The sequence below is a fragment of the Salmo salar genome, chromosome 12 (genome assembly GCF_965601325.2).
Source record: "Salmo salar chromosome 12, fSalSal1, whole genome shotgun sequence".
In the NCBI taxonomy this organism is placed as follows: domain Eukaryota; kingdom Metazoa; phylum Chordata; class Actinopteri; order Salmoniformes; family Salmonidae; genus Salmo; species Salmo salar.
In genome coordinates, this window is record NC_138302.1 from 45213635 (window position 1) to 45285723 (window position 72089).

A 72089-nucleotide genomic window follows, 5' to 3' on the forward strand; every position below is an offset into this window, starting at 1 on the left:
TTACACAGGTTCAGCTTGTGCTGGGGCAATAAAAGGCCACTCTAAAATGTGCAGTTTTGACACACAACACAATGCCATAGATGTCTAAAGTTTTGAGGGAGTGTGAAATTGGCATGCTGACGACAGGACTGTCCACCAGAGCTGTTTCCAGAGAATTTAATGTTATTTTCTCTACCATAAGCCGTCTCTAATGTTGTTTTAGAGAATTTGGCAGTACATCCAACCAGCTTCACAATGACTATACATGTTAGCTAACATTACAATCTTATGTTGGCTAAGTTATTTAGATAGCTAAAGACTTCAGCCTTATGTGAAAAACCTTACTGTTACTTGGCTAAAAGTAGCTAGCTAGCTTTCCTTGCTTGTTGGTTAGTTACCTAGCTAACGTTAGCTGTCACCCTGACCAGTACAACGTTACTTTAGCTAGCTAGCTACCTAGCTAATCAAAACTACATTAATTTGCTAGCTACGGTTGCCTTTATTTTTAGCTTTCTGGTGTAAGCTAGCTACAGAGCTAGCTAATTGGTATCACCAGGTCTTATTCAGGGCTTCATAGCAAAGGGGGTGAATACATATGCACGCACACCTTTCCGTTTGAGTTTTTATTTTTATTTTTGGAAGAACATTTTTTTTTCACTTCACCAATTTAGACTATGCAAATCGCATCTCTGCATGTCTGTCAGACATATCAGTGTGGATGACGGATCACCAGCTCAAGCTGAACCTCGGCAAGACGGAGCTGCTCTTCCTCCCTGGGAAGGACTGCCCGTTCCATGATCTCGCCATCACGGTTGACAACTCCCTTGTGTCCTCCTCCCAGAGTGCTAAGAACCTTGGCGTGATCCTGGACAACACCCTGTCGTTCTCCACTAACATCAAGGCGGTGACCCGATCCTGTAGGTTCATGCTCTACAACATTCGCAGAGTACGACCCTGCCTCACACAGGAAGCGGCGCAGGTCCTAATCCAGGCACTTGTCATCTCCCGTCTGGATTACTGCAACTCGCTGTTGGCTGGGCTCCCTGCCTGTGCCATTAAATCCCTACAACTCATCCAGAACGCCGCAGCCCGTCTGGTGTTCAACCTTCCCAAGTTCTCTCACGTCACCCCGCTCCTCCGCTCTCTCCACTGGCTTCCAGTTGAAGCTCGCATCCGCTACAAGACCATGGTGATTGCCTACGGAGCTGTGAAGGGAACGGCACCTCCATACCTTCAGGCTCTGATCAGGCCCTACACCCAAACAAGGGCACTGCGTTCATCCACCACTGGCCTGCTGGCCCCCCAACCTCTGAGGAAGCACAGTTCCCGCTCAGCCCAGTCAAAACTGTTCGCTGCTCTGGCACCCCAATGGTGGAACAAGCTCCCTCACGACGCCAGGACAGCGGAGTCAATCACCACCTTCCGGAGACACCTGAAACCCCACCTCTTTAAGGAATACCTAGGATAGGATAAAGTAATCCTTTTAACCCCCCCCCCCCCCCCCCCCCTAAAAGATTTAGATGCACTATTGTAAAGTGGTTGTTCCACTGGATATCATAAGGTGAATGCACCATTTTGTAAGTCGCTCTGGATAAGAGCGTCTGCTAAATGACTTAAATGTAATGTAAATGTAGCAGATGTTATTGTGGGTGTAGCAAAATGCTTGTGTTCCGAGCTCCAACAGTGCAGTAATATCTAACAATACACACAAATGTAAAAGTAAGAGAATGGAATTAAGAAATATAGAAATATTAGGATGAGCAATGTCGGACTCCGGAATGTATATGTGAACTCAGCAAAAAAAGAAACGTCCCTTTTTCAGGACCCTGTCTTTCAAAGATAATTAGTAAAAATCAAAATAACTTCACAGATCTTCATTGTAAAGGGTTTAACACTGTTTCCAATGCTTGTTCAATGAACCATAAACAATTAATGAACATGCACCTGTGGAACGGTCGTTAAGACACTAACAGCTTAGGCAGGCAATTAAGGTCACAGTTATGAAAACTTAGGACACAAAAGAGGCCTTTCTACTGACTCTGAAAAACACCAAAAGAAAGATGTCCAGGATCCCTGCTCATCTGCGTGAACGTGCCTTAGCCATGCTGCAAAGAGGCATGAGTACTGCAGATGTGGCCAGGGCAATAAATTGCAATGTCCGTACTGTGAGATGCCTAAGACAGCACTATAGGGAGACAGGACGGACAGCTGATCGTCCTCGCAGTGGCAGACCATGTGTAACAACCCCTGCACAGGATCGGTACATCTGACAATCACACCTGCGGGACAGTTACAGGATGGCAACAACAACTGCCCGACTTACACCAGGAATGCACAATCCATCCACCTCCATCAGTGCTCAGACTGTCCACAATAGACTGAGAGACTCTGGACTGAGGGCTTGTAGTCCTGTTGTAAGCCAGACATCACCATCAACAACGTTGCCTATGGGCACAAACCCACTGCCGCTGGACCAGACAGGACTGGCAAAAAGTGCTCTTCACTGTCCTCCCAGGGGCAATGGTTGGATTCGCGCTTATCGTCGATGGAATGAGCATTACACCGGTGTAATGTCCTGTACTCTGGAGCGGGATCGATTTGGAGGTGGAGGGTCCGTCATGGTCTGGGGCAGGGTGTCGCAGCATCATCGGACTGAGCTTGTCATTGCAGGCAATCTCAATGCTGTGCGTTACAGGGAAGACATGCTCCTCCCTCATGTGGTACCCTTCCTGCAGGCTCATCCTGACATGACCCTTCAACATGACAATGCCACCAGCCATACTGCTCGTTCTGTGCATGATTTCCTGCAAGACAGGAAGGTCAGTGTTCTGCCATGGCCAGCGAAGAGCCCGGATCTCAATTCCATTGAGCACGTCTGGGACCTGTTGGGTCGGAGGGTGAGGGCTAGGACCATTCCCCCCAGAAATGTCCGGGAACTTGCAGGTGCCTTGGTGGAAGACTGGGGTAACATCTCACAGCAAGAACTGGCAAATCTGGTGCAGTCCATGAGGAGGAGATGCACTGCAGTACTTAATGCAGCTGGTGGCCACACCAGATACTGACTGTAACTATTGATTTTGACCCCCCCCCCCCCCCCCCTTTGTTCAGGGAAACATTATTCCATTTCTGTTAGTCACGTCTGTGGAACTTGTTCAGTTTATGTCTCAGTGGTTGAATCTTATGTTCATACAAATATTTAGACGTCACGTTTTGCTGAAAATAAAAGCAGTTGACAGTGAGAGGACGTTTCTTTTTTGCTGAGTTTATACACACACACACTCTGACGAATGTAGAAAATTGTAAAAATAAAGGTACTGTGCTGGTACTGTGTGTGTGTGTGTGTATATATATACAGTTGAAGTCGGAAGTTTACATACACTTAAGTTGGAGTCATTAAAACTCGTTTTCATCCATTCCACAAATTTCTTGTTAACAAACTATAGGTTTGGCAAGTCGGTTAGGACTACTAGTAATTTTTCCAACAATTGTTTACAGACAGATTATTTCACTTATAATTCACTGTATCACAATTCCAGTGGGTCAGAAGTTTACATACACCCAGTTGACTGTGCCTTTAAACAGCTTGGAAAATTCCAGAAAATTATGTCATGGCTTCAGAAGCTTCTGATCGGCTAATTGACATCATTTGAGTCAATTGGAAGTGTACCTGTTGATGTATTTCAAGGCCTACCTTCAAACTCAGTGCCTCTTTGCTTGAAATCATGGGAAAATCAAAAGAAATCAGCCAAGACCTCGGGAAAAAAATTGTAGACCTCCACAAGTCTGGTTCATCCTTGGGAGCAATTTCCAAGTGCCTGAAGGTACCACATTCATCTGTACAAACAATAGTACGCAAGTATAAACACCATGGGACCACGCAGCCGTCATACCGCTCAGGAAGGAGACACATTCTGTCTCCTAGAGATGAATGTACTTTGGTGCAAAAAGTGCAAATCAATCCCAGAACAACGGCAAAGGACCTTGTGAAGATGCTGGAGGAAATGGGTACAAAATTATCTATATCCACAGTAAGACGACTCCTATATCAACATAACCTGAAAGGTCGCTCAGCAAGGAAGAAGCCACTGCTCCAAAACTGCCATAAAAAGACAGACTACGGTTTGCAACTGCACATGGGGACAAAGATCATACTTTTTGGAGAAATATCCTCTGGTCTGATGAAACAAAAATAGAACTGTTTGGCCATAATGACCATTATGTTTGGAGGAAAAAGGGGGATGCTTGCAAGCCGAAGACCGCCATCCCAACCGTGAAGCACGGGGATGGCAGCATCATGTTGTTGTGGTGTTTTGCTGCAGGTGGGACTGGTGCACTTCACAAAATAGATGGCATCATGAGGAAGGAAAATGATGTGGATATATTGAAGCAACATCTCAAGGTATCAGTCAGGAAGTTAAAGCTTGGTCGCAAATGGGTCTTCCAAATGGACAATGACCCCAAGCATACTTCCAAAGTTGTGGCAAAATGGCTTAAGTGGCCATCACAAAGCCCTGACCTCAATCCTATAGAAAATGTGTGGGCAGAGCTGAAAAAGTGTGTGCGAGCAAGAAGGCCAACAAACCTGACTCAGTTACACCAGCTCTGTCAGGAGGAATGGGCCAAAATTCACCCAACTTATTGTGGGAAGCTTGTGGAAGGCTACCCAAAACATTTGACCCAAGTTAAACAATTTAAAGGCAATGCTACCAAATACTAATTGAGTGTATGTAAACATCTGACCCACTGGGAATGTGATGAAAGAAATAAAAGCTGAAACAAATCATTCTCTACTATTATTCTGACATTTCACATTCTTAAAATAAAGTGGTGATCCTAACTGACCTAAGACAGGGAATTTTTACTAGGATTAAATGTCAGGAATTGTGAAAAACTGAGTTTAAATGTATTTGGCTAAGGTGTATGTAAACTTCCGACTTCAACTGTAGTTGATACACACACCAGTCAAAAGTTTGGACACACCTACTCATTTCAGGGTATTTCTTTACTTTTACTATTTTTTGAAATTATTTTTGACATTGTAGAGTAATTGTGAAGACATCAAAACTATAAAATAACACATATGGAATCGCGTTGTAACCAAAACAGTGTTAAAACAGTGTAGTCGCTCTTTGCCTTGACAGCTTTTCACACTCTTGGCATTCTCTCAACCAGCTTCACTTGGAATACTTTTCCAACTGTCTTGAAGGTGTTCCCAGATATGCTGAGCACTTGTTGGCTGCTTTTCCTTCATTCTGCGGTCCAACTCATTGTGGAGGCCAGGTCATCTGATGCAGCACTCCATAACTCTCATTCTTGGTCAAATAGCCTTTACACAGCCTGGAGAGTGTTTTGGTCATTGTCCTGTTGAAAAAAACATATGATAGTCCCACTAAGCGCACACCAGATGGGCTGGCGTATTGCTGCAGAATGCTGTTGTAGCCATGGTTAAGTGTGCCTTGAATTCTAAATAAATCACAGACACCATCACACCTTCTCCTCCGTGCTTCACGGTGGGAACCACACTTGCAGAGATTATCCTTTCACCTACCCTGCGTCTCAAAAAGACATGGCGGTTGGAACCAAAAATCTCAAATTTGGACTTATCAGACCAAAGGACCGATTTCCACTGGTCTAATGTCCATTGCTCGTGTTTCTTGGCCCAAGCAAGTCTCTTCTCATCATTGGTGTTCTTTAGTAGTGGTTTCTTTGCAGTAATTCGACCATGAAGGCCTGATTCGCGCAGTCTCCTCTGAATAGTTGATGTTGAGATGTGTCTGTGATTCTGTGAAGCATTTATTTGGGCTGTAATTTCTGAGGCTGGTAACTAATGAACTTATCCTCTGCAGCAGAGGTAACTCTGGGCCTTCCTTTCCTGTGGCGATCCTCATGATGCCAGTTTCGAAGGAAATTCAACAAATGAACTTTTAAGAAGGCACACCTGCTAATTGAAATGCATTCAGGATAACGTACATTTTGGTCATTAATTTAACAAGAGCAATTTACAGTCAGTGCATTCAACGTTGCATTCAATGTACACTCACTAAGAGACTTGAACACATGAAAACGCTCTTGAAATATAATTTATTGCACATTTAAAGATAACATAAAGTGGCACAATAGCAATATCAATCCAATCCTGATACACATACAAAAAATAGAAAACAAAATAAATATTGTTTACAAAATCCTCAATCTTCTGATATTGTCAGTTTCAAACAATGAGAACGTTTCAGGAATAGTAAACCAGAAACTGCATAGGTTTATGAAACATACACACACTCCAATTTTGGACAGTGAGTCAAATCAAGAATCTAGTCCTTGGCTTGAAATTAAATAATACATTTATTGTCTACTTTTTCATCCAATAGATTTGAAAGAAGAATAAACATTGTGGTCCATATTCCATGTGGGGACTTGCACCATCGCAAGATTAGAATCCATTCCAATGCTGGACATGTGGTAAAATGGCCTAAAGTTCTATTTATCAATGCACCAACAGGTTCAAATGTCCAATTGAAAGTATAAAGAAGCCTATGCATTATTACGCATCATGTTGGGTCTAAGAAAATGGCAAATTTAGAAATGTAGGAGATTTAAAAAAAAATTCACAGTCATTCATTCATGTTATAGATATTAACACCTACATCACTGCCAATTTTTTAATACTTACACTTCCGTTCAAAAGTTTAGTGTCACTTAGAAATGTCCCTGTTTTTCATGAAAACATACATGAAATGAGTTGCAAAATGAATAGGAAATATAGTCAAGACGTTGACAAGGTTATAAATAATGATATTTAATTGAAATAATAATTGTGTCCTTCAAACTTTGCTTTCATCAAAGAATCCTCCATTTGCAACAATTACAGCCTTGCAGACCTTTGGCATTGTAGTTGTCAATTTGTTGAGGAAATCTGAAGAGATTTCACCCCATGCTTCCTGAAGCACCTCCCACAGCTCAACAGGGTTGAGATCCGGTGACTATAATGGAGTGGCCAGCACAGACAGAATACCAGCTGACTGCTTCTTCCCTAAATAGTTATTGAATAGCTTGGAGCTGTGCTTTGGATTGTTGTCCTGTTGTAGGAGGAAATTGCCTCCAATTAAGTGCCGTCCACAGAGTATGGCATGGTGTTGCAAAATGGAGTGATAGCCTTCCTTCTTCAAGATCCCTTTTACCCTGTAAAAATCTCCCACTTTACAACCACCAAAGCACCCCAGACCATCACATTGCCTCCCCCATGCTTGACAGATGGCATCAAGCACTCCTCCAGCATCTTTTCATTTTTTCTGCGTCTCACGAATGTTCTTTGTGATCTGAACACCTCAAATTTAGATTCGTCTGACCATAACACTTTTTTCCAATATTCCTCTGTTCAGTGTCTGTGTTCTATTGCCCATTTTAATCTCTTCTTTTTATTGGCCAGTCTGAGATATGGCTTTTTCTTTGCAACTTGCCTAGAAGGCAAGCATCCAGGAGTCGCCGCTTCACTGTTGACATTGAGACTGGTGTTTTGCGGGTACTATTTAATGAAGCTGCCAGTTGAGGACTTGTGAGGCGTCTGTTTCTCAAACTAGACACTCCAATGTAATTGTTCTGTTGCTCAGTTGTGCACCGAGGCCTCCCACTCCTATTTCTATTCTGTTTAGAGCCAGTTTGCGCTGTTCTGTGAAGGGAGTAGTACACAGCGTTGTACAAGATCTTCAGTTTCTTGGCAATTTCTTGCATGGAATAGCCTTCATTTCTCAGAACAAGAATAGGTTGATGAGTTTCAGAAGAAAGTTAATTGTTTCTGGCCATTTTGAGCCTGTAATCGAACGCACAAATGCTGATGCTCCAGATACTCAACTAGTCTAAAGAAGGCCAGTTGTATTGCTTCTTTAATCAGAACAACAGTTTTCAGCTGTGCTAACATAATTGCAAAAGGGTTTTCTAATCATCAATTAGCCTTTGAATTAGCCTAAATGATAAACTTGGATTAGCTAACATAACGTGGCATTGGAACACAGGAGTGATGGTTGCTGAAAATGAGCCTCTGTACGCCTATGTAGATATTCCATAAAAAATATGCAGTTTCCAGCTACAATAGTCATTTACAACATTATCAATGTCTGCACTGTATTTCTGATCAATTTGATGTTATTTTAATGGACAAAAAAGGTGCTTTTCTTTCAAAAACAAGGACATTTCTATGTGACCCCAAACTATTGAACATTTAATGTTTCCAAATTGACACACAAGCCCTAGGCACTTACGCAGATCTAAAACTATAAGATAGGTATAAGAAATATGGCGAAAATTCCACCCAGCCCATTAGAGGACAAGGTAAAACAATTGCCATATTGCTTAAATCTATCTGATTCTTTCAGATCTACAGGAGTGTTTATGGAGTAAGGGCTAGGGGCCCTGTTCAAATTATTTTCTTGTTTCCTTGAGTGAAGCACAGATCAGACTGGATAGGTATTAGCAAGGTTACTACTTTCAACAATCCCACCAATTCTAATCTGTGATTATGTCAAAGGAGATAGGAAGGACTTATTAATTTCTGAAGTATTTGTACAGGGCCTCAACTTAGTGAATCTAGACCACATAAATCTAATGTATGAAACGGACAGTTCATCATAGCTTCAAATGGTAGGCTACTATAGCTGCTACTCTGGGACCAAACAACTCATACACAACCAAACAGCAGTGAATGCACTATCAAGATTGGCTTTTTGAAAAGGGACGATACAAAATGGATCATACAGGGCCTTTTGACATTGATGAATCAATACAAAAGCTGGATATCCATTGTTGGCACAAAGATTTTGACTTCGGGGAGCATAATCTTCATCTCTCATCCTAAACCTTAATACAAAAGTAAACGCGCATAATTTGGGACCTGTTCTTCAAGGTACAGTACAAATACAGAGTAGCTAATGGTCAAGATAATCCTTATTTTATGAAATACAACAGCATGCTAAATAGCTCTAAAATTAGCTAAAGTAAAACTTATTAAAATCCTCGCCATATAGTTTGTAGACTTGCTTACATGCTGTGTCGGAATGGAAGATAATCAGTTTAAAAAACATAGGCATAAAAATCATAGGCCGAACTGTTCACTTAGTCTGTTTCACAGGGAGCAATAGACTAGATGCAGGGGTATTCAACTTCTACAATACACGAGGTCCGGAGCCTGCTGGTTTTCTGTTCTACCTGACAATTCATTATACCTAAATCAGTGCCTGATTAGAGGTGAACAATGAAAAAAACGCAGTGGAACTATCTTTGAGGTCCAGAATTGAGTTTGAGGGGACTAGAGTATATTGGGCCGATTGGTTGCCCTTCGAACTACAGTGAGTTCAGGAGTAACAAAGGTACACTATATACATGGACAGAAGTACAAATATATATATATATATATATATATATATATATATATATATATATACACACACACACATATATATATATACACATACATACAGAACCAGTCAAAAGTTTGGACACACCTACTCATTCAAGGGTTTTTTACATTGTAGAATAATAGTGAAGACATCAAAAATATGAAATAACATATGGAATCATGTAGTAATCAAAAAAAGTGTTAAACAAATCAAAATATATTTTATATTTTAAATTCTTTAAAGTAGCCACCCTTTGTGTGCCTCGACAGCTTTGCACACTCTTGGCATTCTCTCAACCAGCTTCATGAGGTAGTCAACTGGAATGCATTTCAATTAACAGGTGTGCCTTTTTAAAAGATAATTTGTAGAATTTCTTTCCTTCTTAATGCGTTTGAGCGAATCAGTTGTGTTGTGACAAGGTAGGTGTGGTATGCAGAAGATAGGCCTATTTGGGAAAATACCAAGTCCATATTATGGCAAGAACAACTCAAATAAGCAAAGAGAAATGACAGTCCATCTTTACTTTAAGACATGAAGGTCAGTCAATACGGAACTTTGAAAGTTTCTTCAAGTGCAGTCGCAAAAACCATCAAGCACGATGATGAAACTGGCTCTCATGAGTACCACCACAGGAAAGGAAGACCCAGAGTTACCTCTGCTGCAGAGGATAAGTTCATTAGAGTTACCCAACCTCAGAAATTGCAGCCTAAATAAATGCTTCACAGAGTTCAAGTAACAGACAGATCTCAATATCAACTGTTCAGAGGAGACTGTGTGAATCAGACCTTCATGGTCGAATTGCTACAAAGAAACCACTATTAAAGAACACCAATAAGAACAAGACTTGCTTGGGCCAAGAAACACGAGCAATGGACATTCGACTGGTGGAAATCTGTCCTTTGGTCTTGAGTCCAAATAAGATTTTTGGTTCCAACCGCCGTGTCTTCGTGAGATGTAGAGTAGTTGAACGGATGAACTCTGCATGTGTGGTTCCCACCATGAAGCATGGAGGAGGAGGTGTGATGGTGCTTTGCTGGTGACACTGTCTGTGATTTACTTAGAATTCAAGGCACACTTAACCAGCATGGCTACCACAGCATTGAGCAGCATTACGCCATCCCACCTGGCACTATCATTTGTTTTTCAACAGGACAATGAGCCAACACACCTCCAAGCTGTGTAAGGGCTAGTTGACCAAGGAGAGTGATGGTGCTGCATAAGATGACCTGGCCTCCACAATCACTCCACCTCAACCCAATTGAGATGGTTTGGGATGAGTTGGAACGCAGAGTGAAGGAAAAGCAGCCAACAAGTGCTCAGCATATGTTGGAACTCCTTCAAGACTGTTGGAAAAGCATTATTCGTGAAACTGGTTGAGAGAATGCCAAGAGTGTTCAAAGCTGTCATCAAGGCAAAGGGTGGCTACTTTGAAGAATCTCAAATATATTTAGATTTGTTTAACACTTTTTTGGTTACTACATGATTCCATATGTTTTATTTCATAGTTTTGATGCCTTCACTATTATTCTACAATGTAGAAAATAGTAAAAACAAAGCAAAACCCTTGAATGAGTAGATGTGGCCAAACTTTTGACTGGTACTGTATATATGGCTTTCATTGGCACACAATGCAGTTGGCTTTCAGGCCCACTGCAATCAGTTAAACTGGACAATGCAATCAGTAGCCATTTCACATAAGACCAAGTGTGGACCAATGCAACCTGAGACGTTCCAATTAGTATGATATGTTACGTTTCGTATGGTACGTATTCATTTGTGACTTTCCATCATCAATTTCGTATGATATGTTACAAATTGCAATTTACATGATATGTTACTAATTGCAATTCGTACAATATATACTGTATATGTTACCAATTTTCAAAACGTATAAGTTAAGTTTTCCAATTTGTTGTTGCTAATGTTAGCTTGGCCAGGGTTAAGGTCAGTGGAAGTGTTAGCTAAAATGCTAAGTAGTTGCAAAGTAGCTAAAAAGTAGTAAGTAGTTGCAAAGTTGGTAATTAGCTGAATTGCTCAAATTGTCTGTGATGAGATTTGAACGCAACCTGTGGGTTGCTCAACTTTTGTGTTATACACCCATCCACCTCAACACATACCCTACCTTCTGTGTTATATAACCATCCCATAATAATTTGATTGTTCCAGATTTACGTTTACTATATTACGTCTCGTCTATGAGACCAGGCTGACCAATTCAGTTTCTTCTTTTGAGGTCCTTTGGTTGTCTTTTAGCAGTAGAGGTTTAGGATTGTGAAATTTTGCTAACTTCTCCAAAAGTCAAAGGTTTTCCAGAAGCCCCGGTTTCACTATTCCCAAAATCAGGAGGTAATAATCAGGAAATCCGGAATCCTTTAACCAGGATTTATGGAAAACCTGGGAATTTTGGGAAAGTGACAGGAATTCTGCAAAGTTAAGCTCCCCTTTCTTTCTAGTTATAGACCTTTCTCCATCGAGCTGCCTAAATAACACTTTTCAACAGTGTCTCCCAAGAATGTATTTTTTGTGTCACCCAAGTCTCACAACATTCCAGTTAAATCATGTTGGAAAACACCAAAAGCTACTCACTGCAACCCAGATGTTTCATGAAAACACAAGGGATTAGATTCAAGCAAAGGCAAGAAAGAAATTAAACAAACTGGCACAAAATACAGAGCAAGGTTATTATAGTAAACTAAAACACACAAACCATTTAGTAAACTGAAATAAAATAATTAACAAACTCGTTTGAAAAACAAACTATATACTAAAACTATTATATTTGACTCCAAAACAAACTCAAATAAAATCCATAATGATTGTTGTTGAATTTTTGTTTTTTTGGGGGGGGGGTTTAAGCTTTTTTTCTGATGGGGTTTTCAAGCTTCTGAATATGGCAGGTCACATTGAGATTTAAATTATAATTTAAAAAGGTAGACTCAGCGAGATGACATTGCCATGAGCAGCACCGCAGATATTGGGTGCGTTTTGAGTGGTAAGTCTAAAGCTACCCCATTGTAGACGAAAGTTAAAGAGTGAAGTCGGGGGAGATGCATCTGCGACAGCCTAAAGTCAGACACTAATGTAGTTTTCCAAAAGCAAGGCTCACATCAACATGGCAGTGTTGCCATTGATTATAAAAGGTTTTCTTTGTAATGTCGAAATAAACATGCATCTAACCCCCATATCACACACTCACAAACTATACAATTCTGATTATATTATGTGTGTACACATTCTACAATCAATTGATAAAGATGAGCAAAAATTAGAATGTATGCCCCCTTCAAAAAAATTGAAATTATATTATTTTACATCCTTCCAGATCCTCGATATCCTTCATCTGTGCCAATGGACTGCCCTCTTCAATTGACATGACAATAAAGCTCTTTGGCCACACACCAGTGGTGGGTTTGGCATCAAAATTAGAATGCAGGAGCAGAAAAGAACCCCAAACCTATTGAAAAACATGGTGGAGGATCTTTGATATTACGGGCCTATTTTTCTTCCACTGGTCCTGGGGCCTTTGTTAAAGGGATATTTCAGGATTTTGGTAATGAGGCCCTTTATCTACTTCCATTTTTATGTCTCTGAATGAAGAGACATAAAAATGGTATCCACGAGACAATAACCCCATGCGGCAGATAGCGGTTAAGAGCATTGGGCCAGTAACCGAAAGGTCGTTGGTTCGAATCCCTGAGCCAACTAGGTGAAAAATATGTTGATGTGCCCTTGAGCAAGGCACTTAACCCTAATTGTTCCTGTAAGTCACTTTGGACAAGAGCATCTGCTAAATGACTAAAATGTAAAGTCTCCGGACATGAAACCCATTGAAAACCTGTGGTTTGAATTGAAGAGGGCAGTAAATAGAATTCTGTATGGAGGAATGGTGTAAGATCGAATGGTCTAAGATCCCTCCCTATCTGTTCTCCAACTCATAAAACATTTTAGAAAAAGGCTCAGAGGCATTATCGTTACAAGGTGGGGCATTGAAATGTTTTGAAAACAGGTGTCAATCATTTTGACCCCTACCTTTTTCTTTAAGATTTTTGGTTATTACTTGTTAAACTAAATCTCTTTCCCTGAGCAATTGTATAAGTATAAATACAGTATCCCTTTTTTGTTGTTGTTGCATACAATAAAGTTCAGTATTTGAATTATTTATTTAATGCAGTAATTTTTTCTCATCATCTTCAAGGGTGTTAATAATTTCAGGCCCCACTGTAAATCACTACAAATTGGTTCCTGTTTCAGTCATGTCTTCGGTGACGATCGCGTGAATCAAACAAAAACACCATAATGATGGGTTAACAATAGAGCCTCCCAAAATGCAGGCGATGGCTGCAGGATGATACTTGCAGTAGACTGCAGTCAGAACTTCATGACCATTGATCACATGATTTTTGTAAAGTTCATGAAGTCGACATGTAGTAACATTCGTATGCCCAGAATTTAAAACACTTTGACTTGACAAAAATTATCTGCTCGAACGTACCCATTGAGATGAGCAAGATGCAAGACTTTGCTTTCACACAGTCACACAGAGTATCTGCGCATGTGCACAGGTGTGCTTCACACTGCTACATGGTAGCTACTGGACCAAAACAGCTGAGAAGTTTAGCCTCAAGCTTCAATGCTCCATGTTTTTGCAGGAAAGTCAAAATCAAAAGTAACAGTCAGTATCTGGTGTGGTCACCAGCTGCATTAAGTACTGCAGTGCATCTCCTTCTCATGGACTGCACCAGATATGCCAGTTCTTGCTGTGAGATGTTACCCCACTCTTCCACCAAGGCACCTGCAAGTTCCCGGACATTTCTGGGGGGAATGGTCCTAGCCCTCACCCTCCGATCCAACAGGTCCCAGACGTGCTCAATGGGATTGAGATCCGGGCTCTTCGCTGGCCATGGAAGAACACCGACATTCCTGTCTTGCAGGAAATCAGCCATACTGCTTGTTCTGTGCGTGGTGGCATTGTCATGCTGGAGGGTCATGTCAGGATGAGCCTGCAGGAAGGGTACCACATGAGGGAGGAGGTCTTCCCTGTAACGCACAGCGTTGAGATTGCCTGCAATGACAAGCTCAGTCCGATGATGCTGTGACACACTGCCCCAGACCATGACGGACCCGCCACCTCCAAATCGATCCCACTCCAGAGTACAGGCCTTGGTGTAACGCTCATTCCTTCGACGATAAACACGAATCCGACCAACACCCCTGGTGAGACAAAACCGCGACTCGTCAGTGAAGAGCACTTTTTGCCAGTCCTGTCTCTGTCCAGCAACGGTGGGTTTGTGCCCATAGGCGACGTTGTTGCCTAAGGCATGTTCACACAGATGAGCAGGGACCCTGGGCATCTTTCTTTTGGTGTTTTTCCAGAGTCAGTAGAAAGGCCTCTTTAGTGTCCTAAGGTTTCATAACTGTGACCTTAATTGCCTACCGTCTGTAAGCTGTTAGTGTCTTAACGACCGTTCCACAGGTGCATGTTCATTAATTGTTTATGGTTCATTGAACAAGCATGGGAAACGGTGTTTAAACCCTTTACAATGAAGATCTGTGAAGTTATTTGGATTTTTACTAATTATCCTTGAAAGACAGGGTCTTGAAAAAGAGACACTTATTTTTTTGCAGAGTTTAGTTACCTGTCCAACATTATAAATCAGTAACATAACTTTTGGATTACCCCAAACTCAGTAATGTAATCTAATTACTTTAAGAGCCATTAGAAAACTAAAGGGATCCACCAAATGCGTTTGGTGTGTCATCATAGTGGTCTCTGGCTTGTGGTCAGACTCAGTCAGATGGAAGAAAATTAAACCTGCGCCTTTTTTCAATGCTGAATTGAATGTCATTGAAGAAATGTGTGTTTTTTCACAAACATCCTTTCTGAATTTAAAAGTATTCCAAGAAGAATTCATCTAGTTTTTCAAAAGTATCTAATCTGATTACAAAAATGTTGCTGGTAATGTAACTGATTAGTTCATTTTTGTAATCAGATTACATAAACCCGTAACTGATAACATGTAATCAGTTACTCTCCAACCCTTTATATTGACCCACTACTGAGTCTACCTTTAAACCTAACCTAACCTATGACCATCACCTGAGCAGTACTGCGCTGGACTGGTTCCACATCCACCATAGTGGCTGGAAGCGTGCTGGAAATGACAATGTGAAAAGAAAATATCCAAAGCCAGCACAGTAGTTAGAAGCAGTACAGTTTGGGATAGCACAATAGTGTGAAAAGTGTTTAAATTCACCACCCGTCTATCTGCCTATGAAAAAGATTGAAGTAATTGAAGAATTGCCTAAAGGATTGTGGTAATGTTAAGATCTGTAAGGGATTAAGACATGCATAGATTGTAGTGCCAGATTTGATTCACAAAGATTGAACTAACTGTGCATGAATGCTATCCTTCATATCCGAATGGCTCAAAGCTTTACTTAATTTAATCCTTGACATCACTTCGATGGGTATAATATAAAGCGGTCTTCCAAATGGTTTCACGTGAAACTGTCTGGGAGCTTTAATACTTAGTTTTATTGACATGGACACAGGAATAAAGTAGCATCCATAAAAAAATAATTAAAAAAAGAAGACAAACAAAGAAAAACCTTTAAAAAAAAATTTGACATTTGTTTTGGAGATACCTGATGACCTGGCGTAAGCAGCACTTGAGAATACTGGAGAGATATAGAGAGGAGGAAATAGGAAGAGAGAGAGAGATAGATAAACAAAGAGAGAGGGACAGACTGAGCGAAACACACACACACACAGAGGCTAAGTCCTAAATGGCACCGTATTCCCTACTAGTGTACTAGTGGTCAAGAGTAGTGCACTGTGTAAGGAACAGGTTGCCATTTGGCTCACACAAGAGAGAGGGACAATAGACAGACGGCACCTATGCCACGTTGGCAGCGCTCTGCAAAAAGAGGAGGTGGAGAGGTCAGATGCTGTGGCGCTATGGCTGCATCTAGATTCTCCAAACTCACAGATTTCAACAATGGGGGAGACTTCCTCTAGTCTAGCCAATGCTTGACAGGTAGTGCACACTTTGGGAGAAGTGTGAAGGAATCCGGACAGAGCCTTTGAGAAGAAGGGTACTAGGTCAGAGAGCGAGGGTCAAAACAATGGCCATGCCCCATCTCATTATCCTCCGTCCTCCCTTAGGATTCTCCGGGGTGAAGTTTCCCCTAGCTACAGATTTAGGATGAGCTTCCTCTCCCCCAATCCTAACCTTAACTATTAGTGGAGAAAATGCTAAAATAAGGGGCAAATGCACCCTTCTCCTTAGGACACTAGAGCTGCTCAACACCCCACATTTCTGGGATCAGCACCTTTCACATCAGTCCAACCCTCAAACACTACGACTGTCCCCACAAAAACTGTCTATGGATCAGTTATTAACAACGCTTCCCACTTCCCCCAAAAGCTCCAGGTTAGAAGCCACTCATAACCAAAGATCTAGGATCAGCTCATCCTCTCTCCCCAATCCTAAACAATCCTTAACCATTGTCCATTACAGGGAGGAAATAATACAAAACCATCCCTTGATCAGTGTTTAAAGTGAGCAGGGGTGGGAAAATCCGCCCATGTGGTCCCATGGTGGGACCGATGTCCCTAAAACCTATAGGTTCTCCCCAGGCTGGTACTGGGGCTCGGTGGAGGTAAAGTCATCTTCCAGGAAGCCCTGGAGGTACTCGAAAGTGGGCCGCTCCTCGGCATCCTTCCTCCAGCAGGTGAGCATGAGCTCGTGCATTGAGCTCGGGCACTCTCCGGGACAGGGCATTCGGTATCCGCGCTCCACCTGCTCCAGTACCTCCCGGTTCATCATGCCTGAAGGGAGGGGGTGGGGGGGAGGGTAGACCGCATTTGTCTATAAAGATTTTCTGAATTGTTTTAAAGAGTCATTTGTACAACTGTTCTAGGGCATATTCTGAATCTGCCACACGCCAAACAAAATCGAATTAGAGCTAAAAAACGATATATTTCAATGCAAACCCCTCCTTTATGAATACTATAATAAGCACATGGAACATACAAACCCTGCCCTTTCCGTTCACTTCTCAGTGCAATTGTATGTAAAGGCTAATCTTGGGCTATTGTTTAGTGAAAGTATATGGAACCCTGAAGAAGGCATTGTGTGTCGACATATTGGTGTTTTATAGCTATAGAGTGTGGGACTACCTTTAGAATTGTTTCATAAAGGAAAGTAAATGGTACCTGGATATGGCACTCTGCCTTTGGTGGCGAGTTCAGTGAGCAGGACCCCAAATGACCAAACATCTGACTTGATGGTGAAGCGGCCGTAGAGGGCAGCCTCTGGCGCCGTCCACTTAATAGGAAACTTGGCTCCTGGGGAAACAAAAATTTGGATTGATGACTCATGGTCTTTTATCAATGTACCTTTGACTATGGTAGCCAAAATGTCAGTGCTTTTAACTCAAAGAAATCAATAAAAGTACTTTTTCCTAAAACAAGGCTAGAGTTAAGCCTCTACAGTCTGCTGAAATGGAAAACGTGACTTACTTTTGTTGTTGTATTTTCCTCATTTCCAGTTGTCTGGTTGCGATATACATTTTTCCTTTCACTGCATGTTATTTAGCCCATTCATTACAATCACTGAAGTCACAGAGTGAGTCATCAAGAGACCAGTTGGAATGAAAACCAGGTTAAACAGGGCCCTCCAAAACCAGGTTTAGTATTTTAATGTTTTAGGCAAGTCAATTAAGAACAAATTCTTATTTACAATGACGGCCTACCAAGAGGAAAAAGGCCTCCTGTGGGGACAGGGGCTGGTATTAAAAATAACAAAACACATTTTAGGACAAGAGAGACACCACAACACTACATAAAGTGAGACCTAAGACAACATGGCCGCAACACAACATGACAGCAACACAACAGCAGCACAACATCCCCTCAGAGACACCAATACTCCTTAGCCGACCCACAAGAATGGAATGGTCTACCATATCAAAAGATTTGTCCAAGTCAATAAAAACAGCAGCACAACATTGCTTAGAGTTAAGTGCAGTGGTGAAATAATGTAGGACCTTTAAGGTTGCAGTGACAAATCCATAACCTGAGTGGAAAGCAGATTGCATACCAGAGAGAATACTATAGACATCAAGAAAGCCAGTTAGTTGATTATTGACAAGTCTTTCAAAACTTTTGATAAACAGGGAAAGATAGAAATTGGCCTATAACAGTTAGGATCAGCTTGATCTCCCCCTTTAAATAAAGGATGCACCGTGGCTGCCTTCCAAGCACTGGGATACTCCCCTGAGTGGCGAGACAGGTTAAAAAGGAACATTGTCGTGAACCATGGGATGGATGTAACTCTCACGCCCGCAGAGCTACAACAGGTTCTGGGATGGAGAGAGCAGGAGGCCAAGAAGATGGAGAGTCAACAGGACGGGAAGAGGAACAGGAGGGTAAGAGCTGAGAGACTTCGCAGCCAGCAGAGGAAGGAGGAAGCAGCCCCCAGTCTGTCAACACCATCATCACCGAAGATAGAGGCAGAATTTTTGCTTTTTCTGCAGAGCCTTTTTCGAGAACACCTCTCTCTTTTTGGAGCATTTTCTACTTGAGCTTTAATTGCTGTTTTAGCTGTTGGGATAGGAGCCTCTGCTTTTAACCCACAAGGAAAGGACCATATCATTTGTATTTTCCTTTAGGAGGAACAGGATTGGGTTTCCTCAATTTGGGAGCTAGGATATCCATAGGATAAGTAGACTCTCTGTAATGGGCTTTGCTTGAATAAACACATGCGGTGCATTTCCTCTTGAGAGGCCACTGACCGAAATAGACCGGAGAGTTTCCTCCCTTTGTTACCGGTGTGGGTCCATGCTTGGGGTGTGTATGAGAAATGTTTTAAGATGTTAGTCTAAGGCATGACACAATGTCTATACCTTGTTCGTCTCGTGGGAAACTAGGTCCCATTACAGTGCATAACTCCAGGTCCACGGGTGAAGGGTTTGTGACGCGCACCCGTGGGTGTAAAACTAAGGTATTTATTAAAGGATAAGTTGTTGAGAGGAGAAAGCATACTCACCACTCCATTTCCCTTGGTCTTATAGCCTTAGGAGAGCCTGACAAACTATGGGTCGCCCTACCCCAGAGCTGGACGCCCCACTGAGTGTTTTTTTATAAAAAAAGGTTTCTCCCACTCCAGCTGTGGCTGGTAACAGCGGGTTGCTGGGATCGGAAATGGGCTGCAAGGGCAACACCCGTAAGTATTAGGCCTGAAGCAGGGGTAACCTAGGCTAGATCATTAATCTCAAGGGAGAGGCGTGAGTCAGGCAAGACAACATGCAGAGTTTCATTGTTTCAAGTTCTTTCTAGACAATGCAACAATAATAAAAGATCAGAATATGAACGAATTAAATGGCTCAGTAGAATCGAATAAACATGTTAGTATAATACAGGAAGGCACACTTTATAGTACAATATTTACACATTTATCAGAGAAAGCGGGGATTGGCGGGTGTTTTAAATTTAGCAGTATTAGCAATAGTAAATAAGAGTCTGGTAGCAGCAATTGTGATGTGTGTGCAACTTGAATGTATTTGTGTGTGTGCATGAGTGTGGCAAGTAAGTCCAGGTGGTCATTCCAGTTCAAGTGTTCAGTAGTGTTCAGTAGTGTTGGAGCCAGTTCATTTTGTCTTTTTTTTTTTTTTTTTCATTTTTCATTTCATTTTATTTCATTTATCAAAATATTTGTTTATTTGATGATATCGCTCATTTAGAATATCATATTTCATTTCTATATACAGGTATGGTGTATGCATTATTATTTGGTGGTCTCTTATTATGGGCCTATGACATGAATTAGAAATAGGTCAACTACGCCCTCTAGCCTCAATTAGTTGGTGGTGCAGGTGGGCCCGCCCAGATGGCCACATACTGGTATAAGAGACAGGATGTAAGTCCTACGAGGGATGGCAAACGTTTGGGTCACCGGGTTGGCATACAGTTTTAATCTTGATCTTTTTCCATTTACCTGGAAAATTGGAACCTTTGTTTGCAATTGGTCCACATGACAGTATCTGCTGTATCAAAAAAGTCAGATGCATCCAGCTCAACGTCAAGGGCATCCAGTGCTAAAATGAAAGCACAGGCTGAGCACGCTGCTTTGAAAGCTAAAGCTGTAGTTTTGGAAAACAAACATGCTCTTTATATGGAAGAAACACAACAAGGCAAAAAAGGAATTGGTGGAAATGGAAGCTGAGCTGGCGTGGAGATTGTTGATTGTGGCTCAGGAGATGATTGTGGACTACAGGAAAAGGAGGACCAAGTACGCCCCCATTCTCATCGACGGGGCTGTAGTGGAGCAGGTTGAGAGCTTCAAGTTCCTTGGTGTCCACATCAACAACAAACTAGAATGGTCCAAACACACCAAGCCAGTCGTGAAGAGGGCACGACAAAGCCTATTCCCCCTCAGGAAACTAAAAAGATTTAGCATGGGTCCTGAGATCCTCAAAAGGTTCTACAGCTGCAACATCGAGAGCATCCTGACTGGTTGCATCACTGCCTGGTCTGGAAATTGCTCTGCCTCTGACCGCAAGGCACTAGAGGGTAGTGCGTACGGCCCAGTACATCACTGGGGCTAAGCTGCCTGCCATCCAGGACCTCTACACCAGGCGGTGTCAGAGGAAGGCCCTAAAAATTGTCAAAGACCCCAGCCACCCCAGTCATAGACTGTTCTCTCTACTACCGCATGGCAAGCGGTACCGGAGTGCCAAGTCTAGGACAAAAAGGCTTCTCAACAGTTTTTACCCCCAAGCCACAAGACTCCTGAACAGCTGAATGGCTACCCGGACTATTTGCATTGTGTGCCCCCCAACCCCTCTTTTTACGCTGCTGCTACTCTCTGTTTATCATATATGCATAGTCACTTTAACTATACATTCATGTACATACTACTGCAATTGGGCTGACCAACCAGTGCTCCCGCACATTGGCTAACCAGGCTATCTGCATTGTGTCCCACCACCCACCAACCCCTCTTTTACATGACTGCTACTCTCTATTCATCATATATGCATAGTCACTTTAACCATATCTACATGTACATACTACCTCAAATCAGCCTGACTAACCAGTGTCTGTATGTAGCCTCGCTACTGTATATAGCCTGTCTTTTTACTGTTGTTTTATTTCTTTACTTACCTATTGTTCACCTAATACCTTTTTTGCACTCTTGGTTAGAGCCTGTAAGTAAGCATTTCACTGTAAGGTCTACACCTGCTGTATTCAGCGCAAGTGACAAATAAACTTTGATCTGATGCATCAGCTGCCAAAATGCAAGTTTTAAAAGAATGAAAAATCCTCTGTTGCACAAACAAGAAATAGTTAAGTGGGTGAGAGTAAATAGACTGGACTGAAGCTTACCACAAAGCCTATGAGGCATTCCAGTGACTGTATGGAGAAAACTCAATGGGTGACAAAAGAAACTGGACCGAACTTGACCAAAATGCCTCTGAGGTGTTCATACAAATGATGGCACAAAATCCTGCACCAACACAGGGTTTACCTACTCCTACTGAATCTGGTAGCAGCAATTGTGATGTGTATGTAACTTGAATGTATTTGTGTTTGTGTGCGGCAAGTAAGTCCAGGTGGGTACAGGATCCAAACAGGGAGACCGACAAGCAGAGGTGTGGACTCGAGTCACATGACTTTGACTCGAGTCAGACTCGAGTCACAAATATGATGACTTGCAACTCGACTGACACCAATGACTCGTGACTTGACTTGGACTTGAGCCTTATGACTCGACCTGACTTGATACCCTCCCCAAGCCCAAATATTAAAAATGATGCTATTAAAAAAAGTGTGCAGCGCATCAACTCTTCATTTAACGGATTAAAGTTTGAATCGGACAGCAGCCAATGAAATTGTGCCAGCAGAGAAAAATTTGCGTGTGGCAGTGCAGAGGAACGTCGGCGGGTGAATTCAGATTAAGCAATTGGAAAGATGACACCCAAAATTATAATTTTCGGATATACAGACTACGCTGAAGTCAACAAAAAACGCATTGCAACTTGCAAAACGTGTGGGAAGAAAATTACAGATGGAGGCACAACAACTTCCAACTTTGTTCGACATTTGAAGCTGCACAAAGAACGGTAAGTCGTGGCTAATATAGCCAACAGCTATATATAACTTTGCTAGTATAGCATGTAGGCTAACATAACATTAAATCAATGAGCCTCCACACAGTCAGCCAGTGCGGGAATGTGATCATTGCACCCAAGATTGAGACCAGGCAAGATTGTGCTACTGCCCCGCTCAACACTTGTTTTTTAATTTGCTTACAGATTTGAACAATACCAGATGAACAAAAGTGTCACAAGTGAACCACAACAGTCTCAAATCTCACAGTTCATGGAGACCCGTGGTGTAGGGCAGTACAGAATCATCTACAGCAGAAAGCTATCAACAATGCAATGCTGTCCGACCTGGTTATCGATTGCAACTTGCCTCTGTCTATTGTGGAAAACAAGAGTTTGTCACTTTCTGTCAGTAAGTACAGCCCAGTGTGTCATAGAACATTGACATCAAAAGTAGAGAACCTTGCTACAGAGAGACGTTCAAAACTGAAAACTCAGTTGAGCAACACAGACCATGTTTCAGTCACAGTGGACATTTGGTCGAACCGAATGATGAGGGGGTTCCTTGGTGTCACTGTGCACTGTATGGAGAAAGATGGAGAGAGGATACAGTTCAAGTCCAATCTCTTGGCCTGTGACCGCTTCAAAGGCCCCTACATGGCCGAAAGAATCGTGAGCAATTTGAGGCCATATGTGGTGAGTACAGCATTAAAGATACATTTGACTATATCATTAGTGATAATGCTACCAACATGAGAAAAGCATTCACCGTGTGCTTCCCCATAGAACAAGAAGATGAAGTACATGACAAATATCACCTTGATGACCCAGAGCTCTGGAATGACCTAACCCTGGAACACCAGCAAACAGTGGATGCTGCTATTGCAAAAAAACAGCGCTTGCAGTGTTTTACCCACACTCTCCAGCTGGTGGTGGGAGATGGCTTGAAAGAAACAAAAGTGATGACACCTTCTCTTTCAAAGTTATCAAAAATCAGCTCACTGCTATATACAAGCACAACATTCAAAGAGGTGTTTGAGGCTGAATTTGGGGAAAGAGGCATCCCTGCTGCTGTCAACACAAGATGGAACTCAACACTGAGACAAGTGAAGGCAGTTATCCAATGTGACCATCTAAAGCTCAGTCATGTTCTAGAAAAGGCTGGACACAAGGAGTTGTTGTTCACAGTACAGAAGTGGAATAAGTTGAAGGAGTTGGTGGACATCCTGAAGCCATTTGGAGAAGCAACAGATATGACACAGGGGGAGAAGGTAGTCACAATCAGTTCTGCTGTTCCCTCGGTCCTGTCCCTGAATCACCACCTGGAGCAGCGGATGCCTCAAGTCCATTTCCTGAGCGGCCTGGTCAGAAGTCTCCAGGCATCCCTGAACAAAATATTTCTTGGAATCTTCATCAATGTGAAAATGGCCAGGACACAAGATGGAATCACTGCCCCCTTTTCAGATCCAGTCTACCTCAAAGCAGCTGCCTTGGATCCGGCTTTTTCTCTGATGTAGGTGGAGCACCATGTGCTGGTCAAGGAGGAGGTCAAGGAGGAAGTGGCACAAAGAGTTAAAGGTAAATATTATTGAGTTTAATGTAACTTTTTCTCATAATTTAATCCAATTGACTGCAACAATAATACTTTTTCAGTTTAACCCACTGCATCACCAATACCAGCCTTTTTGTTTCTGCTATGCTTTTACATGTTTTGCCAGAACTGATTCTGCAAGATGCTACAGGGACAAGAGCAAGCTGTGCCTCTTGTTGATGAGGAAGAGCGAGAGGACCATAGTCTTGGACAAGAAGGGCTGTTTGCAGCATACTGTCAGAGGCAGAAGAAAGCTGTTGGGACCACTCCAGCACTACAGCGAAGTCACTACCTTGACATATGCAAAGTACAGAATGCCCTCTTGTTCTGGGCAATGAACAGGAAGGCTCTTCCCTTACTGTCCCCGAGTGGCCATCAGGGTCTTGGCAGTGCCTGCCTCCAGTGCTCCGGTGGAGCGTGTCTTCAGCCATGGTGACATCATAGTGTGGCCTCATCATGCACAAATGACTGACAGACTTTCATCGAATATGGTCTTTTGCAAATGCAATGCATTATGGGGCCCTGAGATAAGATAAAAATGAAACTGTTTATGCATTACACACACACACACGTAGTCTTCCATGTTCAGGTTTTATCTCCCATCTTTGGGATCTGTATTTTTTTCTCAGACATTCAGGCCAGTGTTCAAATTGTAGGCCTACTTGAAGTTCAGTACCAGTTGTTTTGATGTACCTTTTAATAAATGATTGTAACTTTATGGCAGGATTGTTTTAGGTGTCTAGAGTATATCTGGAGAGAGATAGAGAGAGAGAGCACTACAATATTTTGTTTTTGCTGTCATATTGATGGGTCTTTCTCATGACTACCCATGTACTTCCATGGAAATATAAAGTTTATTTGGAAAGTAATAAATATATATATTTTTAAAAGCATTCATGATTTGCATAAATCTTATATACTATTACTCTTGTTAAATATGAAATGGTATTACATTTGGTGAAGAGCACATTATGGCTTGTTTAGGACTCGAAACTCAAAGTTTAGGACTTGATTTGAAACTTGACTCAGACTTGCCTGTCTTGACTTGGGACTTGAGTGCTAAGACTTGAGACTTACTTGTGACTTGTAAAACAATGACTTGGTCCCACCTCTGCCGACAAGCACAGCAGCCACAGCAGCAGCCACTAACACTCATAGATGGTGCTAATGTGCAAGCAACTCAAAGTGCAGGTTCAAACCAGGCTAATGCTACTAGCAACCAAGCTAATGTTACAAGCCACTAAGATAATGCTACCAGCTACATTGCTAATGATACAAGCAACCGAGATGCTCTCACCAATGCTATCCAAAGACAGAATGACATCACTGAATTTCTGATAAACAGCAGCAGCTCTCTCTACTGCAAGAGAGAAATAACAGTGTTCGATGGTGACCAACTTCATTACAGGTCATTCATTAAAGCTTTCCAACATGGTATTGAATGCAAAACTAACAACATGCAAGGCAGGCTTTATTATTTAGAGAAGTATACAAGTGACCAACCAAGAGAACTTGTTCATATTCATTTGCACATTAATCCAGCAACAGGATACAATGAAACAAGGAAAGAGCAGGAGTTCAACTGGCAATTCAAATAAAATTCTGCCTATATGGAAAAAGATCTGAGCTGGTCAGTCATTACACCAGAAGATGAGAAGGCATTGCGTTCTTATGCACTATTCTTTAGAGGCTGTTCTAACACAATGCAGGACATTAAAACACATGGAGGACCTGGAGAATCCAGCCAATCTCAGAGCTATTGTCTCAAAACTGCCATTCAAGCTCCAGGAGAAGTGGAGTTCAGGTGTGTGATTTTCAGGATCAACACAGTAGAAAAGCCCAGTTTAAAGACTTGGTGGAGTTTGTGGAGAAGCAGGCCCAAATGGAATTGGATCCAGTCTATAGTGACATTCAAGACACCACAGTTCAAAAGGTCAGGTTCCAAGTTTAAGTCCACAGACTCAATGCAAAGGGTTAAACCCTCCAGCAGGAAGAGCAGTTTTGCCACCACAGTTGGAGCAGTAACTGAAAAATCTGTGAAATCAAACTCCAGCACAGACAGAAAGCAAGACAACAACACATCAGGTGCCTTTAAAGAAACTGCATTTTCTGTGCCTTTAAAGAAACTGCATTTTCTGTGACCGTGATCATGCATTGGAATTCTGTCAGAAGTTGAAACATTAGGCCAAAACTAGAAGAAAGTTGAATTTCTCAAAAGCAAAAGCTTCTACATTGGATGTCTCACAAGGGGACATTCAGTATGAGTAAGAACTGTCAGAAGCACATGACCTGTCATCAGTGTAATCAAAAGCACCAAAGTTTGTTGCACTTTGAAAGGGAAAAGAAAAACCACCAGCAGGCTGAGGCGGCGGCTCCTTCAGAAGCCACTGAAAAGGCACTAGTGACAAGTGTAATGGTCCCCTTAAATGTCAGCAGTCATACTAGGGCCGGTAGGAAAGAGTGTGCTCTCACCATTGTACCACTTCAGGTCAAACTCTCAAAAGGGAGCAAAATTGTGCAAACATATGCTTTCCTTGACCCTGGGAGGAAAGCAATGTTTTGCACTGAGGAACTGATGACTCAGCTTAAATGCTAAAGGTAAGAAAATGGAGATCCTTCTTAAGACAATGGACCAGGAAAAGCCTGTCTGCAGTCTCAAGGTCACCGGGTTAAGGTGGCTGGTCTCAAGAGCAACACTTTCCTTCAGTTGCCAGACATCTACGCACAACCAAGTATCTATGTCACCAAAGACAACATTCCCTCGCCGCAAGACAACCTCAGACGGTGGCCGTATCTTAGGGATGTTGAGTTGACCCAAATCAATGCCAATGTTGAGCTACTGATTGGTCTGAGTATGTGAGTGAAGTGGAGCTGGAGCGGAGAGTGCCCAAATTGACTAGAGCGTGGAGCGAGTTTCCGAAAAAGCTGGAGCGTCGGCTTTCTCACCCAATCCAATTTAGCTCCAATACCGCTCACTTCACCAGCTCAGGGCATGCCCGGTCCAGCATGCATCTATAGGCTACTTGTGCGCTGCTATAGCCCCTTGCTTTAGCTACTGGTCTGGTAGTTCGTAAAAAAAAATATTTTCATAAAGAAACTGTTAAAACACACAGGTGCAGAATCAAGGTGACTTACAAAGATAAGGAGGACCAAGAGCAAGAGGGAATGCGGTAATGTAGGTTCCACAATAGCAGAATCATTGTTGAATCTGAAAAGAAGCGTATGCAGAAAGCATGATGGTGTACTACGTGCACATGCTAACAGAAAGGAATGAGGTGGTTTGCTAGCTAAGTGTGTCATTGTAGAAAAGTATTTCTAAACAAAAAAATCAGATATCTTAACCTTTTCATTTCAGATTCAAATATCTCTAACCATCACCCCAGCTAATTCTTTTATGCTCGTGATGTCAGAATGCACTCACTGTTCCAAAATGCAATTGTTACACAACAGGACAGTTAACCCGCGCTGCCCTCAAACCAAGACACACACGGGCTGCTAATCATCTATAGGCTATATTTCAACTTGAAATTATTTTCAAACAAGTTTTATTTTCTAACAGTTTGAATTGAGGTGTGTTCCATCTCCTAATTAATTCACATAGAAGTAGCCAAATTTATGTTTGAGGCTTTACTGAACCGGACAAACTTCTGTTTTCGACGAGAGCCTAAGCACCTCCCCATTGTTTCCCCAGACTAAGTATGCAGACACAGTCTAGCACACACTTTTTACCCCTGGCACATTATCTGGCTGGCGATTGCATTGCCTTCATTGTTGTTTTCCTTTCCTGGACGTGTGCGTTCCAATCAAAGTAAGTACCTTATTTTCTGTATATCGTAGTGTCGTTTCTACTGTTGCATACCGTATGTATGTATGTATGTATGTATGTATGAAGAATAATGTATTTACTTTTTTATTCACGTTTTCAAGTACTGGTCACAAATCATGCACTCCGATTCTTGCATAGATTGTAATGGAGACATATGATGTGTTGTAAAATACTTTTTTGAAGGTTGTACTGATTATGATGAGCTAATGCTAAGCTATTTGCCAGCTGTGTGGCGCCATGTTTGTTGACATTATACAATGCATTCTAGGTGTCACATAAATCTGTCAGAACAAAGATGTTCTAAAAAATGAGGTGATGGCTGGTTCACTCATCTTTCGCGTAAAACTTCCAGAAGTGAATGATGGTAGACAACAAGCCCCCTTCAACATGCATACTGCAAAGGTATCAAACTCATCTTGTCTCTTCTTATCTTTGGTTGATCCGAAAAAGAAAAGAAAAACATGGTGGCGGACTAATGTAATGTAGCCTACATTTTCCGGTTTGGATGATTGTGTTACGCTGTCGCCAATTTTGTGTATGTCTTAACATTACTTCCAGAAAGAAACAAGTCACATTCAGAACATATGTTGTAAGGACTGTGTTTGTGCAAAATGTTTCTGTGAAAAAAACAGTGTTGCCAGCTCAAACGCTGACTGCTTCAATCGAAACTAGACGTTGTAAATAAGCTGTCACGTCTCCTGCGTTCAACGTCGCCGGTTTACTAAATCACTGGCTCTGAAAACCATCATTACGCACACCTGGCACCATCATAACACGCACCTGTGCCTCATCAGGAGACACACCTGGACTCCATCATTTCACTGATTACTTACCCTATATCTGTCACTCCCTAAGTTCCATTCCCCAGGCAGTATTGGTTATGCGTTTCATGTCCAGACGATACTCTTGTTTTGTATCGTTCCATGTTTCTGGTATTATTAAAACGCACCCCCTGCACCTGCTTCTCGACTCCCAGCGTCTCCGTTACATAAGGGTTCTAAATCACACCGGTTTGAGCGTACACTGCAGGGAACACTGTAGAATGATCACACCCATGTGTTTGTACGCGTCAAAGGGTTAAAAAATGTTTAGTTAATTTTCATTATATTATTGATAGGACTAACATATGTGACCCGTTTCAAGAAACTAGTCATATGTCGCGGGTCACTACTTCACAGGAGAGCCGTTTGAACGTAAACTTTATTATTTAAATCAAAATGCATTTTTTGGCAGAAATGCCTTCTCGAACATGTGAACTTTCATGTGCCTTACTAACAAACTTGTATGCCATCTGTAAAAACAAATAAAATTGTTAACATTTCGAGCCTAGTTGGTTTAGCCATGATTGGCTGAGAATGAGTGGGCTGGACATGCCGAGAGATGAGTTTGGATTGGTCTGCCATATAGCACGCTTCTGACTATTGGAGCTGGTCAGTATGTCTAGGTAATCCTCTCTATCGCATTTTTTTTTATGTATAGCGTAGTAAAGTTAGTGTTCTGTTAGCTGGCTGGCTCGCTAGCTAACATTATGTGTATGCTCTCCATTTTCTGGAGGATCGAGTTTTGAAATCAGTGGAATTCGAGTATAATAGCTAAGGAGATGGAGAAAAGACCTGTCTCCGGATTAAATCGTCAAACTAAGGGCAACCATGGCCCTTCAACACCACTTCCAGCAGCATCTGGTCTCCCATCCAGGGACTGACCAGGAATAACCCTGCTTAGCTTCAGAAGCAAGTGGGATACATTTTTCCAAAGAACATTTTTGAAAGAATGTATAAAGCCATTTTTATAATATGGTACTTAGGCTCCATTTATGGTTATGGTAATTGTTTTGCTTAGAGCAGTAAGCAATTATGGGTTGTTGGGTTGGAGCCCGTTTTCATATTTCCTTGGTTATGCAAATATTTGTTTATTCATATCAAATGTTATTTGTCACATGTGCCGAATACAACAGGACCTTACCGTGAAATGCTTACTTACAAGCCCTTAACTCTTTCTTGAACGGCACTGTTGGTTAAGAAAATATTTACAAAATAAACTAAAGTAAAAAAAAAAGAGAAAAAAAGTGACAATAAAATAACAATAATGAGGCTATATATTGGGGGTACCAGTACCGAGTCAATGTGCGGGCGTACAGGTTAGTCAAAGTAATTTGTACATGTAGGTAGGGGTAAAGTGGCTATGCATAGATAATAAACAGCGGGTAGCAGCAGTGTAAAAACAAAGGAGGGGGGGTGTCAATGCAAATAGTCCACGTTGCCATTTTATTAATTGTTCAGCAGTCTTATGGCTTGGGGGTAGAAGCTGTTAAGGAGCCTTTTGGACCTAGACTTGGTGTTCCGGTACCGCTTGCCGTGCAGTAGCAGTGAGAACAGTCTATGACTTGGGTCACTGGAGACAATTTTAGATGACATTGAGAATATCATATTTGATTTCTATATATACACACCGTAATTTCCGGACTATTAAGCACACCTGAATATAAGCCGCACCCAGGGGCGGAAATCCCGGGGGGGACGGGGGGGACACGACCCCCCCATCCTGGGAAAAATATGATTTGTCCCCCCCAATATATCACTGAAACATAACTATGTAAGTTAAATAATATTAATAATACGCAATGAAAGCAATTGTGCTGATTATAGACACTTAATAGCGCGTTTTTAAGTTTCAAAAGATTGCGACCCCCCCACCCTTTGCCTCACAATGGTTTGATCCACTGCCAGTTCCTTAGCTTGCTAGGTAACGTAGAGGTCGTATCTACTGTCTGAAAGGCACTCAATGCACGTAACTGACGTGAGGTTCATCCAGTCAATCACACACACACACTAGCTGAATATGCAGAGCTAGCGGGCAAATATTAACTATTAAGCTAGCTAGTACCTATTCCATTTATGTGGCCTCGTCAAAGATGGAATCTTTGCTATCGTCAATTTATTCCAAGATCAGCATGATAAGGTTAGCGATAAACTGAAGTCCAAACTGAACAGAACTACACTCTCTTCTTACCATTGTCTTAAATATATTTAATGGTCTCGTTGCAAAAGCTAAATTGTCGCAAGGGAACTTTATTTATTTATTTTATTTCAACTTTATTTAACCCGGGTAGCAAAGATTATAGCAAACACCACTGAAACGGAATTGGTGCTCGCTAGCTTTGCAAATTCAGCTATTGTTGGAAGCCAGCCAATATGAAACAAACGATTAAAATTACAAAAGGTTGCAGCATATGTTGTGTAAATGATGAACTCATACAGCTGTCAACTCTTGTCATTTTAATCCGTTTCACATTTGCTAGCTACCTTTTAGATCGAAGTCCACATAGAATGATAGAAGATAAGATGATAGAAGCCCATCTCCTACTGTAAATAACCTACACACTGTGTGTGTGTGTAGCCAGCTAGGTAGAAAAATGGCAGAAAAAAGACTGACATCAGAGTATTTTTCAGTACACCAAAACGCAAAGTAAGAACCCTAGTAGCCTAATATCTCAAAGACTAGTTGATAAAATGTTCATAAGAAAGAAGTGAAATGCTAATAGAAATGTTTCACATTGATGTCATTAGGCAGAGCAGGCAACAGATGGTACACAGACAGCAGAGTTGGGGACAGATATGCAGGGACAGACTGGCAGAGACAGGGAGTCTCAGGTAAGTTTGAGTCTTTGTTTGGCAACATTATGAAAGGTTCTAATTTTTTTAAACTTGTAAAATAGGGACATAATTGGAAAATGCCATAGATACCCCCACTCTCAACTTACTGAACTAAGATTTGTTTAAGGCAATGGTATTGCTGTTTTGATTAATTGTGTAGTTTTGGGTACCGGTAGTTAGGAGTACGGCAAACACCTTATTTCTTTTCTAGGAGACAGACTGAGTCAGTGAGGGTGGTGAAAGGGAAAGAGCCAGGGAGAGAGACTTCAGAGGACAGTGTCACAGCCACGGCAGGAACAGGTGTCACCCTTGTTGCCAGCAGCACCAGTATAGGGGACAGTGGCACAGCATTGTCCAGTTACCTCAGTGATGGCACAAAACCATATCAGCCACACCCACAATTTATAGAACCGCAAACTCTTGCCAACAGAGTGTTGACGTTTCATTATAACCCATCAATAAAAGGAGTGTTGTGTTTTCACTGTAGCCAAGGGTTTTCAAGCCAGCCATCTTTTGGCCAAAGAGCAGATGCTGCCTTCATTAGTGCAGGATTTAGGAACTGGAGAAAAGCCATTGAAAAATTCACAGCACATCAAAACTGCCAAACCCACCGCCACTTTGTAACTGTAACAGCACACCAGCTAAATCCAATCAGTGCCCAGTTATCCAGCGCGTGGGGTAAACAGCAGGAGGACGCAAGGCATTGCTTGATGAAAATTGTTAGTTCGGTGCGGCATGTAGTAAGACAGAGACAAGCCTTTAGAGGCCACACGGATGACAGTGGGAATTTATACCAGCTTTTGAAACGTAGGGCAGAAGAGCATGACCCCATTTTACTGAAGTGGTTAACAGAGCGTACCACAATGTACACAGGCCCCAAAGCACAGAATGAAATTCTGAACATCATGGCCAATACAGTCATTCAAGGCATTGCAGCTGAGATTAGGTCTCTTCCGATTGTACAATTTTCAGTAATTGTTGATGGTACTCAAGATGTCTCTGGTGCTGAACAGGAGAGTGTCTGCCTGCATTATGTTGACCATGACCTTGTCCCTCACAAGGAGTTTATTGGGCTATACAGGGTGTCGGAGACAACAGGCGAGGGCATTGCGAAAGTGGCAACTGATGTGTTGTTGAGGCTCAATTTGCCCATGTCTGGCTTACGTGGGCAGAGCTACGATGGTGACTCTAAACATGGCAGGAAAATACACAGGTGCACAGGCAATTGTGAGGAGGCAGCAGCCATTAGCCCTCTATGTGCATTGTGGAGCACACTGTGTAAATCTGATTACACAGGCTGGCTGCACAGCCTCCCCACTGATCCGGGATTCCCTTTCTTGGGTCCATCAGTTAGGTGTCCTCTATGGCCAGTCAGGAAAGTTTAAGAGCATGTTTGAATCAATTGCCACGTCCAAAGATACAAATCTGACCACCCTGAAACCCCTATGTCCAACGAGGTGGACTGTGCGGAATACTGCTATTAGAGCTGTGCTAGGGCAGTATGAGCGGGTACTAAGCAGCCTAGAGGAGATGGCAAAAACTGCATCCAAGACAGCTTCAACTGCCAGTGGCTTATTCGAGCACTTCAGCAAAGGCAAGACTGTGTTGGGCCTCACAATTGCCTCTGCTGTTCTTGGAGAGCTTGAATGTCTAAACATTTCACTGCAGAAGAAAACTCAGACTGTCTCTGGTATGCAGGCTGCAGTCGAGTGTGTGCGGTCATCTCTTAGGGGCAAGAGAAATGACGAAAGCTACCTTGCACTGTATGAGAAAGCAACAACATTGATTGACTCTAGTGAATCCATTGAGACGCACTCAAGACGATTTGCTGGCAAAACAGTGGATCACTATAGGGCAGAATTTTTTTAAGTGTTGGATGGTGTGGAGGTTCAGTTTGGCGACCGTTTTGACCAGGACAGTCTAAACGTCCTGCAAAAGTTGGAAAGAGCGCTTCTCACGGGGGAGTTGGATGAGTCTCTAGATCAGTACCCAGAGCTGAACATAGATTCTCTTTCAGTGCAGATCCCTCTCTTTCACAACAAATACCCCTGTAGCAGCAGTGGAGAGGCAGCAGAGGTCCTCAGGAGGCTTCCAGTGGAGGTGCGGGGGTTGTTTGACCAAGTTGAGGTGCTGATCAGAATTTTGTTTGTGGTGCCAGTGTCTTCATGTGAGGCTGAGAGGAGTTTCAGTGCACTCCGCAGGTTGAAGACTTGGTTACGGGCTAGCATGGGCCAAGAGAGACTGAACGGCGTAGTTGTCTGTAATGTACATAAAGACAGGCTGGACAGTCTCAAGAGGGAAAATATCTGCCAGCAATTTGTTGGATCCATTGAAACCCGCAAACATATGTTCGGTTCTTTTGTTCAGTAGTGTGTATAGCAGTGAGGGGTACTACAACCCCTGCATATTTTGAGGCAAGGCAGGCAAGGTTTTGAGCGGTCCTCAGGGACCTCCACCCCCTCTATATTATATGTAAAGTTACTGGAAACCTTGTAGTACTGAATACGTTCATTACACTTTTTTATTTCACAGACCCCTTGCAATTACACCAGGGACCCCTAGGGCTCCATGGACCCCTGTTTGAGAACCCCTGGTGTATAGTATGATATTTGTTCTTTTGTTTAGTAGTTTTCAGTTTTTAGTACATGGCAGTACACTTACTAATTATTTATTTAATGTTATTTTATTTAAAATTGCATACTTTGTGTGACATACTTGTCCATAGCTGCTGTTTGAAGAGTTGAGACACAGACTGAAGGATATTTTTGTTGATTTATTTGGGTTATTCATTTTGCTTTTAGAACTGTACTTATTTTTAGCTTTTTGTTCTTGTAAAGCTATTGTAGTAGACTCAGGCCAGTGGCACATATTTAATGACTTTATAAATGTATCAGAAAAAGTAAAATTAAAAGGTCAATTCAATGCGGAGAACAACTTTGTGATGTTACTGAATGGAGATTATTTTAGACGAGATCACACCATGTTCATTGTATTTACGAAAACTGCACCCATACAGTGTACAGTACCATTGCCACCTGCTGGCCTTTCTTGGTATTGCTGGTTGTAAATACAAATACCTGCAGACATACTGGACTGATAAGGAACACTGCTATAACTATTATTAGTAGTAGTATTATGATGATTTAAACATTTGAACAAGTTGGGACAACCCTTCTGTTAACTACTGTACCTATCAATTATCCAGTAGTAGTAATTATGGTTCCTCAATATACATTTAACATATTACAACGTAGGCTATGTGTTACAGCACTACTTTTGGTGTCCCCCTCAGGAATTGCTCTTGAGAAAATGTAATGTAATTGTCCCCTCCAAAGTTGATGTCAGATTTTCGCCCCTGGCCGCACCCACTGAATTTAAAAATATATATTATTTTGAACATAAATAAGCCGCACATGTCCATAAGCCGCAGGTGCCTACCGGTACATTGAAACAAATCAACTTTACACAGGCTTTAACGAAACACGGCTTGGTAACAAAAATAAATAGGCTTTAACGAAACACGGCTTGTAACAAAAAATTAAAAATATCAGTAAGCTTTAGTTGTCTTTTTGCACTGAGTCAATTCCTCACGCTGCTGTTTCCAACGTCTTATAATCGACTCATTAAGACCAAGCTCCCGTGCAGCAGCTCTATTTCCTTTTCCAACAGCCAGATAAATCGCCTTCAACTTGAAAGCTGCATCATATGCATTTCTCCGTGTCTTTGCCATGATGAGGGTGACAAAATGACTACCGTAATCAGAATGATGGGAAGTTTGAGAGCGCTCGATTTAATCTAAACAGTAAACAAAAAAGTTGTTTGACCTTAACCCGTTCGGCAATTTCATTGGTCTAATGAAATAGTCATGCTGCCAAAAAAGTGAGCACGTCACAGAATGTGTTTTTTTGGAGAAAAAAAAATTGAAAGCGGGAAAAATCCATATATTAGCCGCGTCATTGTTTAAGCCGCGAGGTTCAAAGCCTGGGAAAAAAGTTGCGGCTTATAGTCCGGAATTTACGGTAGGTATGGTGTACGCATTATTTGGTTATGAGATCTCTTATTATGGTCCTATGATTTGAAATAGAAATAGGTCAATTATGCCCTCTAGCCTCCATTAGTTGGTGGTACGGGTGGGCCTGCCCAGATAGCCACCTATTGGGTATAAGAGACAGGAAGTATATGTATTTGTATTTATTATGGATCCCCATTAGCTGCTGCCAAGGCAACAGCTACTCTTCCTGGGGTCCAGCAAAATTAAGGCAGTTACAATACATTCACAGACTGTATGCCCTCAGGCCCCTACCCCACCACTACCACATATATACAGTACAAAATCCATGTGTGTGTATAGTGCGTATGCTATCGTGTGTGTATGCATGTGTCTGTGCCTATGTTTGTGTTGCTTCACAGTCCCCGCTGTTCCATATTGGGTTTATTTTATCTGTTTTTTAAATACAATTTTACTGCTTGCATGAGTTACTTGATGTGAAATAGAGTTCCATGTAGTCATGGCTCTATGTAGTACTGTGCGCCTTCCATAGTCTGTTCTGGACTTGGGGACTGTGAAGAGACTTCTTGGCATGTCTTGTGGGGTATGCATGGGTGTCCGAGCTGTGTGCAAGTAGTTCAAACAGACGGCTTGGTGTATTCAACATGTCAATACCTCTCATAAATACATGCAGTTATGAAGTCAATCTCTCCTCCACTTTGAGGCAGGAGAGATTGACATGCATATTATTAATATTAGCTCTCTGTGTACATCCAAGGGCCAGCCGTACTGCCCTGTTCTGAACCAAGTCCTTTTTTGTTGCACCTGACCACACGACTGAACAGTAGTCCAGGTGCGACAAAACTAGGGCTGTAGGACCTGCCTTGTTGACAGTGCCTTATCATGGACATACTTCTCCCCATTTTAGCTACTGTTGTATCAATATGTTTTGACCATGACAGTTTACAATCCAGGGTAACTCCAAGCAGTTTAGTCACCTCAACTTGCTCAATTTCCACATTATTTATTACAAGATTTAGTTGAGGTTTACAGTTTAGTGAATGATTTGTCCCAAATACAATGCGTTTAGGTTTAGAAATATTTAGGACTAACTTATTCCTTGCCACCCACTTTGAAACTAACTGCAGCTCTTTGTTATGTGTTGCAGTCATTTCAGAAGTAAGGCCTACCAGGAGTGAAAAATGTTTGGGATACCGAGTTGGCATACATTTGAACCACATATGTTTTACCTTGATCGTTTTAGTTTACCTGGAATATTAGAACCTTTGTTTACCTTGCACTTATCATTACGGATTCTACAAATAAAATGTTTTAAGTTTTATTCATGACGTCATCGGTTTCATTTGAATTCTAGGGTTTCTAATTGGCTTTTGGATGCGTCCCAATCTTGCAACTGCTTTTCCCATGGCTATTCAAAAACCGCTACAAGCAGTCTCACGGCTTGTAGATAGAAACTCTCTGAGCCTGTTGGTATAAGATCTCATTCTCCGATACCGTCTGCCTAAAAGTAAGGGAGTGAACAGCTCGTGGCTGGGGTGTGTGGGGTCCTCGATGATGCTGCAGGACTTCCTCAGGCACTGTTTCAAGTAGATGTCCTGGATGGGTGGGAACACGGCCCCAGTGATGTACTGGGCCATCTTCACCACCAGCTGGAGGACCTTGTATTCGTGGACGGAGCAATTTCCGTACCAGGCCGTGATGCAACCGGTCAGAACACTCTCGATGGTGCAGCGGTAGTATTAGGAGAGTACCCGGGGGTGGCATGACACATTTTTTCAGCTGCCTTAGGAAGTAGAAGCACTGTTGTGCCCTCTTGACAAGAGTGGTGGTGTTGTTGGTCCATGTCAAGTCCTTGGTGATGTGGATGCAGAGGAACTTAAAACTGTAGTCTCTACTGCAGTTCCATTGATGTGCGATGTCTTTGCTTCCTGAAGTCAACAATCAACTCCTTTGTTTTGCTGACGTTGAGGGAGAGGTTGTCCTGGCAGCACAATGTCAGTTCACGTACCTAGAGATATTGGACCCAGACCAGAGCCTTATCCTCTAAGACGGGAAGTTGGCCACTTTATACACAGAGACCAGTTGGAAGGAAAACCAGGTTAAACACGGGTCCTCCAAAACCAGGTTTAAGACACACAACTACAGATGTGACCTGGACTGAAGCCTTACCCTGTCTGGCAGTGTACTCGTTGTCCTCTATGAGGCGGGCCAGGCCAAAGTCGGCCACTTTACACACCAGGTTGTCTCCTACGAGGATGTTGGCAGCCCTGAGGTCTCTGTGGACGTAGTTCATCCTCTCTACGTATGCCATCCCTGCTGCAATCTGGGAGAGTAGAGGGGAAATGAGATGAAATGAGAGGGAGAGAGAGTTAGAGGATGAGAATGGATAGAGGGAAAAGGATAAAAAGTGAGAGGAAGAATAGATACAGCAGAAAGAGGGACAATCAGGGAATAAGGTGAAGAAAGGAGGGGAACAAAAGAAGATGGCAAAATAACTTAAATTGACTTAAATAATTTAATTACATGAAAAAGGTATAATCAACATTGCACTGAATGTCCCACCTGAGATGCCATATCCACTAGCTGGGGTAGACGTAGCAGCTTGCCCGTGTCACCTTTGAGGAAGTCCAACAGGCTACCTGTGGGAGCGACAGCGTTATCAGCATACTGAGAGAGAGAAGGCAGGAGGGAGGGAACACAAGAACAAGATGTGTGTGAGCATGCACATGCCAGCTTGAACCATAGTCCATTGTAGTCAGTGATGATGAAGTGTGTGTGTTTGTGTGTCTCATGTACTAAGTAAGTGATGATTATGATTACGTGGCACCCTATTCCCTACATAGTGCAATACTTACGTGATAATGTGTGTGTTTGTAACAATAGTGGTAGCCACATCTGTTCTATAACCCCATCCCTGGAAGCAACGTTATTTTTGGAAACGATGGACAGCCATACTGATAATAATGATGATGTGTGGTCTACAGTTACCTTGGGTCATGTACTCAGTGACGATGTAGATGGGTTCCTCAGACACCACAGCGTAGAGCTGCACCAGTTTCTCGTGTCTCAGCTTCTTCATGACCTGCGCCTCCTGGAGGAAGGCCTCTGGGGACATGGTGCCTGTCTTCAGGGTCTTGATGGCCACCCGCGTTGTACCGTTCCACTTCCCTGTGGAAACACAAAAGCTATAGGTCAGAGACCCTAGCCAACATAGCTAAAGGAGTAAATTATTTCTCTCGGCGACCCAGACAATCCATGGTACAGGCGCACGTTTCTGCCACAAGCAACCACACAGTTCTTATATGAAGTTATAGGTGAAATACATGAAATTGGAATGAAAAGTAGAGCCTGACAGATATGGTATTTTTGGATCCGATACCGATTGTTTTTAGAATGAAAATATTCACGATAACCGATATATCTGCTGATATTTGTATTATTATAGCTGGAATATTTGTATTGTTTTTACAAATCTGTATGATTGTGCTTAAAACAGCCCTTCAAAAGATACTCAGAAAGCAGTTTTTTTTCATTTGAGGAAAGAGCATTAATGTAAGCGCCACATTGAATTTAAGAGCACAAGAAAGACAAGATTGTTTTTGATGGAAAAACTGTGTGTTACTCTAGTGAAAGGAGGATAAACTGCACTGATTCCAGCAAAATGTGTATCTGAAGACTGAGCTGCCTCATGCTAGCCAGCTGGAAAACAACGACATAGGACATATTTTCAATATATTGGTATTTAGCCATGTTTTCACTGATTTCTGGTAGTTGTCACTTAAAAAGGAAAAACATCAATCACAACATTTGCGGCTGGCACAGCGCTGCCTCTCGCCCCAAGTGTTGCCTCAGTGAATGGTCCTTGCTATCCGGGTTCCTTGGGACGTCCCTACCCCATTGAAGTAGAAATACAAAATGGTTACAGTAAGGGTTAAGGTTTGGGTTAGGTAAGGTAAGGGTTATTGTTAGGGTATGGGTTAGGGTTTAGCGAAGAGACATCCAAGGATTCAGGATAGCACTAACCCTCAGTGAACGGAGTCAAGTACTCTCACACAGCTAGTTAGCTGGCTCGATGGGGATGGCAAAACGTGAATTTGGACCAGTCCCTGACAAGAAACAAACCAAACATCAAAACGTAGCTACAGAGCGCTACTTTGTAACCTGCTATGTTTTTTTTAATGTCTCTGAAAACTGAATGACAGAGCTTGAGTAATACCCTTTGCAGAGAGGAAACATTACACACCAGATTTCACAGGCTTCACTAAAGGGCTGTAGCTCTGTACCACAGAGTTGAACATTCTTAGCACGGCACTTACTGTACATTTGGGCATAGCATCCATAGTTTGTCACGACACCCAACACGATACCATGACACTCCATGTAACAGTATATGGCCAGTGTGCAGTTTTGGGCACTTTATTGAGCTGGCAAGCTTCTACCCACTCAGCACTTACTGTAAAAGCAATAACAGTAAAAGCCAATTTATGCGGTCTGGAGGCTCCGTATGGAGGGTGTGCCACAATTGTGGAGCCTCCGGAGGCCAAATCAAGCTCTGTACCTCATTGCCATGAGCCTGCTAAATTTTGTAACAATGCGAAGGGCTCTGTATAGCTCCACATTGACATGATTGGTTGATGGTAGGTGGGGGCAGTATGTACTGTACAAACACAAACTCACTTCCTTGACACCTTCCTTAATGTCAATGCGGAGCTACACGGAGGTTCCGCAATTGTCTCACCACATCCGTCCTGAGCTTTCGGACCGCATTGCCGGATCAAGCATAAATCGACTTTTATACAGTGTCCAGCATTGCTGTAGCGCGCCAAGGCTAGATAGGCTTAGAATGCCTTTTTTTCTCCAAGCGTGTTCTCTGCATTTTATAAAATCAAGCCTTTTTGGTGGATTACATACAGATACAAATACATCCGTAAAAGGCTAATGTGTGCACGCGCATCTTACCCATCCAGACCTCTCCAAAACAGCCCTGGCCCAGTTTGAGGTCGAGGTGGAGCGATTCCCGTGGGATTTCCCAGGCATCGCGGGCCAGGCCCTGGGTCTGAGGCTTCAGCACGGGACACACCTCCGTCAGACAGTGGCACAGCCCGTCTGCATGCTCTGGGGTTAGGTAGGGAGAGATAGAAAGAGGCATACTGTTACCACCTAGACATTTAGCACTGTCCACCCTTGTTACCACTTTTCCACATTAGGCAGTAGAAGCAGAGTTTTCTGCGAGACATTTCTGATAATTGTCAGCTGTGCCAATCTGTTTGATATTCTTATTGAGTTATTGAGCAATGTCTGTGTAGCCTGTGTATAAATAAAAGAGAGATAGCTGTACTATTCACTTTACACTAGTTGGAAAACAGAATGACAATTGCCCCCATCATGACCTTGACATGCATATTATAGTACATGGACAAATAAATACAAAAACATTCACTTCAAGTTTGGTGTTACTCTCTGTATAATAGGAATTTTTGTAAGTAAGTAGCAAAGGCGTTACAAATGTGATTATAATGTGTTACTTACTGCGATAGTGGAAGACCAGCTGCTGCAGACTGCTGAACTGGGTGCGTGAGGTGATATAGAAACCGCCGCTGTCTAGCTTGCGTATCTTGTAGTGTTTGACGTTGAGACCTTTAGTGTTGTCATAGTCCAACACGGACAGGCAATAGGCTCCTGTTCATAAAAATAGAATTAGAAAATAATTACAAAGTGTGTGTGTGTGTATATAAAACGAGAGATGGGTCAAAACAAATTAAATTGAATTCAAACGATATTGTCCCAGCAGAGAAATTCATTGCACAGCCATGAGCACATTAGAAACAATAATAGAACAAAATTGATCTCCAGAATTTGGAACGGCTGATGCTAAAAACAACCTGTACACTACAACCAGTACAGAGGGTAAGCCTCAATAGCACTGTGCTCTATCGTTATTTCTAACAACATGCAACTGTGAAACTCCACTCCCTACGCCTTTATAAATCACTAAAACACAATCAACAGTCAGCACTCACAGCTGTACCACTACCTATAGAATCCATGGTGAATATCAATCACTGGTGGATGCATACGAAGAGCAAATTCTGATTACGCACTTCCCATACACTTCAATTGTGAGACACTTGCATGTTATAATATAAAATAGTCATTATCAGACACTTTTATCCAAAGCCACTTAAATAACGGTCAACTTTAACAGTGACATATACACTCAGTGGCCAGTTTTGTATTTGTATTTATGGATCCCATTAGCTCTTCCTGGGATCAAGTTTATTAGTTACAGCTATCTATTAGGGGGCACGGAAATAATGCTCAATTGGTATCGAGGGACCTAACGTGTGCCAGGAAGACATTCCCCACACCATCTCCACCAGCCTGTATCGTTGACACCAGGCAGGATGGGTCCATGGACTCGCGCTGCTTACGCCAAATCCTTACTCTGCCATCAGAATGATGCCACAGGAAACGGGATTCAGCAGACCAGGCAATGTTTTTCTACTGCTCAATTGTCCAGTGTTGGTGATTGCGTGCCCACTGGAGCTGCTTCTTTTTGATAGAGTGGAACCCGGTGTGGTCGTCTGCTGCAATAGCCCATTCATAACAAGGACCAACAAGTTGTGCATTCCGAGATGCCGTTCTGCACACCACTGTTGTACTGCACCGTTATTTGCCTGTTTGTGGTCCGCCTGTTAGCTTGCACAATTCCTGCCATTCTCCTTCAACCTCAGGACTACAGCTGACTGGATGTTTTTTGTAACCATTCTCGGTAAATCATAGACACTGTCGTGCGTGAAAAGTCCAAGAGGCCAGCCGTTTCAGAGATACTGAAACCGCCACTGTCGATCCAGTGGCGGTCGTTGCCATTTAATATACAGTACCAGTCAAAAGTTTGGACACACCTACTCATTCAAGGGTTTTTCTTTATTTTTACTATTTAATACATTGTAGAATAATAGTGAAGAGATCAAAACTATGAAATAACACATATGGAATCATGTAGAAACCAAAAAAAGTGTTAAAACAAATCAAAATAGATTTTCTATTTGAGATTCTTCAAAGTAGCCACCCTTTGCGTTGATGACAGCTTTGCACAATCTTGGCATTCTCTCAACCAGCTTCATGAGGTCGTCACCTGGAATGCATTTCAATTAACAGGTGTGCCTTGTTAAAAGTTAATTTGTGGAATTTATTTCCAACTTAATTCGTTTGGTAAAAGACCAAGTCCATATTATGACAAGACCAGATCAAATAAGCAAAGATAAATAATAGTACATCATTACTTTAAGACATGAAGGTCAGTCAATCCAGAAATGAGTACACATTTTAGATTTTTAGTTCCAACTGCAGTGTTTTTGTAAGACGCGGAGTAGGTGAACAGATAATCTCTGCACGTGTGGTTCCCATCGGGTGCTTTGCTGGTGACACCATCTGTGATTTATTTAGAATTCAAGGCACACTAACCAGCATGGCTACCACAGCATTCTGTAGCGATACACCATCCCATCTGTTTGCACGTAGTGGGACTATCATTTGTTTTACAACAGGACAATGACCCAAAACACACCTCCAGGCTGTGTAAGGGCTAGTTGACCAAGAAGGAGAGTGATGATGCTGCGTCAGAGGACCTGGCCTTCACAATCACCTGACCTCAACCCAATCGATATGGTTTGGGATGAGTTGGACCGCAGAGTGAAGGAAAAGCAGCCAACAAGTGCTCAGCATATGTGGGAACTCCTTCAAGACTGTTGGAAAAGCATTATTCATGAAACTGATTGAGAGACTGCCAAGAGTGTGCAAAGCTGTCATCAAGGCAAAGGGTGCCTACTTTGAAGAATCTGAAGAATTGAAGAATTCCATGTGTTATTTCATAGTTTTGATGTCTTCACTACTATTCTACAATGTAGAAAATAGTACAAATAAAGAAAAACCCTTGAACGAGTAGGTGTGTCCAAACTTTGACTGGTACTGTATATAGAATATTTTTTTAATGAACATTATTATTTCTATTAATGTATATTGGATGACTGTCATTCATATTCCATTCACCCAGCTGAATGGAACATCAACAGGTTTAGGCTACTGCATGATACTCAAATTTTCCCTATACGCATCATGAGGTTGCTACAACCTCTATAAGCGATGGGAATGGTGAGAGGAGGAGAGCACGTAGATGCTATAAATTAAAGTTTACAAGGGAAGTGCACAGGTTTAGAGAAATTTGAGTAATCAAGGTGACAGACATTAACACATTCCAAACCGCCTTGCACACTCTTCCCTGCATCTAGCTGATCTAGGGTGTAATCATTAGTATAACAGTTGAAAACAAGAGTTTCTATTGGGCAAATTCATGTATGTTTTTCACCTGTTTTGTTCTGTTTGCAGCCACATACAAACAGCATGATCCCTTTGATCGTTGTATAATTCCTTCTCGCATCTACGTGCTCTCCTCCTCTCACCATTCCCATCGCTTATAGACTTCAGTGCACAACACATCAGCTTTCTGTGACCAGGCGAAAAAAAACTTTCCAAGCCAAACCTTCATATCATAACCGCCACACACAGCCTACATCGTTGTCACCATATTAACGGCATAGTCAACATAAGTACTAGAACTAACGCATTTGTAGACATGCTACAATCATTCAGTACTCAGCAGCAAGCAGTTAGACTGGCGGGCCCCGTTCGCAATAAATTAACAAAACCAAAAGCTTACCTTGACTTGGAAGAGTTCCAGTGTTGGATAGCCATAGCCATAGCCAGCTAGCTAACATAGCATCCCTCTCTGTTTGAGTAGGCTAAACTAGCTAGCTGCATTCACTAAGTAAGTGAAGGTAATTTTTGAATAAATGAATTTGTTCAGACTGTTCAACTATTGTCTTTCTCTGTCTTTGAGTCAACTACTCACAACATGTTATGCACCACAACGCTAGCTAGCTGTAGCTTGTGCTTTCAGTACTAGATTAATTACCTGATCCTTTGATTGGGTGGACAACATGTCAGTTCATGCTGCAAGAGCTGTGATAGGTTGGATGACGTCCTCCGGATGTTGTCATAATTACTGTGTAAGTCTATGGAAGAGGGTGAGAACAATGAGCCTCCTAGGTTTTGTATTGAAGTCAATGTACCCAGAGGAGGAAAGAAACTAAGTGTCCTCCAGCTACACGATGGTGCCAACCTACAGAATGCTGCTAAGGCTACTGTTTGAATTTTTATGCAATTCACTGAGGAGGATGGTCCTCCCCTTCCTCCTCTGAGGAGCCTCCACTGCTCAAAGTCGTTTAGGTCACGAATTTTGCCCATTCTAACGTTCAATCGAACAGTAACTGAATGCCTCAATGCCTGTCCGCCTGCTTTATATAGCAAGCCACGGCCACGTGCATCACTGTCTGTAGGAGCGAAAGATTTGTGAACGGGGTGGGGTACCTAATAAACTTGACCACTGAATGTACATGTACAGAATACACTGGGTGCACAAAAAATGTGGAACACCTTCCTATTATTAAGTTGCACCTCCTTTTGCCCTCAGAACAGCCTCAATTCATCAGGGCATGTACTCTACAAGGTGTCAAAAGCGTTCCACAGGGATGCTGGCCCATGTTGACTCCAATGCTTCCCCACAGTTGTGTCAAGTTGGCTGGATGTCCTTTGGGCTTTGGACCATTTCTTATACACACGGGAAACTGTTGAGCGGGAAAAACCCAGCAGCGTTGCAGTTCTTAACACACTCAAACCAGTGCGCCTGGCACCTAATACCATACCCCATTCAAAGGCACTTTAATATTTTGTCTTGCCAATTCACCCTCTGAATGGCACACATACACATCCATGTCTCAATGCTTAAAAATCCTTCTTTAACCTGTATCTCCCCTTTCATCTGCACTGATTGAAGAGTATTTAACAGGTGACATCAAAAAGGATCATAGACTGACCAGGTGAAAGCTATGTCATGGAAAGAGCAGGTATTCCTACTGTTTTGTACACTCCATGTATGTGGCCCATGTGGGAATCAAACCGGTAATGAAAGTAAGTATCATCATGCTCTCTGGACTTCAGATCAAACCGGCGGCAAGACTAATGTTGCCAGCACCATGCTCTAACGGTACCCACTGAGCCAGGACTGAAGGAATGAAGCACACTACCTAGAGCATGCAACCCTACTCTACCCTCTAAAGCAGGGGAGTCAAACTAAATTCCAATCCGGTCTGCAATTTCTTTCCAATTAAGACCTAGACAACCAGATGAGGAGAGGTCACTAATCAATGACCGTAATTTTTAAAAGCAAGTACAATGAAGGAGTGAAAACCTGCAGACAATCGGCCCTCGAGGACTGGAGTTTAACACGTGCTCTAAAAGCATGAACCCTGCACACTTCTGCATGCACCATACACCCTATGGCATAAATACTACAAAACTACAACACAAGCCTTTCTCTCTAAAATATTAGTGCACATTAGTATACTTGCACCCTGAACACTATGGCATAGATCATCCCCACTATAACACAAGCCCTACACACTACTATGCACCCTACACACACACACACACACACACACACACACACACACACACACACACACACACACACACACACACACACACACACACACACACACACACCAGCATACACCATGCCTACAGACCAAACTACATGCTACACCATATGAACTCTATACCTTAGAACATGAGCTCTATGCCCTGCAGAATGGAATCTAAAGCACCCTACGCTGTAAATCCTTTCCCTAGACCCTCCCCCTGTGTGTGTTTGTGTGTGTGTATGCGAGAGACAGTGTGTGTGTACACGCAGAGATTTTATAGCCAGAGGAAATCCAGCACCCTCGCACGGTGACTTAGCTCTGCCTGTGTGATTCACCCCCCCACCCCACCCGTCCATTCACAGGTGCTCCACTCCCCAATTCCTCCAAAATAACCCCCTCCCTACGCCACCGATCCACAGCTAGAGGCCCCCGGGACAAAAAGACCCAAAAAGTATCTATTCACGCATATGGTCAGTACATTCTGTGTTAGAAAGGACTACTTCACAAAAGAAAGGAGAACATCAACAAGAAATTTGACAATAATCAAAGCGCTTCTAATCCATGTCTAAAATGGCCGTCGCTCTCTCAGAGGTTCTTCTCACCTTTAGTGGTTTCGCTCTCTCGGACCAGGAAGGTTCCTCGTCGGTTCTGTAAACTCAGAAGGAGCCTCTCCGAGTTGCGCCGAGTTAACTTCCCAAAATACCACCTGCGAAAGTGGGCCAGAGTGAGTAAGAAAGAACAGTGAGAACCTGCCACTAAGCAGCTTTAAAGGAACGTCATCATAGTTGGTGTCATGTTTTCAGACTTCAAAAATAGCGTAATGTTATTAAGAAGAGTTTCCATCTCATGCTATTGATTGTGTAGATCCAGTTATATGCCTCAACCAAATAAATGGAAATAATAAGCACGGAATAAGCACAGAAACAAGATGTTATATGGTGCTTATCTTTTTCATTAATTTTGGATTGTGACATATAGCTGGATCTACAAAATAGTTGGCCTGGGACGTGGTGTTCTCTCAACAGAAAACCACTTTTCAGCTCTGAAAACACCTGACAAACTTTGATTTTGGAGGGTAAATGTCCCTTTAATGTCCCTATGAAGCACTACTTCTGCCCATTCGGACCCACTGAAGTACATCTGCGAATAGGGTATTTTACTGTTCACATGGGTCTCTATCTATGCATGCATGCATACATACATACATGCATACATACACACCTACCTTAGAGAAATCCAGAATTTCTGGAAAACCTGGGATTTTACCAGAATTTTGCAAACCACTAGCTGGCACAGCCACAAAGTCATAAAATCTGATTTTAAACCTAACGTTAACCCCACTGCTACACCTAATGCTTAACCTTACATTAAGACCAAAAAGCAACAACAACAAAAAATCACACATTTTTACAGTTTAGCCAATTTTGACTACAGCTGGCCGATCTATCACTCAGTTCTGCCCCCAGGACAAGATTCATGACAATAAACGGCAATCGGCGAGAAAACAGGAAGAAAGAAAAGTTGAGGTACTCTTCTGCCTGGATGGAGTCTGAGGGGGCCACATAGTTGCTGGGGATATAACCGCTTTCTCCGGTGGTCAGAGACCGAGCGAGCCACCAGTCCCCTTCCCTGCAGCATATCAGAGGAGAGGAGGAGACGACAGGGTTATTGACTGGGACAATCATAACCCTTCCTTGGGTTCATTCAGGGTACTAACTGGTCATTCACATTAGATACAGACTATTTGACAGTGGTTGAAGCCTAAAAACATCACAGTGAGTAAACAAGTGTAGTACACTGATTTCTGTGCTCATATCATGAAACTCACAGGATAATAAAATTATCTTAAACTCTCTTGACTAAATAAGAATTAATAAAACAGGGATACCAAGTGAACACAATATGACTGATTATACCATATTCTGTGCCAATTCGCCTTTGCCTTCATAAGCACAATTGTTTGGTTTGCTTTTAGTGAGCAGTAATTCTTATAACAACAAAGTAAGACTGGTTACTCCACATGCTGTAGCTTGGTTTGATAAATATTACCTCAATGCACATTGAGGAAAAACAGGTTCAATGGAAAGAGGAATGGTGGAGAGATAAGTTAAGACAGGGGGCTCAGAAAGGACTAGATCACTGACCTGAAGCTGTACTTTCTCCTAAGAGAAACCATGAAGCGTGAGAGAGGGAAATAACAGAAACAGCAGAGAACATCAAAAACATACAGAGAGAAATGCAGCAAACAGCACACAAGACAAGACCATACTTCAAGCATTTCAGACCATTGAACAGTAACAGGAAAACTGGAAAAAATACAATCTGCACCTAACTCCAAATGGCTTCACCTGAAATGGTTGTATTTGAACCATGCATTTTAAATGTCTTCCTATAGTGTCTTATGAGTTAAGTCTAAACACAACTCCGTGTATTTTTTCCTGCTGCAACCACAATACCCAGTGAAGGAACAAATAAACATTTTGGAAACAAACTGGCTTGCGTCCTTTAAAGAGATGCTTTGGAAAGATCATAAACTTGTAAATAAAAACACTTTTTAAAACCTCTTGAGGACCCCTTCGAGATAAAATCCCGTTAACGGGATTGGTTGGACAACAACCAGTGAGATTGCACGGCGCGAAATTCAAAACACAAAAATCTCAAAATTAAAATTCAAGTATTATATGGCATTTTAAAGATACTCTTCTCGTTAATCCAACCACATAGTCCGATTTCAAAAAGTCTTTACGGTGAAAGCAAAACATTAGATTATTTTAGGATAGCACTTTAGCAACAAAAAAAAAAAGCTATTTTCCAAGCACGGATAGCCGTCACAAAACCAGATATACAGCTAAAATTAAGCACTAACCTTTGACAATCTTCATCAGATGACACTCCTAGGACATCATGTTAGACAATACATGCATTTTTTGTTCGATCAAGTTCATATTTATATCCAAAAAACCCATTTTACATTGGCGCGTGACGTTCAGAAAATGTTTTCTCCCCATAACTTCCGGTGAATGTGCACATCAATTTACAGAAATACTCATCATCAACGTTGACCAAATTTATAACAATTATTTAAAGAATTATAGATAATCTACTCCTTTATGCAACCGCTTTGTCAGATTTCAAAATAACTTTACGGAGAAGGCACATTGTTAAATATTCTGAGTACAGAACTTAGCCTTCAATGCTAAGCTATACAGTTAGCCTACAACCACAGCGTCGACAACTCTCTAAAATATGTTCGAAATATTTTCTTACCTTTGCTGAACTTCGGCGGAATGCACTCGGAAGGACTCCAACAAGAAATTTTCATTTGTTCTGCAAAGTCCATCATTTATGTCCAAATACCTCCGTTTTGTTGGCCCATCCAGAACACTTTACAATGCCATGAGGCGTGGGCGCAAATCCATAGACGAAAAGTTCAAAAGTTCCATTACCGTTTGTAGAAACATGTCAAACAATGTTTACAATCAATCTTTAGGGTATTTTTTAACGTAAAATTGCGATAATTTTCCAACCAGACAATAGGTATTCATCCCAGAAGAAAAATTACGAACAGCGAACTTGTGTGCGAGACACCTGTCCTCAGACTGGCCACTGATTGACTGAGCCACAATTTTCTGCCCGGTAACAGGAGACGGATGAAAGTTTCTAAAGATTGTTGACAGCCAATGGAAGCCTTCGGAGGTGCAACGTAAACCCTTTGTCACTGTAGTTTCTCAAGGGATTCAAAAGAAGAACTACAGTTCTCATTTCTCCCACTTCCTGGTTCAATTTTTCTCAGGTTTTTGCCTGCCATATGAGTTCTGTTATACTCACAGACACCATTCAAACAGTTTTAGAAACTTCAGAGTGTTTTCTATCTAAATCTACTAATAATATGCATATTATATTTTTTGGGGCAGAGTAGTAACCTGTTTAAATTGGGTACGTTTTTCATCCGGCCGTGAAAATACTGCCCCCTAGCCCTAAGAGGTTCTATTAGACCCAATCAACACTAGAAGGGCTAGAATCAGGGTTGTGTTTATTAGAGCACACAACATAAAATGTTATTTTACGTTTTGAAAATGTGTGATTTTTATAGGACAGGCAGTGCTTTTAGTTTGTTTTCTTTCATATGGCACCTAATGAACATGACCTGACAAAATTTTTAAAAAAAGTCAGTTTAGTAGTGAGCTTGTGCTAGATGTTGCTAGTTAACGTTAGCTAACTAGCTAGCCTAGCTTGCTTACCTAGCCAATGAGGTGTGTGTGTGTGAAATAAATAGTTATATAAATTATGCTAGTTACTACCCCTGATAACTTTCCCAAATAATCATGTTTGAAAGCGTGTTAGTGTGTATGTCAATTAAACAATAATAGAAATGGTAAATACTACTACCCCATATAATTTGGTCAGATAACCGTGTGTGTGTGTGTGTGTACAGTAGGTGACATGTTTTGATAGCTATCTAATAACTATAGTTATGCTAGGTAATGGTTTGGCTTGGTGATTGGTGATTGCCTACGGAGCTGTGAAGGGAACGGCACCTCCATACCTTCAGGCTCTGATCAGGCCCTACACCCAAACAAGGGCACTGCGTTCATCCACCTCTGGCCTGCTGGCCCCCCTACCTCTGAGGAAGCACAGTTCCCACTCAGCCCAGTCAAAACTGTTCGCTGCTCAGGCACCCCAATGGTGGAACAAGCTCCCTCACGACGCCAGGACAGCGGAGTCAATCACCACCTTCCGGAGACACCTGAAACCCCACCTCTTTAAGGAATACCTAGGATAGGATAAAGTAATCCTTCTAACCCCCCCCTTAAAAGATTTAGATGCACTATTGTAAAGTGGTTGTTCCACTGGATATCATAAGGTGAATGCACCAATTTGTAAGTCGCTCTGGATAAGAGCGTCTGCTAAATGACTTAAATGTAAATGTAATGTAAAAAATTGTCAATGTAAGATCTGAAAGCATTAGTGGTAGTGTTGTACCCAGGTGATGGGGTCGAGAGAAAGGGGACAGACATTGTTGTCTGGCTAACGAGGAATTATGAATAAGTGGGCACTCTGTGACTGTGTGTGTGTGCGCACACGAGTGAGCGAGTGAGTGAGTGAGCAAGCGAGCTCATGGGTGTGTGTTTATACAGAGTGCTTGCATGCGTGTCTGTGTTTACAGAAAAACGTGTGTGTTTGGGTTTTTCCATGTCTGGATGAGTGTGTGTGTCTAGGTGGAAGTACAGCATGGATATGTTGGATCTAAACAGGAAGATGATGGCGCGGGCATCTCCTTACGTGTTGTTGACGATCTGCAGCCGCTCGCCTTTCTTGAACGTCAGGTCCGAGGCAGTCCGTGACTCATAGTCGTAGAGCGCCACAAATGTAGTGACACCTCCTGCGAGACAGACACACACACAAACACTGTCTTTTAGACATGGGAGATTTGGGCTAACAGACATCTGAGAAACAGCAAAAGGCAAAAAGTACAGTATCCTCTTCCTGCAATATACAGCTCATATTGATATAAACCTGAATATTAACATAGATTCATAGAACTGGGTATTATTTTTTCCCTAACCAGGCAGGAGGATTACTAGCTCTGTTGCCCCCGCTTACATATGTTGTCTCAATTTAAGATTTTGGCATTCGCATCTTAAAACATTACATTGGAGGTCTTTGCACTTCGCCAACAGAAAAAAAAGAGGAAACACTGAGCTGTATAATACAATTTAGCATCTCCCGCAAAGAGAAATCAGGCATTTACATTAGGGCTGCCCAATAGTCCTTGAAGGTCACAACATATATAGCTTACAACGACCACCTGATTAAGAACGTGGAATCTCAGGCCTACATTGATTGGTTAATTAGTTGCTGGGGGGATAACCCGAGCCTACAGAAAATTCCCAATATGAGAGGGCAACCAATCTCTTTACAGGAGATGCAAAATAATTACTGACCTGTCTAGACACATAGTTAGATGCCTGGTGCTGAACGTGGATATTATAATGTTGTCTGGTCTGTGAGTCTTCAAAGTCAAACTGAAGATGATTTTGCACTCTAAACAGTTGCAGCCTTAAGAGAACACTTCAAATATGTTTTACTTCTTATATATGTGAAAATTGTGTGTTTCTATGTTTTGTAGTCAAACGGATAAGACACTGGTAGGTGCTGGATATCATGAACATCAGGTAAAAAATAAGCAAAGTGTTCCTTTACCTTCATTGTGAATCAGGGTGTTTTTCTAAGCACTGCTTTAGAGCGACGGTGCCCAAACTCTAAACTACGCTTTTGGGCCTTAGGACATCAAATCCAGTTTAGTCTAGTTGATAAAAAAGGGGCATTTGTGTGAATGATGACATTTTGGATCTTCCTCAAACAAAATCCATAGAAAGATCATTCAGGGGAAGGATGTTTGCTTTACACTTGATCTGTACCCAAACTTATTATTGAGAAATAATTATTTAAAAGAAATGGGTGACATTTACATTCCAAAGGGACATGTAACATATTTCCATTTGAATGTTCCACAACGTTTTTCCCTGCTTCATGCAGCCTAGGCAGCATTGGAATGTCCTGCTCCACCTACCTGCCAGTGGTCCTCTGTGAGGAGAGATGATGCTTTGAAAAGGTCATAAACTTGTAAATAAAATAAAAAAGCCTCAACTATCAGAGCCAATCAACAATAGAAGGGCTAGAATCATGGTTGTGTTTATTAGAGCAAGCAACAGAAAACATTTTAACCTTTTTTCAACAGAAAAACAAAAATGTGTGTTTCTTATGGGACAGGCAGTGCCTCACTGTTTTAGTTTGTTTTCTTTCATTTGGTGCCTAATGAACATGACCTGACAAGGCTGTCATTGTAAGATCTGAAATCATTCCATCTGAACATTCAACAATGTTTTGCCCTGCTTCACGCAGCCCTGCTCCACTTACCTGCCAGTGGTCCTCTGTGAGGAGAGATGATGCTGCCCGTGTGGTCCACCCCGCCGAACAGTGCCAGCTCAGGGGTGTTGGTGGGGGCATGCCCGGGGTGGTGGCCGCTCCTCGTGCCCCCTACGGCGGGACTTCTGTTCGGGGTCTGGGTCTGCTGGGCTGGGCTGAGGTGGTGGTGCATGCTGTCCAAGCCTGTTCCAATGGTTCCATCCAGACTCAGTGAGCGCTGACCCGGCTCCTTAGGCTTGCTCTTGCCCGCTCCCATCAGCAGGCCTGAGTAAAAGAAACAATGATTAAAATCTCAAGTTGATCCATTTCAATCTTTCTCAATGCAGATCAGACCTGTTTGATTCAATGCAATCTCTCAATTCAATTCTATACACTGAATTCAATTCACTCAAGCCAGAACTGATGATTGGATGGAGAGACACCTCTCTTCCTGATTGGTTCTATATAACCCCTTTCCGTGCAACGGTATAGTCATTCAGCAGGGTGGGGTTCATTAGGAACCAAACAAAATAAAACAGGCTGAAACAAGGAGGGGACTACCTGGACTTCTCCAACACGGCACATATTGCAAAATATTTTTAAATAACTAAAACCAACCTGGTGAACACCAACCATAAATAAATACAGATATACACAATAAGACAGTGTATAACTGCAATGAACGGAAATGTCGGTCTTGGTCGAAGTTGGCAACCACACTTGTCGTCATCATCTGTAATTCTAGTATTAGTTAAAAACCGCTGCATTTCAAGTTGAATCCTGTTCTTACGGACTCCCAGTTACAAACATGGACACAAACACCAGTTCAATTCTTCTCTCTTCACAACAGAATGAGTCACAGTGAGGAAGCCTATTACAGGCTAGATGATACACACGCACACAGCTTGCTCCGTTGTGAGCGGCAGGCCTCTCAGTTCCAGACAGTTAGTGTGTGTGAGCAGCTGTTATGATCCGTCCCTGAGAACAGAAGCTCTGACACACGTCTCTCAAATCCAGTTTCCAACACACTCACTGACTGTGTGTGTGTGTGTGTGTGTGTACAGACAAGTTTGAAGTTGTATTTGTCGTACGGGATACACATGGTATACATCGTCCAATGAAATGCTTACTTACAGGTTCCTTCTTGAAAACGCAACAATAAGAAATAGTAAAAAACAAGAATATGAACAAAGTAAATGGCAGTAGAGTAGAATAAACATTTTAGCATAAATAAAATTCAGGAAGGCAATTTATAGTACAATATTTACTTGTGTATTGGGGAAAGGGGGATGGGGGGCAAGTGTATAAATTGAGCAATATAATAAGAGTCTGGTAGCAGTCAGTTGTGCAAAGGTTGGGAGAATCAGAGCAGCTGACCAGTCCAGTTCAAGTGTTCAGCAGTCTGATGGCTCGTTCAGCAGTCTCATGCTCCGATAACTGTCTGCCCGGCGGTAAGGGAGAGAACAGCTTGTGGCTGGGGTATGTGGGATCCTTGATAATGCTGCGTGCCTTCCTCAGCCATCGTTTCGAGTAGATGTCCTGGATGGGTGGAAGCACGGTCCCTGTGATGTACTGGGTCGTCTTCACCACCCACTGGAGGGCCTTGCGGTCGTGGACGGAGAAATTTCCTTACCAGGCCATGGTGCAACCGGTTAGTACGCTCTCGATAGTGCAGTGGTATTATTTGGAGAAAACCCGGGGCGGCATGCCGAATTTATTCAGCCGTCTTAGGAAGTAGAGATGCTGTTGCGCCCTCTTGACAAGAGTGGTGGTGTTGTTGGTCCAGGACAATTCCTTGGTGATGTGGACGCCGAGGAATTTAAAACTCGTGAATCTCTCTACTAGTCCCATTGATGTAGATTGGGACATTTTCCCTCATCTGCTTTCTGAAGTCAACAATCAACTCCTTTGTTTTCCTCATGTTGTCGTCATGACACCATAACGCCATTTCACTTACCTCCTCCCTAAAGGCTGACTCGGCGCTGTTGGTTATCAGGCCTACAACCGTGGTGTCGTCAGCAAACTTTATGATGGAGTTGGTGACGTGCAAAGCCACGCAGTCGTGGGTGAAAAGGGAGGACAGCAGAGGACTGAGGCACCCCTGGGGCACCCCAGTGTTAAGAAGTGTTGTTGCCAATCCTTACAGCATGTGGTCTGTCCGTCAGGAAGTCCAGGATTCAGTTGCAGAGGGTGGTGTCCAGACCCAGGTCTCTGAGCTTGAAGGTAACAATAGTGTTGAATGCTGAACTGTAGTCAATGAACAGCATTTACACGTGTTCCTCTTGTCGAGATGTGTTACGGCCGTGTGAAGACAGACAGGGCTGAGTGTGACTAACAGAGGGTGGGGGAGGAGCAGATTAACCGGGAAGAGCTAAAAAAAGGAATGGGGGGGGGGGGGTGTATGCTGCAGCATCTGAGGTTGTGGTTGTGTCTGTGTTGCTGCATTTGTCCATGAGTGTGAATGGATTTTGACACATTTGAGTGCAGGTGTGAAGATTTCTTCTCTGTTTTGGGGTTTTCAATACATTGTTGTGTGTGTGTATATATACTCAGATGAAAAGGTAAGGAACATGCTGTGTGTGTGCGTTCATGTGTGTGCATTCGTGCTAGGGCTGGGCGATATGGCCAAAATATTATATCACGGTATTAAATTTTTTTTTAAAAGACGGTATTTTTAGTTTTTGAATGATAAAAGTACTACATTTGCTTTATGAGTAGTGAGTGATCCTAGGGTGGCAACACAGACTCTAAGTGATATCAATAAGTCTTTCTCCATTCTGATTGTTTTATACTGTTCAATTCGACTAAAACAAATTTCTGCACTTTTATCATTTCTGCATTTCCTGCACTCAATTGCAGTGGTGGAAAAAGTACCCAACTGTCATACTTGAGTAAAAGTAAAGATATGTTAATAGAAAATGACTCAAGTAAAAGTGAAAGCCACCCAGTAAAATACTACTTGAGTAATAGTCTAAAAGTATTTGGATTTAAATATACTTAATTATCAAAAGTCAATGTAATTGATAAAATGAACTTAAGTATCAAAAGTAAAAATAATTTCAAATTCCTTATATTAAGCAAACCAGATGGCACCATTTTTTTTTTTTAATTTACAGATAGCCAGGGGCACACTCCAACACTCAGACATAATTTACAAACAAAGCATTTGTGTTTAGTGAGTCCTCCAGATCAGAGGCAGTAGATGACCAGGGATGTTCTCTTGACAAGTGCATGAATTGGACCAAGTAAAAGTAAAAGTTGTCAAAAATAAAATAGTAAAGTACAGATACCAAAAAAATGTTTTTTTTTTCTTAAAGTACTTTACACCACTGCTCAATTGAGATAATTTCCACACTGCCACCACGTAGGGCTGCACAAAATGGGCAAATAATCAAGGATTTATTTTTTGCCAAATGTTGCAATTGCGATTTTACTTGCGAATTTGAGCAAAACTGTTGGAATCATGGAAATAGAATGACCATTTTAATTCTATAATTAGAATATAAGTGGGCACTTTGAATACAGTGTTGTTTGACATGACAACAAACTAATATGCCAAGGAGGAGTTATTGTGACAGGGTAGGAACAAAAGTGTGTTTAAGTGTTTCCTATAAGCTTTGGCTGCATTGCATACTTTCTCTTAGCTACTTCATGTAGCTAACATATTCTTGCTTGCATATTCCTCTTTGATTTAGAAGATACAGTTGCACAAACAACATACTGATTTAGGTCTACACCATCACTGTTATTATCAGGCTGTATTAGCTAGCTACGTTTGCTCTTACTAAGTACATGTATTAGCTAGCTAGCTATTTGCATTAGCGGCTAACAATTAGAGTCTCACAAGATTCAGGGAAACTTGCTAAGAAAAGAAGCTAGTGGTTTGCTGACGTAAGAAACACAAACTAATAGTATCATTATAGAACGCTAGTGGATTTATATTAAGAAGCAAAGTGAAAACAGCATTGTTGTCAACAACATTGTTGCCTGTGCTGCATTGACCTGGCAGACTGAATGCGTCTCATGGTCAGTGTTGCCAACTCCTCAGTAAGGAAAGTAGTTATTGGCTGTCCTAAAAGTTGCTAGAAGTCGCTAAATGACATCACCTAATTTGCATAATTGGCCATGTGCATGTAATTGTGATGGACGCTGTAGGAGAGAGGAATAGCGTTGTGGGAGAGACAAAAAGTGAGTAAAAAACACCCTAAATATGTTTACAACTACAAATTAACTTTATTCTGTCGATTCTTGTTTTTTTTTATGTCACAATTCCAACCCTCCTTTATCCGGGCTTGGGACCAGCAAAAGTGACCCAAAAGAGACACTCAGGCAGAGTTACTCAGGCAGAGTTACAGAGTTACTTAGTTTTTTATTTAATTTTTTTGTTTTTTTAGTATAGTTTTATTAATTTGGTTTGGTTTTTAACCTTATGGTCCACTTAGGAGCCTACAACAAGTCACAGTAAAACATGAACATTTTTAACCATAACATTGTTTACATTTTTTTGTATACAATCTACATTAACAATCTAAATGGACCAAAAAGAGAAAATAGAAAAAACAGTCAATGGCAATGTGAGAAAATTATGGTAACTAGTCTGGCCCTAATTCAGGTTAAAAAAAAATGTTTTTATGTAAACCAGGGGCAGCTTCCCGCATGCGCGATTCATTTGCAGTCTGGACGCGAAGGGGTGAACATCTCCTGCTCTGACTGCAGCTAGGAGGGACTGCTGCGCGAGGACTGGGCCGCCTGCGAGTGCTTTGGGACGGGGGTGGGGCACACGGCAGCACCCACTGCTCATTGAGAAGAGTAAGAACGATACGTGCTTTCACGTCAGTCTCCAAAAGTCTCCAATAACACCAGAAAAAGTCGCTAGATTTGTCGCTAGTCGCTTTTTTGAAAATGTGTCACTAGAGGGGTCTGAATACCCGCTAATATAGCGACAAAGTCGCTAAGTTGGCAACACTGCTCGTGGTTGAGGAACATCAAATGCGCTCTTTGAGTGACAGGGGGCGTGGAAAGTGGCACGGAGGAAAGAGCGGAGAGTTGACTCAAGTAGCAAAGTAAACTATAAAAATTGACATTACACATGGCATATCACATTTAACAAACCAAACACCGGTATAGAAGGTAAAGTAAAAACCCAAACTGGTCCCTGCATCAATACCGGTATATCATAAAATTCAGTATATTGCCCAGCCCTAGTTCATGCATGTACACCTTCAGAGGAAAAGGAAAAACATCCTGCTGTGTGCATCTATAAATACGGATGGGAATGTGTGTGAGAATGCATGGCTCTGATTTATCTGTAGTCAGAATGAAGGCCAGCCCAGTGGGGGGGAATAATGTTTTCCTCAGTGTCATGCTGCTTAGTCACACAGAGAGACAGCTGGGGGGTAGATGACGGCTCAATGTTAGTGGGCGTTTGATGAGACTACTGCAGGTCACTGGAATTGTGGAACCAAAGGACAAAATAATGTACACAAGCCTGGCCCTGGACAAAATACCATCAGCTGGGGTCTAAAGTCTGTACCAACGTATTAGCTTAGCATAGTGGTGGCTAGCTGGTGTTGTAGCATTAACTACACTGCTCAAAAAAATAAAGGGAAGACTAAAATAACACATCCTAGATCTGAATGAATGAAAAAATACTTTTTTTCTTTATATAGTTGAATGTGCTGACAACAAAAATCACGCAAAAATAATCAATGGAAATCCAATTTATCAACCCACGGAGGTCTGGATTTGGAGTCACACTCAAAATTAAAGTGGAAAACCACACTACAGGCTGATCCAACTTTGATGTAATGTCCTTAAAACAAGTCAAAATGAGGCTCAGTAGTGTGTGTGGCCTCCACGTGCCTGTATGACCTCCCTATAACGCCTGGGCATACTCCTGATGAGGTGGCGGATGGTCTCCTGAGGGATCTCCTCCCAGACCTGGACTAAAGCATCCGCCAACTCCTGGACAGTCTGTGGTGCAATGTGGCGTTGGTGGATGGAGCGAGATATGATGTCCCAGATGTGCTCAATTGGATTCAGGTCTGGGGAACGGGCGGGCCAGTCCATAGCATCAATGCCTTCCTCTTGCAGGAACTGCTGACACACTCCAGCCACATGAGGTCTAGCATTGTCTTGCATTAGGAGGAACCCAGGGCCAACCGCACCAGCATATGGTCTCACAAGGGGTCTGAGGATCTCATCTCGGTACCTAATGGCAGTCAGGCTACCTCTGGTGAGCACATGGAGGGCTGTGCGACACCCCAAAGAAATGCCACCCCACACCATGACTGACCCACCGCCAAACCGGTCATGCTGGAGGATGTTGCAGGCAGCAGAACATTCTCCACAGCGTCTCCAGACTCTGTCACGTCTGTCACGTGCTCAGAGTGAACCTGCTTTCATCTGTGAAGAGCACAGGGCGCCAGTGGCGAATTTGCCAATCTTGGTGTTCTCTGGCAAATGCCAAACGTCCTGCACGGTGTTGGGCTGTATGCACAACCCCCACCTGTGGACGTCGGGCCCTCATACCACCCTCATGGAGTCTGCTCAAACGGTCAGAAACAGACACATGCACATTTGTGGCCTGCTGGAGGTCATTTTGCAGGGCCCTGGCAGTGCATCTCCTGCTCCTCCTTGCACAAAGGCGGAGGTAGCGGTCCTGCTGCTGGGTTGTTGCCCTCCTACGGCCTCCTCCACGTCTCCTGATGTACTGGCCTGTCTCCTGGTAGCGCCTCCATGCTCTGGACACTACGCTGACAGACACAGCAAACCTTCTTGCCACAGCTTGCATTGATGTGCCATCCTGGATGAGCTGCACTACCTGAGCCACTTGTGTGAGTTGTAGACTCCGTCTCATGCTACCACTAGAGTGAAAGCACCACCAGCATTCAAAAGTGACCAAAACATCAGCCAGGAAGCATAGTAACTGAGAAGTGGTCTGTGGTCCCCACCTGCAGAACCACTCCTTTATTGGGGGTGTCTTGCTAATTGCCTTTAATTTCCACCTGTTGTCTATTCCATTTGCACAACAGCATGTGAAATGTATTGTCAATCAGTGTTGCTTCCTAAGTGGACAGTTTGATTTCACAGAAGTGTGATTGACTTGGAGTTACATTGTGTTGTTTAAGTGTTCCCTTTATTTTTTTGAGCAGTGTATATATAAGGTCCCACATTTGACAGTGGATGGCAGAGCAAAAAGCAAGTCATGAGGTCGAAGGAATTGTCCGTAGAGATCCGAGACAGGATTGTGTCGAGGCACAGGTCTGGGGAAGGGTACCAAAACATTTCTCCAGTATTGAAGGTCTCCAAGAACACAGTAGGTTCCATCATTCTTAAATGGAAGAAGTTTGGAACCACCAAGACCCTTCCTAGAGCTGGCCGCCCGGCCAAACTAAGCAATCGGGGGAGAAGGGCCTTGGTCAGGGAGGTGACCAAAAACCTGATGGTCACTCTGACAGAGCTCCAGAGTCCCTCTGTGGAGATGGGAGAACCTTCCAGAAGGACAACCATCTCTGCAGCACTTCACCAATCAGGCCTTTATGGTAGTGGCCAGACGGAAGCCACTCCTCAATAAAAGTCACATGACAGCCTGCTTGGGAGTTTGCCAAAAGACACCTAAAGACTCTCAGACCATGAGAAGCAAGATTGTCTGGTCTGATGAAACCAAGATTGAACTCTTTGAACTGAATCCAAAGTGTCACATCTGGAGGAAACCTTGCACCATCCCTACGGTGAAGTATGGTGGTGGCAGCATCATGCTTTGGGGATGTTTTCAGTGGCAGAGTCTGGATCGAGGGAAAGATGAACGGAGAAAAGTACAGAGAGATCCTTGACATAGACCTGCTCCAGAGAGCTCAGGACCTCCGACTGGGGCGTAGGTTCACCTTCCAACAGGACAACGACCCTAAGCACACAGCCAACGCAACGCAGGAGTGGCTTCGGGACAAGTCTCTGAATGTCCTTGAGTGGCCCAGCTAGAACCTGGACTTTGACCCGATCGAACATCTCTGGAGAGACCTGAAAATAGCTGTGCAGCAACGCCTCCCATCCAACCAGAGAGCTTGAGAGGATCTGCAGACAAGAATCGGAGAAAATCCCCAAATACAGATGTGCCAAACTTGTAGCGTCATACCAAAGAAGACTGGTGTTTGTAACCGCTGCCAAAGGTGCTTCTACAAAGTACTGAGTAAAAGGTCAATACTTATGTAAATGTGATATTTCAGTTTATTTTTGATAAATTAGCTAAATTGTCTAAACTGTTTTTGCTTTGTCATTATGTGGTATTGTGTGTAGATTGAGGGGAAATAAACAATTTAAGCAATTTTAGAATAAGGCTGTAATGTAACAAAATGAGGAAAAAGTCAAGGGGTCTGAATACTTTCCAAATGCACTGTATGTATGTATGTGTGTGCGTACAATATGAGGGAAAACACAGTTGAGGGAAAACACAGTTGAGAGAAAACACAGTTGAGAGAAAACACAGTTGAGAGAAAACACAGTTGAGGGAAAACACAGTTGAGGGAAAACACAGTTGAGGGAAAACACAGTTGAGGAAAAACACAGTTGAGGAAAGTGCAGTTTGATGGCATGCTCCACATGCCAAGGCCAATAAAAACAATTGTAATCCCCAAATTCAACGAATTATGGTTATAGTTCCTACATGTGCTACTGCTCCATTGATGAAATTAGTTGGAACTTTGCTTGAGGCTGATGGGACAATCGAAAGACTCATCTTGTTTTTTCCCTGGAGGGGGAAACTAGCATGTTTATCAAGATCAAAAGAGAACAAAAAAAGGAATGTGTGCTCCTCATTCTGGCTTAGGTTTACCCTGTTCCACAGAGCAAATACAAACATGGTTAAATGGGAAAATATTCAGATCTTTTCTACTTAGAAAATATCCATAATCCTCAGAACAATCCACAATTCTGCTAAATATTGCCTGGCCATTGAATTGAGACTTGGTTCACAGAAGAACATACAAAATGGCAGTGATATACATTTTCAATAATGCTTGGACTTGCCAGATAGGTGGAACAAGGGTGTGTCAAACGGCACCCTATTCCCTATACAGTGCACTACTTTTGAGAATAAGGTTATAGGTCTCTGGTCAAAAGTAGTGCACTATATATTGGGAATAGGGTGCCATTTGAGACATTGCCCAAGATTAGACCAAGAATCACCTTGATGTTGTCTCGTGGTCCCTGTAAAAGGATGTCAAAAGCTTTGATAAAAGAACTCCACAGGAGACGGCAGTCTCTCCGCAGTCCTGGAGTCCTTGTCTCACCCCAACTCTCCAGAAAACTAGGTTTTATTGGCCTGTCCCATCTAATCTTCTCTCCTCCATGGCAGTGCACAGAGAATGAATGGAGAGGGGGAAGAGGGGGAGCGGAGCAGAGGAGTGCAGCCAGGGGAGAACCCAGCAGAAACTCGACGCTGGATCCACTTCCTCTGTCCGTCACTTAATGTGGTACTCTCCCTGAAGCAACGAGAGTAGGCATCGTTAAGCCATGTTCCACACTGTAAGAAGGGGAAGTAGATACACAGTATCAACCATTGGCAGACAATGAGCCATGAAAACAGACTTAAATAGGAACTGGGCTTCTGTTCCCTTTTAATGAGGCACATTATATAGGCTCTTTTGAACCCATATCAGTCCTTGGAGAAATCCTTAGGGGAAGCACATCAACAAGATCCGATCGACATAGAATGATTCAACAGCACATACAGTACATCTGATATTAAAAATATCCGATTGACTTAAGCTATCCTTATATTGGTAAGGGTGTTATGAACCGGTGTATGGGAGCATATCAATGCATTTGAGGCTGTGATATTCTATTATAATGCAATGGTGTATTTAAGCCACACTTGAACAATAGCCTCCATTTAGATATGCTGACACTTCGCAACATCCCATGCCAAAATTCCCAGGGATGCACACCTGTTTCATTCAAACCAGTAAATGTGGGCTGTAGCAAATATATATATAATATCAAGCGATTGGGGTCAAGCCTAAACTGTATGTGATGTACACAACTGTGCCCCTGTCCAAATCATAATATTTTTATAACCAAAATGCCGGGAAAAAATGTTGCGCACCAGACTGTCACAGACGCAAGTTAACGTATTGTAACCCCGTTGGTGAATAATGGGTTATTATAAAGGTTATTAGCTAGGGTATATTTAAATACAGATCATGCACATACATACTGATCTTAACCCGCTTTAATTGGTAGGTTATAATTGGGCTGTATGAATCAGAACAGGTGCTGTTACTACTCCATGTTGAATTACTATGGTCAGTGTGTGTGTATTGATTATTTGTATACCTTCATTTCAATCGAGGAGGCGTCGAGCATGCATTATTGTATAGTAGCCTATGTTGGCTATGCGATGGGGGTGAAATCTGTCAACAACATAGTCAATGAATGACGCAGGATATAAATCCTAGGGGGAAATTGCCCAAAATTATACTGTCAATTCAGAACACTGTAGGGTGGTGGGGATGCGAGTAATGTGAACCAACAAGAGAAAAGCTGTCGATTACGAATACTTTGTGTAATGTCAAGCAAATGTATTATACTAAAATGTCTTGACATTCCTTCACCTGGCCTCAGATAAACTATTATTGTAGGCTAGTCAACACTCACCTTTGAAGCAAGCGTCTTGAGGTTCACGCAAGGCACAGAAGCGTGAATAAAGAACCAAATCAAATCCTCACAATCGTCTTAATTTCATGAAAAGGATTCGAAAACGAACGATATCGAACTTATTTGAGGAAACTAGTAGTGAAAGAAAATCCCATTTAGAGAATTTAGGAACTGTTGAGAGGTCATGAAGAGCAGAGGGCACAACTTAGATTGCGGTAGCGATCCACTTCGCTAAAATAAACGCAAGTAGGCTATGGAAATGAATTTGAGTAAAATTAAGTAGGCTTAGTGAAAGGCGCAGTGATAAATTAGGGCTATGAAATGAATCCTTGTGCCATATACGAGGGATATGGTGAAAACATTCCTTGTATTGAAAAAGGCAAGATCATTTGCATCAGTGACGAAACAAGACAGCACAAATATGATAGGGGAGAATGGACCATGTTACGTTTTTTACGCAACTAGATGGAGTCAGGAATAACACATTTACGGTCCAAACACTTAAAAGACACACCCTATCCCCTCAAATTAAGTGGACACTTCTGATGACGTGTTATGACGTCTGACGAGTATACACTCGCAGGGCGAGGGAGGAAGGAATGATTTAAAAAAAATAATTATATATATATTTTCTTAACAACAAATCAATGCAGGAAGTACATGTGGGAACACAATTATATATATAAATAATATACAAAGGACAATTGGGGGTACAATATCACATTACACAAGGACCTTAAGGGACATACATACACTTATTATTCTAACAGCTTTATTGTAAGTAGAGTATTTAATTGTCTTAAAATACAGTTCAATGTATTTTTGTAAGGTAAGAAAATGTGGTGTTTTGTTTGTAAATTTACAATTGTGAATATGAAATTTGTCCAAAAGAATAATTAAATTAATTACATAAAAATGTTTAAGCTTATTTCTATCTTAGGTAAAGAATCCAAGCAGTACATCTCTCCACAATAGTGTAAGATCTTCATAAATGTGTTCAATTATAAATCTACTGATGTCTTGCCACAGTTTTCTTACATGAATACAATGCCAAAAAAGATGCAACACTGTTTCTGGGTGGTCATTACAAAAGGAACAATTTGGCAGGATAATATTTATGAATAATTTTAAAGAAAACGTCCTTAATTTTGTTAACAAGTAGGTATGTGTGTGGGAACATCCAACTTTTTTCCAACAGATATTATCAATAAATCCATTCCAATAAGGCATGACATAAGGTATAGATACAACATCCTGCTGAAACAAGGTTCGTATCACTCTGTCGTTGAATGGACCAAAAGAGAAACAAATCTTTCCTACTGATGAGTCAACAGGGTCAATGGAAGGTAGGCTCTGAGGGTCAGGTCTTGACACGTTCCTGAATAATAAAGCAACACCTGAGGCAATGGCATCTAAAACAATTGCAAATTCTTTAGGTGTTACAGGGACCTTGTAAAGTGATAAGAATTCCTTATAACTAAGTAAAAGACCCTCTGCATTTACCAGTTGGCTCACCAATAAGATATTATTTCGGGAACCAATATTCTAAGAACAAAGAAATATTTTTATACAATATATCCCGATTATTCCATATATAATATCTGTGTGGAGAAAAATTATGCTTATAAATAAAGGACCATGACAAGAAAACCTGCTGATGAAAAGCAGAAAGTTTCACTGGAACTTTGTCAATATTATAATTGCAAACCAACATGAAGTTAAGGCCACCAAAAGTAAAGACATGATGAGGAATAAAATTCCACATAGAAGTGGGTCTTCTTAGGAATTGTTTTATCCAATTGATCTTAAAAGTATTATTTAATGTAGTAAAGTCCAGAAAATTAAGCCCACCATTCTCATAAGTGTTCATTACAACAGTTTTCCTAATGTAATGGGTATGGTTTCTCCACAGAAAGTTGAAAAGCATCTGGTCTATGTCCTTGCTTATTTTACCGTCAAGATATAAAGATAGAGCGCCATATGTTAGTCTAGAGATACCTTCAGCCTTGGTTATTAGGACTCTTCCTCTTCCATTGGTAGTTTGTTGTAACCAAGTATTGGTGCTAACCGTGTGTTATTGGATGCTAGCATGCTAGTTAGCTACGGTGCCATAGGACACGATGCACTGGGTGGGTTTCACGGAAGAATACTGTACCAAGTTATCTAGCTGAATAAACTAAGTTTGAGCCTATTCCTGGAAACATTGAACCACTGTAGTTTACATCAATTATAATTTCTAAAGTGGAAGTTGGAAAAGTTATATTTGAGTGTTTCAGTGAATGGTTAGTGAGGGAGGCCCTGCTCTCTCGCTTCCCCAGTTGTTTAGTTAATTTTCATTCCAATCTCCTTTGCATTAGCGTAGCCTCTCCTGTAGCCTGTCAACTATGTGTCTGTCTATCCCTGTTCTCTCCTCTCTGCACAGGCCACACAAACGCTTCACACCGCATGGCCGCTGCCACTCTAACCTGGTGGTCCCAGCACGCACGACCCACGTGGAATTCCAGGTCTCCGGCAGCCTCTGGAACTGTCGGTCTGCGGCCAACAAGGCAGAGTTCATCTCAGCCTATGCTACCCTCCAGTCCCTCGACTTCTTGGCGCTGACGGAAACATGGATTACCACAGAAAACACTGCTACTCCTACTGCTCTCTCCTCGTCTGACCACGTGTTCTCGCATACCCCGAGAGCATCTGGTCAGCGGGGTGGTGGCACTGGAATCCTCATCTCTCCCAAGTGGACATTCTCTCTTTCTCCCCTGACCCATATGTCTACCTCCTCCTTTGAATTCCATGCTGTCATGACGTTGGCCTGTGGGTAAGGTTTATAACCCCCCCCCCCCCATAAATACCTTTCTCCCTTCCCCTCTCTTACTGACCCTACTGATGGACTGCTGTCCTGTTAAATATAGAGAGTCTGGGAACATCAAACAAATGGGGAAAGGAACCATATTTTGGTAATAAAACCAGTTGGAAATATGCTTGATAACGTAATGAGTATGGATGTCAGTTCGTTGTTATCTGGGACATTATGATTGATGACAGGACGACATAAACTGTACCTGAGAAAGTTTACACCCTCTTGTTATCAGAGTCACATGGAATTGTTATGCAATTCAAATGTTTGATATTGAAATTGTTTGTTAGGAGATTAAATGTAATTTTAGCTTCCAAATGAGAGAATTGGGTTTTCATAAGGAAAGTGCCCTGCTTGATCAGTGGCCCACCCCGGTGAAGAGGAGGGGTTATAAACGATGAAACACATCCTTCCCCCCTCTCCACTATATAAGCCTTTGACGAAAAGATAACCAGGTGGTTCCAGTACGGGAGGTCTGCAGCCTCTACGTTAGAAGGACACACATGTCAAGTACAGAACTAAGCCAACCTCGGCGTGAGCTTTGGTGGCGAATGGTATGAACTTTGAGCTTATTCACTACAGAAGTGATACTTCCTAGCTGTTGAGTTAGCAGCGGCCGCTGTAGACGGGGGCTAGGAAAGGACGGACGACGGATCCAGTCTAACAGACAGACGAAGATACCACCACGTATCCAATTTACCACCAGAGACATTCTTAAGAGTTTACAGGAAGATCTGTTGGCCAACCCGGCCAGCATCTACGACCAATCTACCGAAGCGCAGCTCAGAGTAAATATTTATTGCATTTTCCTTTTCCAAATGGGCGGTAATTTAGAATGCATAAGATCATGTATTTACGATAGCCTAGCTGCTGTTTCTCTGTTCCTAAATCTTCCCGCTCTTTCATTCAAGCCCAACCCCCTTTCCTTTGTGTAACCAGCCATGATACAGGTTCCGTCCACCAGGACGTTTTCTGTATGACATCATTTGTATTCTGTGTATATATAATTCTGTGTGATTAGTTTAGGTATTTAGTAAATAAATAATTAAACCCAATTTTGTATTGCTGATTCAACTTGTTAGCCAGGGTTCGTGAAGATAGCCAAGAATTTACAACTTTCATTATGAAACTGAAAATAAGACAAGGGTTAATATTGACTGCTATCGATGTAAAATATTACAAAGTATTTTAAGAGTTTATTCGGAAGATAACGGCTCTATAAACGTTCTTCCGTGGTGCCCCGACTTTCTAGTTAATTACATTTACATGATTAGCTTAATCAGGTAATATTAATTACAGAGAAATCATTTTATAAGTTAGCATGTCATATCACTTAATCCGGCATAGCCAAATACACGACAATGCTATCACAGTCACTAGCCCATTCAAGCTTAACATCCTTATCACTTATCGCCCTCCAGGTTCCCTTGGAGAGTTCATCAATGAGCTTGACGCCTTGATAAGTTCCATTTCCTGAGGATGGCTCACCCCTCACAATTCTAGGTGACTTTAACCTCCCTACGTCTACCTTTGACTCATTTCTCTCTGCCTCCTTCTTTCCACTCCTCTCCTCTTTTGACCACACCCTCTCACCGTCCCCCCCTACTCACAAGGCAGGCAATACGCTTGACCTCATCTTTACTAGATGCTGTTCTTCTACTAATCTCACTGCAACTCCCCTCCAAGTCTCCGACCACTACCTTGTATCCTTTTCCCTCTCGCTCTCCTCCAACACTACTCACTCTGGCCCTACTCAGATGGCATTGTGCCATCGCAACCTTCGCTCTCTCTCTCCTGCTACTCTCTCCTCTTCCATCCTATCATCTCTTCCCTCTGCTCAATCCTTCTCCAACCAATCTCCTGATTCTGCCTCCTCAACCCTCCTCTCCTCCCATTCTGCATCCTTTGACTCTCTATGTCCCCTATCCTCCCGGCCGGCTCGGTCCTCCCCTCCTACTCCGTGGCTTGACGACTCATTGCGAGCTCACAGTACAGGGCTCCGGGCAGCCGAGCAGAAATGGAGGAAAACTAGCCTCCCTGCGGACCTGGCATCTTTTCACTCCCTCCTCTCCACATTTTCTTCCTCTGTTTCTGCTGCTAAAGCCACTTTCTACCACTCTAACTTCCAAGCATCTGCCTCTAACCCTAGGAAGCTCTTTGCCACCTTCTCCTCCCTCCTGAATCCTCCTCCCCCTCCCCCCTCCTCCCTCTCTGCAGATGACTTTGTCAACCATTTTGAAAAGAAGGTTGACGACATCCGATCCTCGTTTGTTAAGTCAAACGACACCGCTGGTCCTGCTCACATTGCCCTACCATATGCTTTGACCTCTTTCTCCCCTCTCTCTCCAGATGAAATCTTGCGACTTGTGACAGCCGGCCGCCCAACAACCAGCCCGCTTGACCCTATCCCCTCCTCTCTTCTCCAGACCATTTCCGGAGACCTTCTCCCTTACCTCACCTCGCTCATCAACTCATCCTTGACCGCTGGTTACGTCCCTTCCGCCTTCAAGAGAGCGAGAGTTGCACCCCTTCTCAAAAAACCTACACTCGATCCCTCCGATGTCAACAACTACAGACCAGTATCCCTTCTTTCTTTTCTATCCAAAACTCTTGAGCGTGCCGTCCTTGGCCAGCTCTCTTGCTATCTCTCTCAGAATGACCTCCTTGATCCAAATCAGTCAGGTATAAAGACTGGTCATTCAACTGAGACTGCTCTTCTCTGTGTCACGGAGGCTCTCAGCACTGCTAAAGCTAACCTATCTGCTGCCTTTGATACTGTGAACAATCAGATCCTCCTCTCCACCCTCTCCGAGTTGGGCATCTCCGGCGCGGCTCACTCTTGGATTGCGTCCTACCTAACAGGTCGCTCCTACCAGGTGGCGTGGCGAGAATCCGTCTCCGCACCACGTGCTCTCACCACTGGTGTCCCCCAGGGCTCAGTTCTAGGCCCTCTCCTATTCTTGCTATACACCAAGTCACTTGGCTCTGTCATATCCTCACATGGTCTCTCCTATCACTGCTACGCAGACGACACACAATTAATCTTCTCCTTTCCCCCTTCTGATAACCAGGTGGCAAATCGCATCTCTGCATGTCTGGCAGACATATCAGTGTGGATGACGGATCACCACCTCAAGCTGAACCTCGGCAAGATGGAGCTGCTCTTCCTCCCGGGGAAGGACTGCCCGTTCCATGATCTCGCCATCACGGTTGACAACTCCATTGTGTCCTCCTCCCAGAGTGCTAAGAGCCTTGGCGTGACCCTGGACAACACCCTGTCGTTCTCTGCTAACATCAAGGCGGTGACCCGATCCTGTAGGTTCATGCTCTACAACATTCGCAGAGTACAACCCTGCCTCACACAGGAAGCAGCGCAGGTCCTAATCCAGGCACTTGTTATCTCCCGTCTGGATTACTGCAACTCGCTGTTGGCGGGGCTCCCTGCCTGTGCCATTAAACCCCTACAACTCATCCAGAACGCCGCAGCCCGTCTGGTGTTCAACCTTCCCAAGTTCTCTCACGTCACCCCGCTCCTCCGCACACTCCACTGGCTTCCAGTTGAAGCTCGCATCTGCTACAAGACCATGGGGATTGCCTACGGAGCTGTGAGGGGAACGGCACCTCCGTACCTTCAGACTCTGATCAGTCCCTACACCCAAAGAAGGGCACTGCGTTCATCCACCTCTGGCCTGCTCGCCTCCCTACCTCTGCGGAAGCACAGTTCCCGCTTAGCCCAGTCAAAACTGTTCGCTGCTCTGGCACCCCATGGTGGAACAAGTTCCCTCACGACGCCAGAACAGCGGAGTCAATCACCACCTTCCAGAGACACCTGAAACCCCACCTCTTTAAGGAATACCTGGGATAGGATTAAGTAATCCTTCTAACCCCCCCCCCCCCCCCCCTACACTCCCCCCCAAAAAAGATATAGATGTACTATTGTAAAGTGGTTGTTCCACTGGATATCATAAGGTGAATGTACCAATTTGTAAGTCGCTCTGGATAAGAGCATCTGCTAAATGACGTAAATGTAAATGTAATGTAAGATAAGTCCCTCTGTAGCCATTCATGTAGCTTCTTCTGGGTTTTTTTAATAAGAGGGTTAAAATTTAGCAAGCCTCTAGACTTCTGATCCTTTGTAATGGTTATGCCTAAATATGTAAGTTCTTCTTTCACTGGAATACCATAATATGAGGGTGTCACACAATCTTTGACAGCCATGAGTTCACATTTATTAATGTTAAGATAAAGACCAGACGCTTTGGAAAAGGATTGTATCACATTGATCGATATGGGAATTTGGTTAGAATCTTTCAGAAAGTGTAGTATCGTCAGCCAGCTGGCTTATAATAATTTCTTTACCAGCTATGGAAATACCTTGTACAGGACTATTTTTTTAAACATAATTTGTAAGTAGTTGGGTGATTAATAAAAACAGGTACGGAGAGATAGGACAACCTTCCATAATTCCTCTCTTTAACTCAAATCTAGGTGAGGTGCCATATTTCAATTTGATAGAGCTGTTACAATATGTATAGAGAGTCTTAATAGCCTTACAGACAAAATCCCCAAAGCCAAGTCTCTCAAGGGAGTGGAAGAGGAACTGATGCTCTACTGTGTCAAATGCTTTATAAAAATAATATGAAGCTATCCTCGGTTATTAGGTCTGAGTAATCAAGTATGTCTAATACTAGTCTGATGTTGTTAGAAATATGTCTGTTCCTCATAAAGCCAGACTGTGTTTCATCAATGATTACATCCAGGACTCCTTTAATTATTTTTGCAAGTAGTAAGGCTAATATCTTAGTCATTATTAAAAAGACAAATTGGATGCCAGTTATCGATGAGCAGCACTTCTTTTTTAGGCTTAGGTATCAGTGTTATTAACCCGACTCATTGTAGGAGGGAGCACATTGTTTTTAATACTCTCTAAAAAGACTTCAAATAGGAAGGGAGCTACTTGTTCAGAAAATAATTTGTAAAATTCTGATGTAATTCCATCAACACCTGGTGATTTATTGTTCTTTAGATGTTTGATAGACTCTATAATCTCTTCAACTTTGATGGGTTCATCACACTGTTTAAATTCTATATCACTGATAGAGTGAACATTATTCAGTGAGTCAAAAAACATATCTGTGGATTCCTGACAATACGTAGAGCGATACAATTTTCTGTAAATATTGCTACAGTATTTAGCGATTCATTTTTGGTCATCTGTAATAACACCATCAATGTTTAACTTATGGATAGTGTTATTTGTTGAGTGAAATTTCTCATGTCTAAAGAAATAGGATGAATTCTGTTCTCCCTCCTCAATCCATTTTTTCCTAGATCTAATAAAGGCTCCTTCTGCTTTTAATCTATATATATTATCCAGTTTATTTTGTAACTCAATCAGTTCCATCTTCTCCCCCGAGAGGCCGGCTGGGGACCTCTGAGAAAGGGAAGTTATCTTAATGATCATCTTTTCCTCCTCAGCTCTTCTGGTCTTAGCAAGATTACTACCATATTTTCTAAGGTATTTCTAAGGTATTTGGACACCTAAAATTTAAAGAGTTCTTGCAATAAGATTTTT

General features: G+C 42.4%; 1 protein-coding gene across 1 annotated transcript; it reads right to left on the reverse strand.

The window, feature by feature from the left end:
- Positions 1 to 15881: 15881 nt before the first annotated feature.
- LOC106565074 (proto-oncogene tyrosine-protein kinase Src) lies at positions 15882 to 55319 on the reverse strand. Its single transcript, XM_082958996.1, has 11 exons — positions 53023 to 55319; positions 51385 to 51484; positions 47632 to 47730; positions 46704 to 46807; positions 41090 to 41239; positions 40520 to 40675; positions 38549 to 38728; positions 38123 to 38199; positions 37730 to 37883; positions 17587 to 17718; positions 15882 to 17199 (listed from the first exon to the last, which is right to left on the reverse strand). Exons 1-11 carry the CDS (start codon positions 53285 to 53287, stop codon positions 16991 to 16993), a joined length of 1626 nt encoding a protein of 541 aa, XP_082815122.1. The 5' UTR covers positions 53288 to 55319; the 3' UTR covers positions 15882 to 16990.
- Positions 55320 to 72089: the final 16770 nt, after the last annotated feature.

Excerpts from the sequence above, each read along its gene's own strand:
- LOC106565074 (XM_082958996.1), bottom strand. The coding sequence starts at position 53,287 with ATGGGAGCGGGCAAGAGCAAGCCTAAGGAGCCGGGTCAGCGCTCACTG. Across the intron at positions 40,676-41,089 it reads GCTGGTCTTCCACTATCGCA|AGCATGCAGACGGGCTGTGC; the intron begins GTAAGTAACACA and ends ACCTAACCCCAG. Across the intron at positions 38,729-40,519 it reads TTTTGGAGAGGTCTGGATGG|GGAAGTGGAACGGTACAACG; the intron begins GTAAGATGCGCG and ends GTGTTTCCACAG.